The sequence below is a fragment of the Hemiscyllium ocellatum genome, chromosome 43 (genome assembly GCF_020745735.1).
Source record: "Hemiscyllium ocellatum isolate sHemOce1 chromosome 43, sHemOce1.pat.X.cur, whole genome shotgun sequence".
In the NCBI taxonomy this organism is placed as follows: domain Eukaryota; kingdom Metazoa; phylum Chordata; class Chondrichthyes; order Orectolobiformes; family Hemiscylliidae; genus Hemiscyllium; species Hemiscyllium ocellatum.
Genome location: NC_083443.1, coordinates 1,134,000 through 1,206,088, shown reverse-complemented (window position 1 = coordinate 1,206,088; position 72,089 = coordinate 1,134,000).

Sequence of the window (72,089 nt, the reverse complement as noted above, 5' to 3'; positions counted from 1 at the left end):
CTGAACAAATACCTTTCCATTCATGCCCTTAACACTACAGCACTCACAGGCCATGTTGGTAAAGTTAAAACCCCTTACCATTGCATCCATATTATTCTTGGTAAAATTTGTGTCTCAATTCCCCGCTGACTGTTGGGATAGAGTCTATAATACAATCCCAGAAAGTTGGTCATCCCTTTCTTATTTCTCAGTACCAACCAAATAACTTGCCTTTATGTACTTCCAGGAATATCTCCCGAAGCCCATGTAATCCCTAATCAAAAACACCTCTCTCCCTGCTCTGTTGCCCCCTTTCTATCCTTGCTATAGCATTTAAACCCAGGAACATTAAGCTGCTAGTCCTATCCATCCCTGAGTGATGCCTCTGTAATTGCTGTAATATCCCAGTGCCATGTTCAAAACCATACCCTGAGCCCACCTGCCTGACCTGTCAGGTCTCTTGCACTGAAATAAATGCAGTGTAACTGGTCCGTCGCACCTCATTCTGTGACTTGCTCTTGCCTGCCTTGTCAGTCTGACCGGTGAACAGTACCAGCCTCAGACTCACCTCTTTCCTCACTATCTCTTTAGGATTACCCCGACTCCCACACTGGTTTAATGCCTCCCGAGTGGCACTCGCAAATCTCCCTGCTTGTCAGGACCCCATGCTTTCCCCTTCCTATGCCATTGGTATTAATGTGCAATTACCTCCCACTGGTTATTTTCTCTTTTGAGAATATTCTGCTCCCTCAGAGACATCCTTGACACTGGCACCAGCGCAGCACCACCCCATTCCCTGTCCAGCCACAATATGACGTCACACCAGCTGCATTCAATGCATTGACCAATGACAGAGAGCGTACCAAATGCTGCATTCACTCCCTCGCCTCCCTGTGAGTCTACTTTTAAGGAACTATGAACCTGCATTCCAAGGTCTCTTTCTTCAGCAACTATCCCCAGGACGTTACCATTATGTGTATAAGTCCTGCCCTGATTTGCCTTTCCAAAATACAACAGCTCACATTTATCTAAATTGAACTCCGTCTGCCATTCCTTGCTCCAATGGCCCATCTGATCAAGATCCTGTTGTATTCTGAACTAACCTTCTTCACTGTCCACTACACCTCCAATTTTGGTGTCTTCTGTAAACCTACTGACCGTACCTCATATATTCATATCCAAGTCATTTATTTAAGGACTCAATATCCATCCTTGCAGCACACTGCTGCTCACAGGCCTCCAGTCCGCAAAGCAACCCTCCATCATCATCCTCTGTCTGATACTTTCAAGGCAGTTTTGTAATGGCTTGCTCTCCCTACATTCCATGTTACCTAAACCTGCTAACCAGTCTGCTTTGTGGAACCTTGTTGAATGTCTATGTTGGAGTTGGCACATTGTCCCCAGTGCCTGTCAGGGATGGATATTGAGTCCTTAAATAAATGACTTGGAGCCCCTGACTAGAGAGTCCCCTATCACCATCGATCGTGTGGAACTGGATATACCTCACATTATGTTAGAAGCCAGTCTCAGTCCCAGTAACTTGACTGTCAGTGCTACATTCCCCTGAAAGTCTATTACCACCTACACTTTCCAAAACAGTATACTTGTCTGAGATGGGGATAGACACAGGAGACTCCTGCAGTACCTACCTACCCCTCCTAGCTTTCCTGGAGGTAACCCATCCACCTGACTGTATCTGCAGTATCCTGCAATCCTGAGACTGCCACCTATCACACACCCCGTCTCCTGTCAATTCCTCACTGCCTTCAATCACTCCTCCACCAATCCATGCGATCCAATAGGATTTGCAATCACACTTCCTGCAGACATAATCATCAGGATCATTGAAACTCTCCCTAATCTTCCACACCCGACAGGAACAGCACGCCACTCCACAACAGGCCATCTCTCTGCCTTAACAACCTACAGACCATGACAAAGGCACAGTCTTACTGCTCGAAAAATACTGCCCAAGAATAACTTAATGCTTACGTTTTATATCTTAAACATTTAATCAAGAGACTGTAAGACATTAAAAAGAAATCCTCACTCGACTCAAGATTGTAGATTTAATAAAATAAAACCGACTAAGATTGATGTTTGAAGAGACAAACTCACTGAGCTGATCCCCAGCTCTGAGTACTTCCAAGGGTGAGATCTCTCTGAGGGCAGCTGTGAAATGTCACTGTTCCTCTCCTCTGCCCGCTCCATTTCCAGAGAGGTTTTCAACTTCACAGCAAGTCAGCTCAGAGAGGTCACTGCTTGGTTTTATTCACTGGGGGTTGCCTTTGCTGCCCAGACCAGTATCTATTGGCCACCTTTCCCTGTCTTGGAGAAAGTGGTGGTTAACCGCCTCCCTGAAATGCTGCAGTCCATGTACATCACTGTGATGTTTGGACAACAATCCCCGTCCAGCCCCACCACTCTCCCTGTCTCTGTAATCCCCCTCCGGCTTCAGAAATTACATGTCCGTAGCATCAGATTTTTATTTCGATTCATTTTTGTTTAATAAACCACTGCCCCCCCCCAAAAAAGTGAAATATTTCGCTCACAAACAAATTTCTGTTGATGGACCTTTTGGAGAGGCCGACACATGGACGTTGCAGTATTTTATCTCACAGTGTACACGTAGAAGGATGGAAATTTCTTCTAAACATTGCTCAAAAGGGAGGCAATGGCTTAATGGTATTCCTGCGGGATGAGTGACATGTGCAATGTTCCGAGGATTAGGGTTAGAATCCCAACATGACTGATGGCAGCATCGGAATCCAATACAATCTCGAATGAAAAGGCGAATGATGACCATGAAACTATTGTTGATTGTTAGAAAACCCAACTGGTTCACTAATGTCCTTTCGGGAAGGTAACTGTCATCCTCACCTGGTCTGGCCTACATGTGACTCCAGACCCACAGCAATGTGGTTAACTCTCAACTGCCCTCAGGAAAACTACTTTAAAAACCGTTAACAAATACTTCGCAGGTATCACTTAAAAACTGGCTGTTCCCATTGGGACCATGTGAATTTCTAAACGGCCTGAACTAAAACTGAGTTTCAGCTTCACCTTCTCCTTGTCTCACCTCTCTCTGTTTACACCCAACTCCAAAACACACTCATTGAGCCAAGTAGCCCTCACAGTGCAGCCCTGTCATTTTTATTGTCTGCTCACACCTACACTGCCCTCAGCCTCCTCTACTGTTCCAATGCATCTCAATGGGAGCTTAGGAACAGCACCTCATCTTTCAATTCAGCCCTTTGTAACCCTCCAGAGTCAACATGGACGTCAGCAGTTTCTGAATGAACAGACAGTTGTCAGAAGCTAGAACATTCCACTTGAAAAGGTACTGGGAATTTGAGTCCAAAAGGACTTTTAATGGGAAGTTTGCAGGTAATTGAAAATATGAAGTTTACAGGTTAACATTATGAATGTGGGTGATTGGGTCTAAATCTGAGAGTTCTTACAAAGAGACGAGGTGTAATTTGGATAAATCTGTGCTCCTTCTCAGGACAATATCTCCTTCCTCAGCTGCAGGGCCCAGAACAGAGCACACACCCAAAGGGTGATCCAACCACGAATTTGTACATCTTTCTGCTTTACAAAAATATTGGAGATATTTTCCCACAAACAGAACAGACAAACCTTTCTCCTTCCACAGTTAAATGCCAATGACATTCAGATCCTGATGACTCCATTGACTGTAAAAACTTACTTTTTTTTTTACTTCCCAGCCTCAATTATTCTGATTTAATATCCTACGAAATGAATTCACAAAACAAAACTCACAGTCAGTGCAGGAAGAATATAAAGACATACTTTTTTTCTTGGTATGTGCTTGATATGTAAATGCCTCTCTTCAAGTTGCACGCCACCACCCACCCCGTCCCCCATCCTAGGAAGGGGACATGTCCATACACCTCACTTACCATGCCTCCAATAAAGATGGTGGCCATATCCCACGACCTATCACCGCCTGAGGGCCGCAGCCATTCTCCCATCTGCTGCAAACACGGGAAAGAGTTTCTAATTCAGACTAACGACCCGCACAGAGTGTAATTAAAACTTCCCAGTCTAAAGTGACTCATTATCTCCTGTCTCCGAGGCCACTCTCCCCTTCACTGTTTCCGCCTCCCACATTCACCAACAGCCGAGTCACGTGGCACTGCACAGGCGGAGTTACTGGTGACGTGTCATCTCACTGGCCACGCCCCTCCTTAACTCCCATTGTTTGGATGACCAGCTGCTTCCACTTCGTCCACCAGTCCAACCACCTTTTCCAATTGGTCTGAAGCTGCCACCAATCAGCTGGATCCCATTGTGAGGTCAGTGGTGGGATCCTCCCCCTGCCTGAATCAAACCCGGAAGGTGGATGGATGGTGTCAATCAGGAACAACAAGCAGGAGGTGCTGGGAAAGCTCAGCAGGTCTGGCAGCATCTGGGAACAGAAATCTGTCCAGTGGCCCTTCCTCAGAACCGATGGGAGCTGGGAAAATTAGAATCCTGACAGTGTGGAAACAGGCCATTCGGCCCAAAAGTTCCACAGCGTCCCTCCGAGGGGTATCCCACCCAGACCCATTCCCCCACCCTATTACTGTATATTTCTCCTGACTAATGCACCTAACCTACACATTCCTGAGCATTATGGGAAATTTAGCTTGGCCAATTCAACTAACCTGCAGATCTTTGTACTGCAGCAGATAGGGGTTAAAGAGTAAATAATAGGCAGGGACAGAACCCAGAGAGAGACCGGAACATTTGGAAAGACAAAGGAGTGGATTACAATCTGACTGGGAGGTGCATAGCTGTTAATGGAGGGGACAGGAACCTGTGTCTGGCAGCATCTCAGTGGAGGTGGTGGAAATGGCGACTGATGATCTACGTTCTGCTGCAAAAACAGACCCCGAGCTTCCAGCGGCCTGTCACTTTAACACACGAGCCTGTTTCCTGGCAGACACCTCTGTCTCATGCTTACTGCAGTGTTCCAGTGAGGCCAGAACATACCAAATGGCCCCGTATTTCAAGGACTGCAATTTCCCCTCCCATGTGGTCAATACCATCCACTATATCTCCTCCACTTCCCGCACCTCTGCCTTTGAAACCCACACCTCCAACTGCAACAAGGATAGAACCCTCACCTCAAGTCGTTACCTTTCACCCAGATACAACACAGCATCCTCTGTCATTTCCACTACCCACAATCAAGACCGCACCACCAGATTCTTAAGGGGTTTGACAGAATAAATACTGATGTGTCTGAGAGTAAATACTGAGAGGGGAGTCTGAAACGAGATTCTGAGTCATTCACAGAATCAAGGGTTCTGTTTCAGATTCGTCAAGTTTAAGGCAACACAGACACGGGTAAGGGGTTTCAGTAGCAATGGAGCTGGAGTGAGGAGGAGACAAGCAACGTTTAAGAGATTGGAATTCCTGGTGTTTGGGATTGTGTAGATGTCTAATCAGAAGGTCAGCTTTGAGTCAGATATAACTGGAATACTGTGAAGAGTGTAGTTCTGCTGCATAGTTCCCAGTGAGAGGGAGAGGCTCAGCAGTAAGGGAAAGGAATTTGTCAGGCAACGGGATTAACCATTACAATATTTCATTGGAGGAACCTGCACCTAATCGAGTCGTGGGAATGTGGTAAGCAGTTTGATAACTGAGTAACAGTGGAGTAATGGAGAGGGATGATGGGGAGGGACAGCTGGGCAACGACAGTGTACATGTGACACCTAACATGGTGCTTTTGCACAATGTCACCTCCTGGCAGTATGTAGGGGAGATACAGAAGGGACCAAGGACACCAAATGCAAGGAATCCAGAAAGGAAAGTGAGAGTGGAGATGGAGCAGGATTTTGGGAGAGAAGGATAAAACCAGAAAAGACAGAACAAGGAACAATATCTGTGAATCGGTGAGGGGGACTGATGAGGAGGAAAGAGTTGGAAAGTCTATGGTTTAGTGAAATTAGGGTAACGGTTCAAGATGAGCTCGGATACGGCTTGACAAGAGACAGGAGAAGATATAAGTTTAGGACAAAAAACAGGAACACCACGTGAGGCAGTTTGGCTCGGCGGGCGGGCAAGCGGGCGGGAAGCAGCAGATCGGATTATCTCAGTCTTAGTGACAGAGAAACTCCATGTGCTCCAAACTCTTCTTGTTGGAGGGAAGGATGGAGGAGACAGGATGATGGACAGTGTTTCACAAAGAAACAAAACCTGGGTAAGTGATATTTTAAGTGAGTGAACATACCTAATGTATTTAACTTTTATCCAAAATATTAAAACAAACGACTGAAGTCCTGGTTCGAATCCCAACTTGGCAGATGGTGGAATCTGAATTCAAGAAAAAATAAGTGGAATTAGACCTGATCTCCTTGGAACCATTGTCAATGGTTAAAAACTCCTGCCAACCTGACAGTGGCCCAACCAGCTACTCACTGTATTAATCACTGCAAAGTCTCACCAAAGGAATGAAACTGGGTGGGCCACTCGGTATTTAACAGGGCACCAGAAAATACAACCACAGAATCAGCCCTCTCGATGGTGCAATGTCCTCCAGACTAACATCGGGAGTTTGGCGCCAAAATGTGCAGAGCTGTCTCACAGACCAATCAAGGAACAGCCTGACATACTCATACTCATGAAATCAATTCTTACAGACAATGTTGAAAATGTGTTGCTGGAAAAGCGCAGGTCAGGCAGCATCAAAGGAGCAGGAGAATCGACGTTACGGGCATGAGCCCTTCTTCAGGAGCCCTTTTACAGACAATGACCAGATACCACCATCACCATCCCTAGATATCGAGAGTGTGGTGCTGGAAAAGCACAACAGGTCAGGCAGCATCCGAGAAGAAGGACAATCGTGTTTCGAACGTAAACCCTTCATCAGCCTGACCTGCTGTGCTTTTCCAGCACCACACTCTTGACTCTGATCTCCAGCATCTGCAGTCTTCACTTTCTCCTGAAATTTCTGGATATGTCCTGTCCCACCAGCAGGATAGACCAGGCAGAGGTGGTGGCACAGACAGGGAGGATTTGTCCTCGGAGTACTCAGCATTGACTCCGGACACCAGGAAATCTCATGGCTTCTTCTGATTACCACGTACCATCCTCCCTCGGCTGATGAATCACTTCTCCTTCATGTTGAACAACATTTGGAGGAAGCACTGAGAAGTAAAATGGTGTCAAACGTACTCTGGGTAGAGGATTTCAATGTCCACAATCGAGACTCGCTTTGCAACAGAATTACTGACGAGCTGGCCAGGTCCTAAAGGACATAGCTGCTCAACTGAGTCTGCAGCAGGTGGTGAGGGAACCAACAAGAGGGAAAAACATACTTGATCTCATTGTTATGAATTGACCAGCTGCAGACACATCTGTCCATGACAGTATCGATAAGAGCGACCATCACACATTCCTTTTGGAAACACAAGTCTTGGCTTAAAGTTGAGAAAAACCACCATTGTGTTGAGTGACACTATCACCGTTCTAAATGGGATAGACTTTGAAGAGATGTAGAACTCAAACTGGATTTCTCTGAGGCACTGTGGGACATCAACAGCAGCAGAACTGTAGTCCAGCACAATCTGTAATCTCATGGGCTTGTAAATCCCGCTCTCACCCATCACAATGGACAGGAAAGGAGGGCATGCCATGAGCAGCATCAGGCACACCTAAAAATGAAGTGCCAACCTGGTGAAGCTACCAAGCAAGACTATCTGCATATCAAACAGCATCAGCAGCAAGCAACAGAGCTAAGTGAACGGTGATGGACAATTAAACAACTCACTGGAGGAAGCATCACAGATATCCCCACCCTTACTGATGGAGGGGCCTCACACATCCATGCACCAGATAAGATGAAAGCATTTGCAGCCAGAAGTGCAAAGTGGGATGATCCATCTCTGTGGCTCTATGTTGTTGATTATGAATAGGAGCGTTTTGATGGATCAACAAGTTTTGGTACGAGGGAGTACTTGGGCAGCAGAGATTTAAATTTTCTTGAGATGACAGGGAGGTTGAATGTGGGATTTAATTCCTGGTTGTGATCATCCCTTGCTCGCTGCATCTCACACCCTTTGAGACCTCGACAACCCATTCTGTTCGAGACTCCCAATGATCTGTTAATTTATTACCTCACCTTTGTGGCTGCTTTTACTGTTGCCAAAGCAACAAGGTCTGAAATTCACAGCCAAAACCTCAGGTCTGCTTTCCTCCTTTAAGACATTCCTCAAAACCTGCTTATTTGGCAATGCTTTTGGTCACCTGACCTAATATCACCATCTCTGGCCTTATGTCTAAAGTTCCCAATAATATTTTTGTGAAATTATAAGCAGGATAATAAAACTACAAACTGTTCTTGATTGGGACATGATCTTCACATCATCACTGTTGCTGTAATGAATAACCTGTAACATCTCTTACCCCACCACATTGTGGGAGCACCATCACCACACAAACTGCAGCTGTACAAGAAAATCAAACATCACCCTCTCCACAGGCAACAGGGCTTTGGCATTAATCACTGGTATCTGTGGAAGGAGAAACAGTTGATGTTTCAGGGAGTGCAAAACGGATTACAGGGAATGAAAATGATGCAGAATTTGAGAGTCAGAAATGGAAGGAAAATACACTTGCTAACTGGAAAAAGGAATTCTTGACTGTCAAAGATTTTCCAGAAAAATATTAATAAGCAGCATATGGTCAGGGGCTGTGCGGCAGTGAAAAGTTACTTTTACAGACATTTTTGTAAGTTAGTAGTAAAATACTAAACAGACCAAAAATACACCCATTGTTCGAGACTGAGGAAGCTAGATATTAACAAAGTGGTCATGAGGGAGCCCAGAGATGAAGCAGAACAGTGTAAGTTTTTATGATCTCACAGTCAGAGATGTATAGCACCGACACAGACCCTTCGGTCTAACTCACCCATGCCAACCAGGTATCCAAACCTAATCTATTCCCATTTGCCAGCACAGGGCCCATATCCCTGTAAATGCTTCCTAATCATATCATGTGTCTTTTTAGATGCCTTTGACATGTTTTAGTTGTACGAGTCTCCACCATTTCCTCTGGCAGCTCATTCCACCCACTGCATGAAAGAATTGTCCTTTAGGACCCTTCGAAATTTTATCCGTTCACCCTAAAGTAATGCCCTCTTCATCTGGACACCACCACTCCAGGGAAAACACCTTGTTCATTTACTCTATTCATGTCCCTCATGATTATATAAACCTCCATAACATCACCCCTCAGACTACAGTACTCTAGGGAAAACAGCCCAGCCTTTTATGCCTCACACTACAGCTCAAATCCTCCAACCCTAACAACATCCTTGTAAGTATTTTTTGAAACCTTTCAAGTTTTACAGCACCTTTCTGATAGGAGGCAGGCCAGAATTGCACACACTATTCCAAAAGTGGCCGAACAAATGTCCTGTACCACAACATGACCTCCCACATCCTATACTCAATGCTCAAACCAATAATGGAAAATATACTGAACACCTTGTTCACCATCCTATCTACCTGCAACTTGACTTGCAAGGACTATGAACCTGCAGTCCAAGGTCTCTTTGTTCCACAAACGTCTCCAGGGCCTTGCCATTCAGTGTATAAGTCCTGCCCTGATTCGCTTTTCCAAAATGCAGCACCTCACATTTATCTAAATTAAAACCCATCTCATCAATATCTCATTGTAATCTGAGGTAACATTCTACATTATCCACAATGCCTCCAATTTTGTATGAACTGCAAACTCATTTACGATACCAAATCATTTAAGTGAATGACGAAACATATCCAGAAATAAACATCCATTTCTCTGAGTTTGAATGTGCTCTGTGTAAATCCTGCCCAATGACTCTGTACCAGAGAAAGGCTGCACATGCGCCTGGCTGCACCTTGCCCCCTACAAAGCTGGTGGCTCCGCATGTGTCCAGTGAATTCTTGCCCCAAATAAAGATGGCGGCGCGCACCCATGCCTGCAGCCACCCTGAGGCAATTCCCCCATTTACTGAAAACACGAGACTGGGATATTCATATTTGTGTTTTCCGATGTGCACATTTTGTTTGTAAAACCTCTCCGCTCATACAGAACCTCTCTCATCTCCTGCGGTTTCACAGACAGCCTTGATAATGTTTGTGGGTACCTATTCTCTGCCTGGTTACTCGTTTGTCCTTAGTGTATTTGTACAATCACTTTGGATTCTCCTTAAACCCATTTCCTAAAGCTATCTCATGTCCCCTTTTTGCCCTCCTGGTTTACCTCGAGTATACTCCTACTGCCCCTATACTCCTCTAGGGATTCACACAAACACAGCTCTCTGTATCTGCCATATGCCTCCTTCATTTTCTTGACCAGGCCCACAATTTCTTTCGTCAGGCAGCATTCTCTACACCTCCCAGCCTTGGCCTTAACAGGAACATACTGTCTATATACTCTCATTGTCACAGGCCTATGGAGGCAATGACAGGTGAGAATACAGAAGCAAACATTCTCAGTAAAGAGGTAATGTTGGGAAAGATAACAGCCTCAAGGTAGATGGGTCTCCTGGCTCTGATGGAATGCATCCCAGAGACTATAGGAGATGGTGGGGGGTGGGGGGGGGGGGGGGGGGGGGGGGGGGGGGAGGTAAATAACAAATAGACCTTGAGATAATTCACAAATATTTGTTGGATTCTGGAATGATTTTGACAGACTGGAAGCTGCAAATGTGGTGCCACTATTTTTCAAAAAAGACCCGTTAGCTTAGCTTCTGTACTGGAGAAAATGCTTGAATCTTTCAAGGAAGTAGTGGTGAGATATCTGGGTAGAAATTGTCTCATTGAGCAGACACAGCATGGATTCATGAAAGGCAGGTCACGTTTAAGGATTTACTGGAATTATTTGAGGATACGGCGAGTGCATTGGACAATGCGGACTCGGTGGAGGTGGTGTACCTGGATTTCCAGAAGGTATTCGATAAGTTGCCACACAAAGGGCTGCTGAATAAGGTAAAGATGCATGGCATTATGGGTATTTATCATTGATACAGGATCGGTTAACCAAAAAAAATAAAGAATGGGGATAAATGGGTGTTTGGATTAGTGTTGGCACTACAACTGTTTGCAATTTACACAGATGTTTTGGAGTCGAGGACCAAGTGTTCGGTGTCAGAGTTCATATTTGATACAAAGATGAGGTAGAGCAATGTGTGCAGAGGCCACTTTAAGTCTACACAAGGAAATAGATCAGTTACGTGAGTGGGTAAGGATCTGGCAGATGGAGTTCAATATTGGGATATGTGAGGTCATCCATTTTGGTCGTACTCACGGCAAACTGGATGATGAAACGATAAACATGCAGCAGGCTGCTGTGCAGAGGGAGCTGGGTGCCCTTGTGCATGAATCACAGGAAGTTGGTTTGCAGGAACAGCAGGTAATTAAGGCAGTGAAGGGAATATTGTCCTTCATTGCTAGAGGGATGGTTATGCTGCAGCTGTATAGGGGGCTGGGGAGGCCACACCTGGAGTACTGTGTACAGGTTTGGTCTCTTCAGAGGAGGGTCACTAGTTTGAGTCAGGAGTGGAGGGTTGATGTATGTGGAGCGATTGAGAAAACTGGTTCTATATTCATTATCATTTAGAAGAATGGGAGGTTGGAGAGGAAACAATAAAATTATGAAGGGAGTAGATAAGACAGAAGCAGGGAGGCTATTTCCACTGGGGGTGGGTCAAACTACACAGCATTACCTTAAAATAAGGGGGAGCAGATTTAGGACTGAGTTCAGGTGGAGCTTCTTCAGCTAAAAGGTTGTGCATCTGTGGAATTCCCTGCCGAGTGCAGCATTTGATGTTATCAACTTGAATGCCTTTAAGGCAAAATGTAGATTTGTGGACAGGAAAGGAATTAAGGGTTATGGTGGGAGAGCAGGAATGTGGAGCTGAGGCCATGAAAAGATCAGCCCTGATCTTATTGAATGGCAGAGCAGGCTTGAGGGGCCAGATGAAAGTTCATGCCTTGTGCCATCAAAATTGGACTTTGTCCAATTCAGAACTTTAGCTTTTAGATCTGGTATATTATTTTCTGTAACTATTTTAAAACTAGTAGAATTTTCAGAGACTTGCAACAGTGTGGAAGCAGGTCATTCAGCCCATCACATTTATACTGACCTGGAGAGCCTCCAAACCTCCCTCGGTAACATTGTATTTCCCAGGGCCACCCAACCTGCACATCCCTGAATACTATGGGCAATCCAGCCTGGACAATCCACCCAAACTGCACATCTTTGGACTGTGGGAGGAAACCAGAGCACTCACACGAAATCCATGCAGAAAACTCCAATAAGATGATCATCTCTTTCTTATTTCCCAGTTCCACCTAAATAACTTCACTGGGCGTACTCCCAGGAACATCCTTCCTCAGCAAAAACATAATGCTATCCTGAATCAAAAATACCACTCGCCCTCCTCTCTTGTCCCCCTTTCTATTCTTCCTATAGCATCTATACCCTGGAACATTAAGCTGCCAATCTTATCCATCAGAGTGATGCCTCTGTAATTGCTATAATATCCCAATGCCATGTTGAAAACCATACCCTGAGCTCATCTGCCTGACCTGTCAGGTCTCTTGTATTGAAGTAAATGCAGTGCAACTGCTCGGTCCGACTTCATTCTGTACCTTGCCCTTGCCTGCCTTGACTATTTGACTTCTGAACTGTACCAGTCTCAGACAGACCTCTTTTCCCACTATCTTCTTGGGTTAACACCCACTCCCTCACTGGTTTAATGCCTCCCGAGTATCACCAGCAAGTCGCCCTGCCTCGATATTAGATAGCTTCCAATTCAGGTACAATCCATCCTTCTTATGCAGGTCAACTCTACTCCAGAGGAGATCACAACGATCCAAAAAATGTGAATCCTTTTCCCCTGCCCCAGCTCCTCAGCCACTCATCCAGCCCCCCCCCCCCCCACCTCTGTAATATGGACATGTTTCAGGATGTCACCATTTATTTCCCCCCATTCTATATCTCCCATGTCCTTCTTCACAGGAAACACTGATGCAAAACACTTGCTTTCTATCTTGCCCATCGCCTGCAGCTCCACACAACAGCTGCCTTGCTGATCTTTGAGGGTCTCTATTTTCTCCCGAGTTAGCCTTTTGTTCTTCACGTATTTACAAAAGCCCTTCGGATTATCCTTAACCCTATTCACCAAAGCTATCTCACGTCCTTTTTTGCCTCCTGATTTCCCTCTTAATTATACTCCTACTGCCTTTATACTCAAAAGGACTTTTTGGATTGGAATAAATGCAAAATATAATATCCTGACAAAACAAATGAGGGTGGGACTTACACTCAATAAAAGTAGGGCCTTGAGTAGTGATATGGGAACAAAGAGACCGAGGGCTTCATGACTATGAAGTCTGTGTCACATGTAGATGGTTAAGAAGGTATTTAGCAGGCTTGCCTTCACTGTTCAGGCCTTTGAGTACAGGAGTTGGGACGTTATGTTGAGGATGCACAGGACGTTGGGGAGGTATCTTCTGGAATACTCTGTCCAGTTCTGGTTGTGCTGCTATAGGAAGGATATTATTAAATTGGAGCAGGTTCAGAAGAGATTTACCAGGATGCTGCCATGAATGGAGGGATTGTGTTCTAAGGAGAGGCTGGATAGGCTGGGAATTATTTCACTGGCGTGCACAAGGTTGACGGGTGACCTTATTAGAGGTTTATAAAATCAGAAAGAGTGTAGACAGGGTGAATAGCCGGGGGAGAGGGAGATTCAAAACTCGGGTGCATTCATTTTGAGAAGAAATAAGAAAGATTTGAGAAAAGACATTAGGGTTTTTTAAAAAACAATTTAGACACGTGGAATGAACTTCCAGAGGAAGTGGTAGCTGTGAATACAATTACAGTATTTAAAAGACATTCACATAAGTACATAAATAGGAAATATTTGGATGGATGTGGACCAAGCAGAGGCAGGTACAATTAGTTCAGTTTGGAATTATGGTCGGCTGGGACTCGTTGGACCACAGGGCCTGTTTCCTTGCTGTATAACATTGTGACTCCAATTCTCACTAACTCTAAATTCCTCCATCCTCACAACGCTCCTGATCACTGTCACTTCATCCAGCCTCACAACTCTTCCTTATTTATATAATTCCTCACCAGCCACAGAATGCTCGCTATCTCATGTCCTCCAGTTTCTCAAATCTCTGTGATATGTGCCTTTTAGTTCCAGCCTTGAGGATGCCCTCATTCACTCCGATTGGTTGGAGGACAAACTAGTACGACCTGGTCCTCCAGTACTGCCCCCTGCCCCCTATTGGCCTGCACTGACATCAATCATCCGGGGCCCATTGTGAGGTGAGTGGTGGGATCCTCCCTCTCTCTGCCCTCGGATGAGCTTCAACATTCACAGTCAATGGGGCAGTGTCACAGCGCACAGGGACTGGGGGCTATTCAGCCCATTGGGGCTGTACTCTCTCCCTCTGGAGATGCTGCACAACTGTCCAAATTCCCTTCCTATTTGCCCATAGCCCCCCAAATCTTCCCTTAAAATGTAAAATTCCAATCTGTTTATGAATAACTGCTGAGTCTGTCCAGCTGCCATTCAGACTGTTCCAGATGCTCAGAACTTACTGAATAAAATAATGGTCACATATTCACATATTACTTGCCAATTACATGAAAATAGTTACTAAAATTGTGACATTGTTAACATTACCCCTCTCTCTGCAAATTTAATATCCTAGAAACAAATTTGCGCCTGGTTAAAATCACTTCTCAGCTCCAAGGACAATTATCTGTGCTTCTGCGAGCTCTCCACAAAAGAGGAACACAACTTATTTTCATTTATTACTGCCATAGAGATGTACAGCAGAGAAACAGACCTTTGGTCCAATTTGTCCATGCCAACTAGGAATCCTCAACAAATGGAGCCCATTTGCCAGCAATTGGTCCGTATCATTTGAAATCCTTCCTATTCATGTACCCAATCGGATGCCTTTCAAATGTAATTTTATCAGCCTCCACTACATCATCTGACAGCTCATTCCACGCACACACCACACACAGCTTGAAAACTTTGCCCCTTAGATCCGTTTTAAATCTTTGCCCTCTCAACTTAGGGGCGGCACGGTGGCACAGTGGTTAGCACTGCTGCCTCACAGCGCCTGAGACCCGGGTTCAATTCCCGACTCAGGCGACTGACTGTGTGGAGTTTGCACGTTCTCCCCGTGTCTGCGTGGGTTTCCTCCGGGTGCTCCGGTTTCCTCCCACAGTCACAAAGATGTGTGGGTCAGGTGAATTGGCCATGCTAAATTGTCCGTAGTGTTAGGTAGGGGTATGGGTGGGTTGCGCTTCGGCGGGTCGGTGTGGACTTGTTGGGCCGAAGGGCCTGTTTCCACACTGTAAGTCTAATCTTAAGCCCATGTGATCTTGTTTTGAACCCACCTAACCTGGGGGAAAAAAGACCCCGGCTGTTCACCTTATCCATGTCCCTCGACTTTATAAATCTCCATGAAGTCACCTCTCAGTCTTTGACTCTCCAGGGAAATTAACCCTGGCCTATTCAGCCTCTCCCTGTAGCCCAAATCCTCCAATCCTAGCAAAGTCTTTGTAAATCTTATCTGAACTCTTTCAAGATTCACAACATCCTTTCCAGAACAGGGAATTTCAAACTTAAAACAGAATTCCTGCAATGGATTAATCAATGTCCCGTCCAGCCACAATCTGACATCCCAGCTTCTGTACGCAATGCATTGACCAATAAATAAGCATACCAAACACCACCTTCACTACTCTGCCTACTTGCGACTCTACTTTCAAGAAACAATGAACCTGCACTCCATGATCTCTATGTTCAGCAACATTCCCAAGGACTTTACCATTAAGTGTATAAGTCCTGCCCTGATTTGCCTTTCCAAAATCCAACAGCTTACATTTGTCTAAATTGAACCCAGTCTGCCATTCCTCGCCCCAATGGCCCATCTGATCAAGATCCTGTTGCATTCTGAACTAACCTTCTTCATTGTCCACTACACTTCCAATTTTGGTGTCTTCTGTAAACCCACTGATCATATCTCATATATTCACATCCAAGTCAATTATTTAAGGACCCAATATCCATTTCTGCAGCACACTGTTGCTCACAGGCCTCCAGTCCACAAAGCAACAGTCTTTCATCACCCTCTGCCTCCTACTTTTAAGCCAGTTTTGTATCCAAATGGCTAGTTCTCCCAACATTTCATGTTATCTTACCATACTAACCAGTCTGCTTTGTTCAATGTCCATATAGACAACGTCCACAGTCTGCTTTCATCAATCATCGTTGTCACATCTTCAAAAAAAAAACTAAATCAAGTAAGAGAGAGAGAGAGAATTTCCCACACAAAGCCATGTTGACTATCCCTCATCATTTCTCAACTTTTCCAATACATGTATATCCCGTCCCTCAGAATCCCTTCCAACAACTTGCCTGCCACTGACTTCAGGCTCACTGATTTCTTGTTCCCTGGCCTTTCCTTACCACCTTTTCAAATAATGGCACATCTTCCAGCACCTCATCTGTCACCAATGACAATATAAATATCTATGGAGGGGCACTGCCATCACTTTCCTAGCTTTCCACAAATTTCTGGGATACACCTTAACAGGTCCCAGAGATTTATCCACCATGCTACGATTGAAGACATCCAGTACTACCTCCTCTGTAATATGGTTAGGAGCCGGGCAGCAGTGGACAATTCATTTACAGAAAGGTCTGCGAACGTAATAGTAAAATACTAAACAGAGCAAAAATACACTCAGAGACTGAGGAAGCTAGATAATGAACAAATGGACATCAAGGAGCTCAGAGGCGAATCAGAGCAGTGTTCACTTTTATGATCCCACAGTCAGAGATGTCTAGCACCGAAACAGACTCTTCAGTCCAACACGTCTATGCCAACCAGATATTCTAACCTAATCTATTCCCATTTGCCAGCACTTGGCCAACATCTTTCTAAACCCTTCCTATTCAAATGCCTTTGAAATATTACAATTTTTGTTGCCCTTTAGGCTCCTGTTGAATTTCCCCCTCTCACCCTAAACCTATATCCTCTAGTTCTGGGCTCTACCACCCCAGGGTAAACACCTTGTGTACTTACGCTCTCCATGCCCCTCACGATTAGAGAAACCTCTTCAACATCACACTCCAGGGAAAATGGTCACAGCCTATTAAGCCTCTCCCTGCAACTCAAGTCCTCCAACCCTGGCAACATCCTTGAAAATCAATTCTCAAACCTTTCAAGTTTCAGTGCCTCCTTCTGATAAGAGGGAGACCAGAAATGCACACAATATTCCAAAAGTGGACTAACCAATGTCCTGTCCAGCTCCTTTACTCAACGCTCTGACCAATAAAGGGAAGCATACCAAATGCCTTCTTCACTATCCTATCTACCTGTGACTCTACTTTCAAGGAACTGTGAACCTGCATTCCAAGGTCTCTTTGTTCAGCAAGACTCTCCAAGGTCTTACAATTCAGTGTGTGAGTCCTGCTCTGATATGCTTTTCTAAAATGCAGCACCTCACATTTATCTAAATTAAACCCTATCTGTCATTCCCCAGCCCATTGGCCCATCTGATCAATATCCCATTGTATTCTGAGACAACCTTTATCACTGACCACCATACCAACAATTTTGGTGTCACCTGCAAACTTACTAACTGTACCGCCTCTATTCACACCCAAATCATTTAAATGAATGACGAAACAAATCCGGAGAAAAAAAAACCATTTCCCTGGGTGTGAATGTGCCCTGTGTAAATCCTGCCCTATGACTCTCTATCAGGGAGAGCTGCACATACTCCCCACTGAACTTTGCCCCCTACAAAGATGGTGGCCGCACGTGTCCAGTGAATCGTTGCCCCGAATAAAGATGGCGGCACTTACACGAGTCAATCGCGAGATGAGGTATTTTCCCGTTTACTGCAAAAACGAGACTAAGTTTCAAATTTGTATTTTCCGATGTGCACCAAATGTTCGCAAAACCTCTCAGCCCATACCAACACCATTTCCCTCCCGCTTCCAACTGTTTATTTCTTTCCTTACCGACAGCTCTGCACCCGCACATCTGCCCTGTCCGCGATGGTCACGTGGTATAATCAAGTCCCGCCTCTCATTCACTCTGATTGGTCGGAGGGCCAACTGCCCAGCCAGGTCCTCCAGCCCCGCCCCTGTCCTTCCATTGGTCCGCCGCTGACATCAATCATCCTGCGACTATTGTAAGCTGGAGCATGCGCACTGCTTCCTGGCTTTTGTTGCTGTTCATAAGTTACAAGAGTGAGGGACAAAGTTAAAAACACACAACCACCTGATGAAGCAGCAGCAGCGCTAGTGCTTCCAAATAAACCTGTTGGACGATAACCTGGTGTTCTGTGAATTTTAATTTTGTCCATCCTAATCCAACACCAGCACCTCCAAGTCACGAGTGAGGGAGGAATGTATAACATAAGAACTAGGAACAGGAGAAGGCAATCCTGCCCTTTGAGCTTGCTCTGCCATTCAATAAGATCATGTCTGATCACTTCGTGAATGTAGAACCATTTACCCATGTTCTCACCGTATTCCTGAATTAATTATTTCTGTTTTGAATAAAGCTACCTTAGCTTTAAAAATGTTAACTGAACTACCATCAACTACTTCCCTGGGCAATGAATTCCATTGAGGTTAAGAACTTCCTCCTCAATCCAGTTCTAAACTTGATGCTTCTAATCTTGAGGTGATGCCCTCTTGTCCTAGATTCACCTGCCAGTGGAAACATCCTCTCTACTTCTATTTTATCCATTTCATTCATTATTTTATACGTTTCCATTCTTTAGAATTCCAATGAATATAATCCCAATCTACTCGGTCTCTGTTAAGCCAACCCCTTCAACTCTGGAATCGACCTAGTTTACCTCCTCTAATGCCAGTACATCCTTTCTCAACTAATGAGATAAAAACTACATGGAGTACTCCAGGTGTAGCCTCACCAGCACCCAATACAGCTGGAACATAACATCTGCTTTTGAGCACAATCCCTTCAGCATAGAAGGACAAAATTGCATTTGCCTTCTGAATTGATTGTTGTACCTGGTGAAAACCTTCATGCAGTAGGACACTCAGGTGCCTCTGCTTAGCAAATAATGCAACTTTTAAAAATTCAAGTTATAATCTGTTTTTTAATGTTACTCCAACCAAACAGTATGACATTACATTTATGAACATTATATTCCATATGACCGACCATTGCCCACTCACTCAATCTATCTATGTTCCTCTGCAAAGTTTCACAGTCCTCCGCACACTTTATCCTGCTACTCATCTTAGTGTCACATGCAAACTTTGACACCCTACATGTGGTCCTCAACTCCAAATCATCTGTATCATTTCTAAATAATCGCCGTCCCAACACTGATCCCTGAGGCACACAACTAGTCACTAATTGCCAGCCAGAATATTACGCATCTATCCCCACACTTTGCTTCCTGTTAGTCAACCAATCTTCTATCCACGCTAATACTCTACCCCTAACGCCATGCACCCTTATATTATGCAATAGCCTCTTGCATAGCACCTTGTTGAAGGCCTTTTGGAAATCCAGGTACACCGTATCCACTGGGTCCCCGTTGTCCACCTTGCTCGAAATGTCTTCATAGAATTCCAAAAGATTTGTGAAGCATGACCTGCTCTTCATGAACCCATGCTGTGTCTGTCCAATGGGAAAATTTCTATCGAATTCCTGCTATTTCTTCCTTGATAATAGTCCTAAGCATCTTTCCCACTACAGAGAAGAAGCTAACTGGTGTATAATTACCCATCTTTTGTCCACCTCCTTTTTAAAACAGTGGCGTCACTTTTGCTGCTTTCCAATCTGCTGGGACTGCCACAGAGTCCAGTGAATTTTGGAAAATTACTGCCAGTTCATTTGCTATTTCTCCTGGCATGTGTTAATACCCTGGGGTGCATTTCATGAGACATTTCTATCATCAGCTCAATTACCTCCAACAGTCCAACACTAGCTGTTCTCTAATAATGATAGTTTCCAAATCGTCAGCTACCTTTGTCTCTTTGTTAATTACTGGAAAGATATTAGTATCCTCCACTGCCATATCCCATAACTAAATGTTCCTTCTCATTTTCCAAAGGACCAACATTTACTTCAGCCACTCTTTTCTCGTTCAATATAAACTTTTGCTATCTGTCTTTATAGTCTGTGCTAGTTTATTTTTCTCATGTTCGACCTAACTTTTCTTTGTAGGTCTTCTGTGGCTTTCTGTTGACCTTTAAAGTTTTCCCCGTTCTAGTTTCATGCTGTTTTTGTCCACTTTATATGCCTTCTCTTTCAATTTGATTGCTTTCCTTAGATACCCATCGCAGAGTATCCCTTTTCTGACAGTCCTTCCCTTTCACTGGAATATACCTTTGCTGAGCACTTTGTAAAATGTCTTTGAAAATATTCCAGTGCTCATGAACTCTCCCACCATAAAATCTTTGTTTCCAGTCTACGTTATCCAGGTTCTCCCTCTTTTGATTGTAGTTCCCCGTGTTCAAGCACAGGACCCAGGTATTAGATTTTACCTTCACACTTGCCATATGTATTCTAAATTCAACCATACAGTGATCACTTCTTCCAAGAGGATCCCTAACTCTGAGGTGATTAATTATTCCTGTCTCATTGCACAGGGGCCAGATCTTGGATAGCTTGCTCCCTTGTCAGTTCCATTTCATACTGGTCAAAAAAAACTATCATAGTTACACGTAATGAACTCCTCAAGGATACCCTGACTGAGCTGGTTTGACCAATCTTCATGTAGATTAAAATCACCCATGGTAATAGCCGTACCATTTTTACAGGCATTAGTTATTTCTTTGTTTATTGCCCATCCCAATGTGATGTTATTATTTGGTGGCCTGCACACTATGCCTATCAGTGACTTCCTTGTTAGAATTTTGAATGCATTATTCCTGTTTCTCCTAATGTACAGCAATAACAACAACTACTTGCATTGGATGGAATCTTTCACAATGGCAAATCTCCTAAGGTGCTTCATGGATGATCAAAACATTGATTAAAGAGAATGATTTTAAAATACATCTTAAAGGAGGATAGAGAAGGTTAGGGAGACTATTCCGCAGACTTCTGTCCTTGACAACACCAATTGTGGAGTGATGCAGGAAGGGTGGGTTGGAAAGGGAACGTGCAAAGGGAAAATATAAGAGCGCAGGCAGTGTATAAGGTCTTAAGGACAGAGGAGATTCCAGATTGAGTTGTCTGTCACAGAGAGTATGGCTGCCTCATGGAGTTTGAAGCACTGTAATGGGTCCATGCATGTCATGTTAGTCAAGGATAGTATTACGGTGGCTGAGAGAACTTTTGATGAAGACTTGTCTACTGAGGTAGTGTGGGCTGAGGTTAGAAACAGGAGATGAGAGGTCACACTGCTTGGAGTTTTTTTTATAGGCCTCCTCAGGGTTCCAGGGAAGTGGAGGAGAGGATTAGCAAAATTATTCTGGGTTGGAGCAGAAAAAAACAGGGTGGGCATTTTGGGGGACTTTAGCTTCCCCAACATTGACTGGGAATGCTATAACTCGAGTACGTTGGATGGATCAGTTTTTGTCCAGTGTGTATAGGAGGGTTTCCTGACACAATATGTCGAAGGGCTGACAAGAGGGGAGAACACATTGGATCTGGTGCTTGACAATGAACCAAACCAGGTGTTTGATATAGTTTTAGGTGAGCGCATTGGAGACAGAGTATCATAATTCAGATACGTTTAGTTTAGCGATGGAAAGGGATAGGTACATGCCACAGGACAAGAGTCATCAATGGGGCAAGAACAATTCTGATGCGATTTGGCAGGAATTAGGATGCATAGAATGGGGTAGCAAAATGCAGGGGATGGAAATGTAGAGATGGTTTAAGGACCAGATATTGCATGTTCTTGATAGGTATATCCCTGTCAGGCAGGGATGAAGTGATAAGATAAGGGAACCATGGTTTACAACAGAAATTGCATCTCTTGTGAAGAAGAATAAGGAGGCTTTTGTGTTGATGAGGCAAGATGATTCAGATGAGGAGATGGAGAGTTACAGATCAGCTAGGAAGGATTTAAAGAGAGAGTTAAGAAGAGCAAAGAGCAGTCTTTAGCAAATAGAATAAAGGAGAACTCTAAAATTGTCTATAGGTATGTGAGGAATAAAATGATGATTAGGGTGGGAATAGGTCCAATCAAAGACATTTGGAACGGATTATACGAGATAATATTTATAATCATCTTGCAAACATCGATTTGATTTCAGATAATCAATGTGGTTTCGTCAAGGGCAGGTCATGTCTCGCAAACCTCTGAGATTTTTTGAGAAGGTGACCAAGCATGCAGATGAGGGTCGGGCAGTTGATGTGGTATACATGGACTTCAGTAAAGCCTTTGATCAGGTTCCACATGGTAGGCTGTTGGAGAAAATTCAGAGGCATAGAATTGAGGGTGATTTAGCAGTTTGGATTAGAAACTCTGCAACTGGAAGGAAGGGTCGGAACTGGAGGACTGAGCAGCGGCCGGTCCTCCAACCAGAGTGGGTGAGGAGTGGAGTCAAAGCATTCTCGCGGAATGATTGGTCAGAAAGCAAACGGTTTTCACCATTGATCATTCTCACTCCCTAATGGAGCATTAAACGTCTTTCATTAATCAATGTGAGATCTTAAAAAGTAGTTGAAACCTAAATTTGATAAAGTACATATTTCCAATCAATTTACACAACTAGAGTAAGAAACGCCATCCCATATTCCCAATTCCTTCGTCTCCGCCGCATCTGCTCCCAGGAGGACCAGTTCCAATACTGAACAACCCAGATGACCTCCTTCTTCAAAGACCGCAATTTCCCCCCAGACGTGATCGACGATGCTCTCACCACATCTCCTCCACTTCCCGCTCCTCTACCCTTGAGCCCTACCCCTCCAATCAAAGACCTGATCAAAGACCCTCCAGGCTCGGGTAAAGAGATGGCGGTCTTTGATCAGGTTAAGCGGCCCAGGTCACGGCCACCATTTGTTTGAGGGAAGGGGGAGCGCAGGGCTCAGGACCGCCATCTTGAGAAGGTCAATGTTCAGGAGTTAAAAATCACACAACACCAGGTTATAGTCCAACAGGTATAATTGGAAGCACACTAGCTTTCCGAGTGACGCTCCTTCATCAGGTGATAGTGGAGGGCTCGATTCTATTGTAAAAAGTGAGATAAGAGTTTTATATAAATTCATGCAGTGATCCAGGACATTCAACCTCGGACCTTCGGGTGACCATCCTCCAAGGTGGACTTTGGGACAGGCAGCAGAAGAAAGTGGCCGAGCAGAGGCTGATAGCTAAGTTCGGTCCCCATAGGGAGGGCCTCAACCAGGACCTTGGGTTCATGTCACATTACAGGTGACCACCATTGCACTACATACACACACACACACACACACACACACACACACAGATATTCCTACACACACACATACATTCTCACATACACACGGATACAGATGTGCACACAGACACCCACACACACCCTTATAGACACACACACTCCCACACGCACCCACTCACAGACTTAAGACACTCTACTCACTACACACACACACACACTTTCTCACACTCACAACCCCCACCCCAGACAGACAGACAGACACAGACAGACAAAGACTCACATGCACACAAATAGTTTGTGGGGTGAATTTGTACTTGCAGAGTTAAGTTGTACTTTGCTCAAAAACTGCATGCATTCATGTAGAACTCTGAGATCAAAAACTGCATGGATTTACGTAAAACTCTTATCTCACTTTTTAGATTTACACATGAAAGAAGTGAAACTATCACTGTATTCTAACAGATGAAAGGCTAAACAATCAATTTTTCAATGTATAATTTCAGTTACATCACACTGTAGATTTTTGCTATAAATTCTTGTTACGATCAAGCCCTCCACTATCACCTGATGAAGGAGCGTCGCTCCAAAAGCTAGTGTGCTTCCAATTAAACCTGTTGGACTATAACCTGGTGTTGTGAGATTTTTAAATTTGTACACCCCAGTCCAACACTGGCATCTCCAAATCATGTTCAGGAGGGCAGGTATGTCGGGGTCTGTAGAACAATCAGAGGAAAGGGAAGACCCATTGTTATTGATTAATTCCATGAACACAGCGTCACTGGGCGATCCCGCAGGAATATCCTCTCTCAGTCCTGCTGTGATGTTTCACCCAGTCAGAACCAGCAGCTCTCCTCCTCTCTCAGCTCCCCTTCTGTCCTTCCTACAGCATCTGTCCCCTGAGGCATTGAGCTGCCTGTCCTGTCCCTCCCTCAGCTGTTGTTCTGTAATACCTGTGATATCCCAGTCCCATCTTAGATTACTTCACTAAAGACATGAAACATTTAATTCACATTCAATCATTTGCAATGGTGGGATTTGAACTTGTGCCCAGAGAACATTTGCTGAGTTTCTGGATAAATTGTCTCACAATAATGCCACTAGGTTATCACTTCGCCTTCTCACAGGTTGTGCATCCCAATGCAACATGAATCAAAACCCTTAATTCCTGCACAATTGTTTAATCCTGATCTCTGGTGATATCACTCAGTATCTCTCCATGTGGTATCCCTCACCGTGTGGGTCTAATAGCTGCCTCTGTCAGCATCTCTCAATTTTGAAGCTACTCCAGATTCTGAGCCAACAGAATTCTCCACTCCAGAGAGATGAGGCAGCACAGGCCAGGATTGGAGACTGGGATTTTCGAGATCTCTGTGGGGCTCAGTGCAATTCTACACATATAGCCCTCACAGCATCAGTCTAATTTCCCATTGTGCCTACTTCTGTGTCTTCGACAGGTACTCAAGGAGTTCCTGATTCAATAGACTTGCCAACTGCTGGTTGGGAAGACGGTTTGTCAGCCAGAGAGACAAAGGTCAGGCAAGTCGGGAACCTTCAATAAATCCTACCGCCAGGTAAGATCATTCCAGTGGAGAAAGTGAGGTCTGCAGATGCTGGAGTATCAGAGCTGAAAATGTGTTGTTGGGAAAGCGCAGCGGGTCAGGCAGCATCCAAGGAACAGGAAATTCAACGTTTCGGGCATAAGCTTATGCCCGAAATGTTGAATTTCCTGTTCCTTGGATGCTGCCTGACCTGCTGCGCTTTTCCAGCAACACATTTTCAGCTAAGATCATTCCAGTGCAGAGAGCATTGAGAGGGCTCCAAACATCAGCTAACAAGACATGACATAGATATAGTGGCGGAGGGCGAGCACAGTACAGACACACCCCAGGTTCAGGCACCACCTTTACTTTAAGTTTTGTTTTGTACTGAGACAGCATTGGGAGTTCCCAGTTTTCAATCCAGGTGTGTACTGTCTTGGTGAGCATCAGAACAACAGAGGGGAATGCAGGCCTGCAACAAGAGGGTGGTAATGCTGCCTGGAATCTTTCTGTTCCCTAATCCCTCTCCAACACTGTATCTATGGCTCGTCTTGTGGACCAGTGTCTTCAATCATTCTAACACCTATTACAGTTCCTATCTCTGTCATCTCCTCTCCCCTCACCAATTACTTCACATATTTGAAACCTCCAGTCCAGATGACCATCCATATAACTAACTTGTTTCAGTCTCTACAACATGCCTTGTCTCGGTAGTCTCCTCCTCCAATAACTGGAGATATAGGGTCTGTTTCTGTGCTGCATGTCTCTTCAGCCGAGGTTTCCAAAATGGAATGAGTCGCGTTTGCCTGAGTTTGACCCATATCCCTTCAAACCATCCCCTCTCCATGTACCTGCCCAAGTGTCTTTTCCACGTTGTAATTGTACTTGTTTTTACCATTTCCTCTGGCAGTCCATTCCGTCTATGCACCATCCTTTGTGGAAAATGTTACCCCTCAGCTCCCTCTTTAAATCCTTGCTCTCTCACCTCACGTTTATGCCTCTAGCTTTGGACTCACCTACCCTTGGCAATACACCTTACCTAGGCCCTACACTGTTTCATAAACCTTTATAAGGTCACCCTGTGGCCTCCTTTGCCCAAGAAATATTGATGACAATGTTACAAATATCTCCAACTCATGCACTCGATGCTCTGACCAATGATGACAAGTGTGCCAAATGCTGCTTTCCCCACCCTGTCCACCTGTGATGCCCCTTCCAAGGAACAATGTAACTGCAGCCCTTGGTCTCAATCTGTTCAACAACACTGTCCAGGGGCCGACCATTAACTGTGTTAGTCCTCCCTGGTTTGTCTGAACTAAATTCAATACCTGAATTAAACTCTATCTTTTATTCCTTAACCCTCTGGCCCAGTTGATTAACATCCCCTTCGATGACTATATTCCCTGCCCATTCTTCCACTAATCTTGGTATCCACAAACATACTAACAGGAACTCCTATATTTTCACTCAAATAGTTTATGTAAATGATGCACAACAGAGGTCCCAGCACCAATCCTTACAGCACACTGCTGGTCAGAGGCCTGCAGTCTGAACAACAACCCTCTCCCACCACCCTCTTGTCTCCCACTGTCATCCCATTTTGAATCCAGTTGGCTAGCTCTCCCTGACCCCTTATGATCTACCTTTACTAACCAATGTATCATGCTACACCCTGACCAAGGGTTTGCTGAAGCCAGAAACAACGTCTGTTGCTCTCCCTTCGTCTATCTTCTTGGTCACATCTTGAACAAACTCAAGTCAAGTTTGTGAGACATGTTTTCCCACGCATAAAGCCATGCTGGCTGTCTGTAATCAGTCCATATCTTTCCAAACGCATGTAAGTCCTCCCTCTCAGAATGACCTCCAACAACTGACCCACCCTGATGTCTCGCTCATCAGTCTGTAGTTCCCTGGCTTTCTCTTGCAGCCTTTCTTAATTAATGACACAACATTATAATCATAGTCAGAGAGTCATACCGCACTGTTTGGTTAACACTAATAATACTCTAAAACGGATCTCATCCCACCTGTCTGTTACTTGATCATATCCCTTCAAACCTTTCCTATTCCTGTCCTAATCCTGATGTATTATAAACATTGTAATTGTCCCCACATTCACCCCTTCCTTGGGAAGTTCATTCCACACACAACCCACTCTCTGTGTAACAATGTGCTCCCATGTGTTTTTTTTAAATGACTCTCCTCTTACACTTTAAAAATGTAGCTTCTTGTCTTGAAACTCCCCTGTCCATGGGAAAAGACAACTCCCATTAACTCTATCTATCCCCCTCATTATTTTATAAACTTCTACGAGGTCATCTGTCAACATTCAGGTTTCAATGAAAAAATACCAACCTATCCAGCCTTTCTTTTTTAACTGAAAACTTCCATAAGCAGCCACATCCCAGTGAATCTCATCCGAACCCCCTGCAGCTTAATAATATCCTTCCTATAACTGGGCGACCAGAACTGGACAGAATATTGCAGAATAGTCCTCACCAATGTCCGTACAATATCATAATCACGTCCCAAATCCTACACTCGATGGACTGTGCAATAGTCAGGCATGCCAAGCACTGCCTTATCCATCCTGTGATGCAAACTTCAAGAATTATGTATCTGAACCCGGAGGTCCCTCTGCTCTAGAACACTAACCGAGGCCCGAACATTAATTGTATCAGCTCTACCCTTGTTTATTTTACCAAGTGCATGACCTTGAATTTATTCAGATTGAATTCCATCTACAGATTTTCAGCCCATTCATCCAAATCATCAAGATCCCTTTGTAATCGTAGCATCTTCCTTCACTGTCTCCTATGTCACCCTCCAGCCTTCCAGCCCATCACACATGGCTGTCAATGGGACAAATACCCTTGCTAGTAGCTCCACAATTTCTTCCCTCGCATCCCTCAATGTCCTATGATACACTTAATCAGGTCCTGGGGCTTTCCATACCTTTGTGTTTTAAAACCACCAGCACCACCTCTTCTATAACATGCACTCTTTTCAAGTCATAGAGACGTACAACATGGAAACATCGGTCCAACTCATCCATGCTGACTAGAAGATCTAAATAAATCCATCACATTTACCAGCATTTGGCCCATGTACCTCTAAACCCTTACTATCCATTTACCCATCCAGATACCTTTTAAATGTTGTCATAGTATCAGTCTCTGTTACCCTTTCTCACTCAGCTCATTCCATGCACACATCGCCATGTGCATGAAAAGGCTGTCCCTTTTTCAACCTTTCCCCTCTAACCTTAAACCTATGTCCTCTAGTTTTGTACTCCCAAAATCCTGGGAAAAGACTTTGAATGTTTACCCAATCCATGCCCCTCATATTTACATAAACCTCTGTCAAGTCACCCCTCAGTCTCCGATGCTCCAGGGAAAATAGCCCCAGCTTATTCAGTAATAACCCTGGCAACATCTTGTAAATCTTTTCTGAGCCCTTTCAAGTTTCACAACCTCCTTCCTGTAGCAGGGAGACTGGAATTGCAGAGAACTCCAATTGTGGTCTAACGTATTACTCTTGTTCCCTGAGTTCCCCAGTCTTTGTCCACAGTAACTTCTGGAGTGAAAAATTTGTTTAGGGTCTTAGCCATATCTGCTAATGAAAGCCAACACACCATACGCCTTCTTAACACCCTCTCAAATTGGGTGGTAACTTCAGGGACACAGGATCCCTCTGTTTGTGCACACTGCTAAGAATCCTGCCTTGAACCTTGTAAAGTTTTACTGCAGAATCCTCCAATCTCAAACTATCTCTATTTTTGTAACTTCCTACGGTCCCTCCAACACTCAAACTGTGAAACCTCAAGTCCCTATATTCCTAATGCCTGCAAATCCTCCAGTTCCGATATCCCTCCTTAACTCTGTAAATGCCACTGGCCTTCAGTGCCCTTATGGGAAACTTTGCAGAGGAAGGAAGAGTTGTAGAGATTGGGCCATGTTACAGAGGTAGGAAGGGCTGCAGAGCCTAGATGATGGTACTAATGTAGGAAGGGATGTGGATCCTGCAGGAGGTTAGAGGGGCTGGGATTCATAGAGCCTGTTGGATGGGACCAAGAATGGGTTGTGGGACATGAAAGATGTTATGATTTGAACCGCAGATCATTTTTGATTGAACCATTCAGCCGATCTTCGAGTCAAAGAGATGTACAACATGGAAACAGACCGTTCAGTCCAACCCGTCCATGCTGACCAGATATCCCAACCCAATCTAGTCCCACCTACCAGCAGCTGGCCCATATTCTTGCAAACCCTTCCTATTCATATACCCATCCAGATGTCTTTGGATCAGCTTTCACCACTTCCTCTGGCAGTTCATTCCATACATGTACCACCCTCTGCATGAAAACAAATGCCCCTTCATTCACTTATATCTTCCCCTCTAACCATAAACCTATGTCCTCTAGTTCTGGACTACCACACCTGAGGGTAAAGACTTTGTCTCTTTAGCCTCTCCATGCCCCTCATGATTTTATAAACCTCTATAAGGTCACCCCTCAGCCTTCGATGCTCCAGGGAAAACAGCCCCAGCCTATTCAATCTCTCCCAATAGCTCAAACCCTCCAATCCTGGCAATATCCTTGTAGATCTTTTCTGAACCCTTTCAAGTTTCACAACATCCTTCCGATAGGAAGGTGACCAGAACTGTACACAATATTCCAAATGTGACCTAACCAATGTCCTGTACAGCCACAACATGACCTCCCAACTCTTGTACTCAGTATTCTGACTAATAAAGGAAAGCATACCAAATGCCTCCTTCACTATCCTACCTACCTACGACTCTGCTTTCAAGGAGCAATGAACCTGCACTCCAATATCTCTATGTTCAGCAACACTCTGTCAGACCTTACTATTAAGTGTATAAGTCCAGCAAAGATTTGCTTTCGCAAAATGCAGCACATTGCATACATCTGAATTAATCTCCATCTGCCATTTCACAGCCCATTGGCCCATCTGATCAAGATTCCATTGTAATTGGAAGTAACTTTTTTCGCTGACCACTAACCTCCAATTTGTTGTCATCTGCAAACTTACTAACTATACCTCTTATGCTCACATCCAAATCAAATTTGTAAACAATGCAAAATATTGGACCCAGCACCGGTCACAGGCCTCCAGTTTGAAAACCAACCCTCCACCATCACTCTTTGTCTTCTATCATTGAGCCAGTTCTGTACCAATTGGCTTGTTCTCCCTGTATTCCGTGAGATCTAACCTTGCTAACCAGTCTCCCATGGTGAATCTTGTTGAACACCTTACTGAAGTCCACATAGATCACATATACCGCACACCTCATCAATCCTCCATGTTACTTCTTCAAAAGACTCAATCAAGTTTGTGAGACATGATTTCGCACTCACAAAGCAATGTTGACCGTCCCTAATCAGTCCTTGCCTTTCCAAATGCATGTATATTCTGTCCCTCGGGATTCCCTCCAACAACTTGCCCACCGATGTCAGGTTCACTGGTCTATAGTTCCCTGCCTTTTCCTTACTGCCTTCCTTAAATAGTAGCAACACGATAGGAAACCTCCGGTCTTCTGGCTCTGATGTCCTGTTTCTAGAGATCTTTACCGGAATGGATGAGCACAGCTTCAGGTTCCCAGGCTGGGAGGTGTGAATTCAGATATGCATCTATTTGCCCATTCTCTCTGTGTGCCTGACACTGACCTAGTGATGCTCTGGTAGAAAACACTCTTCTTGCATCTGGTAACATCCAGATCTAGAGACTGACCACAGCTCACCTCATCAAAGCCTTCGTTTCGAGTGTTCTTTATTTTAAGCAGTTTTATGAGATGCAGGAATTGAGGAGTTGCCATTTTTGAAAGAATGAAACTTTTATCATTGACCCTGACCCATGCAATGGGGATTCATGGATTCCATTGTTCTCTGCAGACTATCACTCAGAGGATTGTATCACCAGGAAATCTGAGTGCAGATAGTCAATTTACCAGTTTATTTCAGCTAGGACTCAGTGTTGCTGGAGAATGTATAACTGTGTTAATAACTCACCGACAGGTTCAGGGGTGAGTGCACTGGGCCCTGAGCACTAGTAGCTAGGAAATCTCATGCTGATTGTATGTGGCAAAAGTGAGAATTGCAGATGCTGGAGATCAAAGTCTCAATTAGAGTGGTGCTGGAAAATACACTCACTTATTGGAATAAATAATTCTTGACTATCAAAGATATTCTCGAAAACAAAATCTGATAATAGAGCAGCACATGGTCAGGGGCTGGGCCGCAGGGAAAAGCTCATTTGCAAAGGGTCTATAAAAGTAATAGTAAAGTACTAAACAGATCAAAAATACACCCATTGCTCAGAACTGAGGAAGTTAGATATTGACAAAGTAGTCATGAGGGAGCCCAGAGGTGAATCAGAGTAGTATTAGATTAGATTAGATTCCCTACAGTGTGGAAACAGGCCCTTCGGCCCAACAAGTCTACACCGACCCTCCAACGAGTAATACACCCAGACCCACTTTGCTCTGACTAATGCACCTAACACTATGGGCAATTTAGCATGGCCAATTCACGTGACCTGCACATCTTTGGATGTGGGAGGAAAACAGAGCACGCGGAGGAAACCCACGCAGACACAGGGAGAATGTGCAAACTTTACACAGACAGTCACCAGGGGCTGGAATTAAACCTGAGACCCCAGTGCTGTGAGGCAGCAGTGCTTATCACTGAGCCACCATGCCACCCCAAAGCTGTTATGATCCCACAGTTATAGAGATGTAGAGCACTGACATAGACCCTTCGGAGCAACTCATCCATGACAACCAGATATCCTGACCTAATCTATTCTCATTTGCCAGCACTTGGCCCATATTCCTGTAAACGTTTCCTAATCATATCATATATCTATTCAGATGCCTTTAACATGTTTTAGTTGTACCAGCCTCCACCACTTCCTCTGGCAGCTCATTCCACCCACTGCATGAAAGAGTTGCCCTTTTGGTCCCTTTGAAATTTTTCCCTGTTGACCCTAAAGCAATGCCCTCTACTTCTGGACACCACCACTCCAGGGGAAACACCTTGTCCATTTACCCTGTCCATGCCCCTCATGACTTTATAAACCTTCATAAAATCTCTGCTCAAAATGGCACTCTAGGGAAAACAGCCCTAGCTTTTTATTCCTCACCCTGCAGCTCAAATCCTCCAACCGCAGCAACATCCTTGTAAATCTTTAGTGAAACCTTTCAAGTTTTACAGCACCCTTCTGATAGAGGACAAGCCAGAATTGCACACACTATTCCAAAAGTGGCCTAACGAATGACATGTACAGCAACATGACCTCCCACATCCTATATTCGATGCTCTAATCAATAAAGGAAAATATACTGAACACCTTGTTCACCATCCTATCTGCAACTTGACTTGCAAGAAACTATGAACCTGCAGTCAAAGGTCTCTTTCAGTGCCATTCAGTGTATAAGTCCTGCCCTGATTTGCTTTTCCAAAATGCAGCACCTCACATTTATCTAATTTAAACCCCATCTGATTAACATCCCATTGCACTCGGAGGTAACCTTCTTCGTTGTCCACAATCCCTCCAATTTTGTATGAACTGCAAACTCATTTAGGATACCAAACAACTTAACTGAATGACGAAACAAATCCAGAAATAAACATCCCTTTCTCTGAGTTTGAATGTGCTCTGTGTAAATCCTGCCCAATGACTCTGTACCAGAGAAAGGCTGCACACGCGCCTGGCTGCACCTTGCCCCCTACAAAGCTGGCGGCTCCGCACGTGTCCAGTGAATCGTTTCTCCGAATAAAGATGGCGGCGCTCTCTCTCCGCGCTGAGACAATTCCCCGCTGACTGCAAGCACGAGACTGGGACGTTAAAATTTGTGTTTTCCGACGTGCACATTTTGTTTGCACAAACTCTCCGCTCATACAGTTTTTCTCCTGTTTCCCTCTTTATTTCTTACCTTACCTATGCTTTTGCTCCATAACTTCCCGAGCATTCATTACAGTGACTACGCGCCGCGCGCCAGCGTGATCACATGGTTTAGTCTAGTTCCGCCCCTGATTCACTTTGATTGGTTGGAGGACCAACCGCCCGCTCGGTCCTCCAGCCTCTGGTGACTGTGTGGAGTTTGCACGTTCTCCCCGTGTCTGCGTGGGTTTCCTCCGGGTGCTCCGTTTTCCTCCCACAGTCCAAAGATGTGCGGGTCAGGTGAATTTCTTTATTCATGGAGAGAATTGCCTTCCTCCTCATGACTGTATAGCTGTGATTGATGAATCCATGCCACCTGAATCAGTACATAAACACCCCATTTTCACAACATCTGAGATCTTTAGCACATTGTATCACACTCTTCTTTGGAGACAAAAAACATGAAATGGAGCCTCAAGGAATCGGGAGCAGGAGTAGGGCATTCATCCCTTTCAGCTTGTTTCCCCATTCTATCAGATCATGGCTGGGCCAACCCAGGCCTCAACACCTCTTTTATGCTTGATACGCATAGCCCTCAACTGCTCAATATTTCAAAAATCTATCTCCCCTCTCTTAAAATAATTTGAGATAAAATCACAGATTCCCTACTGTGTGGAAACAGGCCCTTTAGCCCAACAAGCCACACTGACCTTCCGAAGAATAACCCAACTATTCCCCTCCCACGTTTAACTTTCACAAAAATTTGGGTGAGAAAATTCTAGCCATTCACTGAGAGAAAAAAATTCTTTACTTTTTCTAAGATGAATGTTCCCTTGTTTGAGACTTCACTGGTGCTAGAAGATCTAGTCAACATCCACCCTGTCAAGCTCCTCAGAATCTTGTTTGCATAAGATCACCCCTGCTTATCTATTGTTGATAGGTCAACCCTTTCGTCCTCGAAGCAGCTTACTGAATGGTCTCCGATGCTGGTTTATCCTTTATTAAATATGGGAGCTAACATTGTATACAGCACTGCAAGTGAGGGCTCACCAACAGCCAGTGTGGTTAACCAATCCCCAATCCATGCTAATACATTACCCCGCTACCATGAGCTTCTAAATTGTGCAATTACCTTTTACGTAGCACCTTATCATTTGCATTTTTAAAATCCAAATACAGAACATCATTGGATTGCCTTTTATCAGTTCTTCTTGTTATCTCCTCAATGAACTGTCGCAAATTTGTCAAATATAGTTTCTCTTTCACAAAACCCAGTCTACCATGTTTAATGATAAGCTTTTCTAAATGTCCTGCCATTTCTTACTTTAATATTCGACTCTCTCGATTCTTTCAGTAGATTTGCTAAGTATGATTCCCCTCTCTTAAATCCATGCGGACTCTGTCCAATCCTGTCACTGTTCAGTAAGAAACTTGACTGTATTCCAATGTAGCTAGTAAATGTATCTATTTATTTTTAAAAGTTGATTACTTATAAATGCTGGACACATGCAATATCAATGAATTCGTGACTCTGAATTTGGCTTTTAATTTGTTTTCTGTTAATTCCTTTTCGTACTGTGTTGTGCAGACAGCACCAAGTGATCACTCTTAGTTGTGAGTAACTTTGAAAATAATATATTTTAAAAATGACATCCCAAAATGCTGCCTCATTATTGGGCAAGGAGGATTTTGCATTCAATAGTTTGCAGATAAAATTGAACAGCTTTTTGCTGCAATTTGGCCAGACTGCACGTGACTTTGGAGTGCCTCACCTTTAGAGTGTTCCCAGATATCGCGCAGCTGCAGTATTTTGGTTTGCACTCAGCTGTATGTTGTTCTCACTTGTTTCTTTGTGAAAGATTACAAAATTAACTTGGATGAATGAAGTTATGATTTCTTTAACCAATGTTGGGAGAAAAGAAAATGTCAGTATTTCAAGTGCTGATAAAATAAAATATACTGATAATCAGTAGAAAGGGTTTAAAATGGATATGGGACAAATGCTGGCAAATGGGACTAGATTAATTTTGGATATCCGGTCAGCATGGGCAAGTTGGACTGAAGGGTCTGATTATGTATTGTACAACGGTGACTTCATTCTCTCAATTATTCAACAAGTTGAATACTTCGAGGAGGAAAAGGAGAATTTATGCAGAGAATGCACTTGAAAATGATGATTGAGGTATATCAAACTCACATTATTTCATGACCTTTTCCTCTGGGTTCTTCAATGAACAAACTTGTTTTGTTATTTGAATAAATATGTATCGTGTGATTTATTTTGCACAAAATATTTTGTTATGATCTGGTGAACTATTAAGAAGTGTTCATGTTGGGCGGCACGGTGGCACAGTGGTTAGCACTTCTGCCTCACAGCGCCTGAGACCCGGGTTCAATTCCCGACTCAGGCGACTGACTGTGTGGAGTTTGCACGTTCTCCCCGTGTCTGCGTGGGTTTCCTCCGGGTGCTCCGGTTTCCTCCCACAGTCCAAAGATGTGCGGGTCAGGTGAATTGGCTATGCTAAATTGCCCGTAGTGTTAGGTAAGGGGTAAATGTAAGGGTATGGGTGGGTTTTGCTTCGGCGGGTCGGTGTGGACTTGTTGGGCCGAAGGGCCTGTTTCCACACTAAGTCTAATCTAAAAAAAAATTTAGGCAGCTTGATTGTTAAGCAAGAAAAGGTTAGTGTTTTACTCCCACTGAATCATTGCTCTATAAAAGATAACAAGCTTTTTATCTGTTTGGACACTGAATATATGGAAGTCAATTCTGAAGGAAAACATCCTTGTCGGTAATGTTCCCACGTATGTGGAGTAATTGCTTCTAGTCACTCTTCAGGCTATAGAGGCTAGGAAAGAAATGAGTTGGCCAAAGTTAGCAACATCATTTGGATGGACTATGCTCATTGGGGAAACTTGCAGGATCTGGAGAATGAACACGTGTTTCAGAATGTATGCAATAAACCTGAACATTGTTATTGTTTTCACACAGCTTGGGACCCGACTGGAGCAGCAATGAAGCTCGTATTGTTTTTTAAATTTCCAAGCTTGCCAAATTATTGTTGGTAAATGCAGGTGACTTTATCAAAGCACATTTCACACTCCCCAGCTAGGAATTTGGTCCCAATTCTGTCAGTCCATCCATTCCTATGGATAACAGGTATTTTAAATGTGAGCACTCCATTTAACTATTTGAATTGAATACTTCAGTGGTTAAGTCCTCTTGGATTCTTAATTTGAAATTACTCAGTGATTTTTGTCCCCCTGAATGTGCCAAGCACTGGGCAGTTCTGGAATATTCCAAATATTTACAATAGATGCATTCACACTATTGAAGGCAACCTAGCAGATTTGAATACCATTCAACTAGTCAACAACAATACATAAATAACTTTATGAATTGCTTATTGTACACCAACAACACAAGCCGAATACTATTGAAACTACAGATCGTCTCCCAAGGATTCCCAAATCTAAACAGTGCATTCCAGATATGCTCACTATCACCATCTGGGAGCAGTCTCCCAAAGTGCTCCCAGAATTTAGAAAGCGCACACACTGCCCTCCAAAGCTAAATCTGCTGTCACAGGCTTCACTCTTATTGCACACAGTGACATTTATTGTCCAGTTCTTGAATGTGACATGATTTTACAAACAATTTGTAGACTTCTTTAAATCCTGAAGAAATGTGATGTCAGCCTTTTGTAGAAGTGAATGGAACATGTGATGTTTGTTTGACCTTTGGCTCTATGTATCAGACCGAACTGAACTTTTAGCAAGATGTGGGATCTTTCACACAAACCTTGTTTAAAAAAGCAAAGATTATGCTTTGAGATTTAAATGTTCAATCAGGTTTGATCAAAAAGCCTTCCAAAAATTGAGAGTTTGATTTCAGCTCCTTTAAATAGACATGTTCTCGGCCTTCAATTTTGTGACGTGATCATTCTTTGGTAAAGCTGGCTGTTACAACACTGCAGGATGTTGTGCTGAAGTGCCCCATTGGGTGGATGAGCTTTATTACTGGTGTAACTTGGCTAATTTTGAGATGGAATGTTACTTTGAGGTAAATCTTGTTTTTAAACTGAGGCGTGCTTGTGTAACTCAACTGTGGGCACTATGCTCATGTTCGCAATGAACCTTTCACCTTTGGAGATTATTTACAAAACAGATAGGAAAAATACTAAAGTTCAATATAGAAAGCACAGTGCTGGAGAACTGCAGGTCCAGCAGCATCTCTGAGGGGAATCAAACATTGTAAGTTCAAAGTCTCATGACCTTTTGTCCATTCAGACGAAGAGTCAGTGAATTTGAAATGTAACATTTTTTCTCTTCCCCGATGCCCTCAGAACAGCTGAGTTTCTCCAGCACTTTGTTTCTGGGGTTCAGATCTCCAGCACCTGCAGTTTATTGTTTTATTATAGATTCTATGATTTGACTTGGGGAGTGAGAGACAGCAACTGTGATCAACTGGGTAAAACTCCCCAACCATGGGAAAAAAATAGTTCTTTATACTTTGCAAAACACGACTGTAAATAAGAAATGCAATTAAGCTAAATGCAAGATGGCTTACCATCTGTCGTGTCTCAAACTTGCTACTCATCTTTGAGGACTAATCTGTCAGAATTGTGTTTGCTCGCTTCCTTTGAGATCACAGTCCACAAATGTCCCAGTTCCAGTTCCTGGGCCGGACCCGGTTACCACATTGCAGTGGGGTGGGGAGCTTTGTGTCAGCCTGAAGTTTTTGTTAAGAGCAACATTGCAGGTTGAAGTTGACGGTTTTGACTAATATTGCATCAAACTTGGAGGAAATCCTTCCGAATGTATTGATTAACTGGACTGAACCTGTTTACATGCAGTCCTGTTAGTAGTGCTGTCATATACTAAATTAAGAAGCACACAACACCAGATTATAGTCCATCAGGTTTAATGGGAAGCACACTAGCTATCGGAGCGCCGCTCCTTCATCGGGTGATTGTGGAGGGCACAATTCTAAGGCACAGAATTTAGAGCAAAAATTTACAGTGTGATGTAACTGAAATTATCCATTGAAAAATACCTTGATTGTCTGTTGAGTCTTTTATCTGTTCGAATACCATGATAGTGTCACTTCTTTTATGTGTAAATCACAAAACCTGTTTGTAAAAGTTGCATTCCTGACAGTGGCCCACCCAATCACTCATTGTATTAATCACTGCACAGTCTCAACAAAGGAATGAAACTGAATGGACCACATGACATCTACCAATGCACTGGAAAGTACAACCACAAAATCAGCCCTCTTCACCCTGCAACTTCTGTCTCACTGTGGGCCAACAACAGCAGCAGAACTGTACTCCAGCCCAATCTGAAATCTCATGGCCTGGTATATCCCCCACTCAACCATTAACATCAAGCCAGGGAACCAACCCTAGTTCAATGGAGAATACAGGAGGACATGCCAGGAGCAATACCAGGCATACCTAAAAATGTGGTGCCAACCTGGTGAAGCTACAGTGCAAGCAACACCAAATAGAACTATGTGATCCAACAACCAATGGATCGGATCTAAGCTCTGCAGTTCTGCCACACCTAGTCAGGAATGGTGATGGGCAATTAAACAACTCACTGCAGGAAGCATCACAGATAGCCCCACCCTTACTGATGGAGGGGCCTCACACATTCATGCAACGGATAAGACAACAGCATTTGCAGCAATCTTCAGCCAGCAGTGCCAAGTGGATGAGCCTTCTCCATTTGTCCATGACATTACAGATGTGAATCGAATTGGTTGAAAACTCATTTCAAATCAGATCAAGAAATGGACAAGTAGTGTAAAGGCTATGGGCCCTGCCATCATTGTGGCAATGAGACTGATGGCTGTGCTCCAGAACTTACTGCCAAGACAAGTAGTGCTCCAGCACTGGCACCTACCGACATTGGGAAATGTTTCCCAGTGTTGTTCAACACAAAAACGCAGGACACATCCAACCCAGCCAATTTCCCTCCATCAGTCCACACTCGCTCAGCAATGAAGTGATGGAAGTTGTCATCAACAGTGCTGTCAAGCACATACTCAGCAATAACCTGCTCGGTGACGCCCAGTTTGGGTTCTTCCAGAGCCAATCAGCTCCTGAGCTTTTTACAGACTTGATTCACAAACTGACAAACAGCTGAATCCCAGACCTGAGGGTGACAGCCCAGTCCCACTCCAAGACCACTATTTCGACTTCAGTGATATCACCTGACCTCACCACAGTCTCAGCTCATTGACTGAAACTCTCCTTCATTCCTTTTGTTAACTCTAGATTTCATTATGTAAACCCAGTCCTGGCCAGCATCCCACAATCACCCTCCCTATCATCTCCAGAATATTTAAAGCTCTACCGCCCAAGTGTTCACTTGTACCAGAACTTGCTGATCCATCAAAACGCTCCCATCTATAAGCAACAACAACTTACTTTCACACACCTGATTTAATTCCTGGCTGTAATCATTCCTATCTTCCTGCACCACACACCCTTTCATATCTCAATAACTCATTTCAGTTTAGACTCCCAATGATGTGCTTATTTTTGAGTTCAGCTGGGTGATTGTTTCTATAGATTCCAAGGCAACACGGTCTGGAATTCCCACCCTCTAAGATCTGCTTTCTTCCTTTAAAGATTCCTGAAAAATTGCTTATTTGGCAATGGTGTGGTCACCGGACATAATATTCTCCAGCTGTGGCCTTATGTCAAAAGTTCTCAATATTTTTGTGAAATTAAAAACATGTTGATTTGTACAGACATCTTCTACATTTCACTATCGCTGAGTGAATAATCTGTAATGTCTCTTACCCAACCACGTTGTGGGAGCGCCTTCACCATACCAACTGCAGCAGTACAAGGAAGTCAAACATCACCCTCTCCACAGGCAACACAGCTTTTGCAATGATCACTGGTATCTGTGGAAGGAGAAATACACATGATGTTTCAGGGATTGCAATATGAATTATACGGAATCAAAATGGTGCAGAATTTGACTGTCAGAAATAGAAGGGAAATCCACTCACTTATTGGAAAAAAGAATTCTTGACTGTCAAAGATATTGTGGAAAAAAAACCTGATAATGAGCAGCAAATGGTCATGAGCCCGGCGGCAGTGGACAATTCATTTACAAAAGGGTCTGTGAAAGTAATAGTAAAATACTAAAGAGAGCAAAAATACACACGAGAGACTGAGGAAGCTCGATAATGAACAAATGGACATCAAGGAGACCAGAGGTGAATCAGAACAGTGTTCACTTTTATGATCCCACAGTCAGATTATAAGCACCGAATCAGACTCTTCAGTCCAACCGTCTATGCCAACCAGATATTCGAATCTGATCTATTCACATTTGCCAGCACTTGTCTGACATCGCGCTGAACCCTTCCTATTCAAATGGATTTTAAATATTACTATTTTAGTTGCCCTTTAGGCCCCTTTTGAATTTTCCCTTCTCACCTTAAAACTATATCCTCTAGTTCTGGGCTCCTCCAACCCAAGGTAAGCACCTTGTCTATTTACACTATCCATGCCAGTAAAGGTTTTATAAACCTCTAACATCACACCCAGCCTTTGACACTCCAGGTAAAATGGCCTCACCTTATTATGCCTCTCTCTGCAACTCAAATTCTTCAACTCTGACAACATCCTTGAGAATCTATTCTCAAATCTTCCATGTTTCAGTGCCTCCTTCTGATAGGACGGAGACCAGAATTGCAAACAGTATTCCAAAAGTGGCCTAACCAATGTCCTGTCCAGCTCCTCTACTCAATGCTCTGACCAATAAAGGGAAGAATATTAAACAACTTCTTCACTATCCTATCTACCTGTGACTCTACTTTCAAGGAACTATGAACCTGCATTCCAAGGTCTCTGTTCAGCAAGACTCTCCAAGACCTAACAATTCAGTGTGAGAGTCCTGCTCTGATTTGCTTTTCTAAAACACAGCACCTCACATTTATCTAAATTAAACCCTTCTGCCACTCTCCAGCCCATTGGCCCATCTGATCTATATCCCATTGGATTCTGAGACAACCTTTATCATTGTCCACAATACCAACAATTTTGGTGTCACCCGCAAACTTACTAACCGTATCGATTCTATTCACTCCAAGTCATTTAAATGGATGAAAAAAACAAATCCAGAAAAAAAAACAACAATTTCTCTGGGTTTGAATGTGCCCTGTGTAAATCCTGCCCTATGACTCTTTACCAGGGAGGGCTGGACATACACACCTCTGAACTTTGCCCCTTGCAAAGCTGGCGGCCGCGCACGTGTCCAGTGAAACTTTGCCCCGAATAAAGATGACGGCGATTAGATTAGATTAGATTACTTACAGTGTGGAAACAGGCCCTTCGGCCCAACAAGTCCACACCGACCGGCCGAAGCGACAACCCACCCATACCCCTAACCTAACACTACGGGCAATTTAGCATGGCCAATTCACCTGACCCGCACATCTTTGGACTGTGGGAGGAAACCCACGCAGACACGGGGAGAACGTGCAAACTCCACACAGTCAGTCGCCTGAGGCGGGAATTGAACCCAGGTCCCTGGCGCTGTGAGGCAGCAGTGCTAACCACTGTGCCACCGTGGATTACACGATGAGGTTATTTTCCCGTTTACTGCAAAAACGGGACTGTAAGTTTCAAATTTGTATCTTCCGATGTGCACCAAATGTTTGTAAAATCTCTCAGCCCAGACCAACACGATTTCCCTCCCACTTCCTGCTTTTTATTTCTTTTCTTACCAACATCTCTCCACCTACACGTCCCGCACATCCATACCCAACGTGAGGATGATCACGTGCTATAGTCTAGTCCGGTCCCTCATTTACTCTGATTTATCGGAGGACCAAATGCCCCGCCAGGTCCTCCAGCTCTGCCCCTGCCTTTCCATTTGTCTTCCGCTGACATCGACCACCAGGGGCCCATTGTTGACTGGAGCATGCGCACTGCTTCGTGGCTGTTGTTGCTGTTTATCAGTTGCAAGAGTGAGACACAAAGTTAAAAATCACACAACCACCTGATGAAGAAGCTGCAAAGCGAATGCTTCCAAATAAACCTATTGGACTATAACCTGGTGTTCTGTGAATTTTAATTTTGTCCATTCTAATCCAACACCACACCTGAAAGTCAAGAGTGCGGGAGGAATGCAAAATATAACAACAAAATAACTGGGAACAGGAGAAGGCCGCCCTGCCCTTTGAGCTTGCTCTGCCATTCAATAAGATCATGGCTGATCATTTCGTGGACGCAGAACCATTTACCAACGTTCTCACCATATCCCTTAATTAATTAATTAATTCTATTTAAAAAAGTTACCTTAGCCTTGAAAACGTTTACTGAACTAGCATCAACTACTTCCCTGGGCAATGAATTCCATAGAGGTCAAGACGTTCCTTCTCAATTCAGTCCTAAATTTGCTTCCTCTAATCCTGAGGTGATGCCGTCTTGTCCTAGCTTCATCTGCCAGTGGAAACATTCTACTTCTATTTTATCCATTCCATTCATTATTTTATATGTTTCCCATTCTTCTGAATTCCAATCAATATAATCCAAATCTACTCAGTCTCTGTTAAGCCAAACCTCTGAACTCCGGAATCAATCTAGTTAACCTCCTCTGCATCAGTCTAGTGCCGGTACATCCTTGAGTAAATAAGGAGACAGAAACTGCATACAGTACTCCAGGTGTGGCCTCACCAGCACCCAATACAGCTGGAACATAGACTCTGCTTTTAAACACAATCCCTTCAGCAATGAAGGCCAAAATTCCATTTGCGTTCTGAATTGATTGTTGTCCCTGGTGACCAACCTTCATGCAGAAGGATACTCAGGTGCCCCTGCATAGCAAATAATGCAACTTTTTAAAATTCAAGTAATAATCTCTTTTTTAATGTTACTTCAACCAAACAGTATGACTTTACATTATGAACATTCTATTCCAAATGCTAGACCATTGCCCACTTACTCAATGTATTTATGTTCCTCTGCAAAGTTTCAGTCCTCTGCACACTTTGTTCTGCTACTCATCTTAGTCTCATATGCAAACTTTGACACCCTACATGTGGTTACAAACTCCAATCATCTGTATCAATTCTAAATAATCACAGTCCCAACACTGATCCCTGAGGCACACAACTAGTCACTGATTGCTAGCCAGATTAATACTCACTAATCCCCACATTTTGCTTCCTGTTAGTCAATCAATCTTCTATCCATGCTAATACTCTACTCCTAACGCCAAGCACCTTTATATTATGCAACAGCCTCTTGCACAGCACCTTGCTGAAGGCCTTTTGGAAATCCAGGTACACCGTATCTACTGGGTCCTCGTTGTCCACTTTGCACGAAATATCTTCATAGAATTCCAAAAGATTTGTGAAGCATGACCTGCCCTTCATGAATCCATGATAATAGCTGTCCTATTTTTACAGGCAATAGTTATTTCTTTGTTTATTGCCCATTCCAATGTGATGTTATTATTTGGTGGCCTGCACATCACACCTGTCAGTGACTTCCTTGTTAGAATTTTGAAAGCATCATTCCTGTTTCTCCTACTGTACAGCAATGACAACAACTACTTGCATTGTATGGAATCTTTTACAATGGCAAATCTCCTAAGGTGCTTCATGGATGATCTAAACATTGATTAAAGGGAATGATTTTAAAATACATCTTAAAGGAGGATAGAGATGGTTAGGGAGGGTATTCCACAGACTTCTGCTCCTTGACGGCACCATTCGTGGAGTGATGCAGGTGGGTGGGTTGGAAAGGGAACGTGCAAAGGGGAAATAGAGGAGCACAGGCAGTGCATAAGGTCTTAAGGACAGAGAAGGTTCCAGACTGAGTCTGTCCGTCAGAAAGTATGGCTGCCTCATGGAGTTTGAAGCACCACAATGGGTCCACGCATGTCATGTTAGTCAATGATAGTATAACGGTGGCTGAGAGAACTTTTGATGAGGACTTGTCTACTGAGGTAGTGTGGGCTGAGGTTAGAAACAGGAGAGAAGCGGTCACGCTGCTTGGAGTTTTTTTTAAAAATAGGCCTCCACAGAGTTCCAGGGAAGGGGAAGAGAGGATTAGCAAAATTATTCTGGGTAGGAGTGAAAGGAACAGGGTGGTCAGTATGGGGTACTTTAACATCCCCAACATTGATTGGAAATGCTATAACTTTAGTACGTCGGATGGATCAGTTTTCGTCCACTGTATACAGGAGGGTTTCCTGACACAGTATGTCGAAGGGCCGACAAGAGGGAAGGCCACATTGGATCTGGTGCTTGGTAATGAACCAAGCCAGGTATTTGATTTAGTTGTTGGTGAGCAATTTGGAGAGAGTGATCATAATTCAGATACGTTTAGTTGAGCAATGGAAAGGAATAGGTACATGCCACAGGGCAAGATTACCGTTGGGGCAAGGACAAGTATAATGTGATTAGGCAGGAATAGGATGAATAGAATGGAGTAGCAAAATGCAGGGGATGCAGACAATGGAAATGTGAAGCTGGTTTATGGGACAGATATTGCACGTCCTTGATAGGTATGTCCCTGTCAGGCAGGGAGGAAGTGATAAGGTAAGGGAACTGTGGTTTACTACAGAAACTGCATCACTTGTTACGAAGAAGAAGGAGGCTTATGTGTTGCTGACGCAAAATGATTCAGATGAGGAGGTGGAGTGTTCCAGATCAGCTAGGAAGGATTTAAAGAGAGAGTTAAGAAGAGCAAAGAGAGGACACGAGCAGTCTTTATAAAATAGAATAAAGGATAACCATAAAGTTTTCTATAGGTATGTGAGGAATAAAAGGATGATTAGGGTAGGAATAGGTCCAATCAAAGACAGAATTGGAAAGTTGAGTGTGGACCCTGTAGAGATCAGAGAGGTGCTAAATAAACATTTCTCATTGGTTTTCACTCAGGAAAAGGAAAATATGTACAGGAGAAGAGTGAGGTACGAGATATTAGACTAGAAAGAATCGAGATTAGTTAGAAACAGGTGTTATCAATTCTAGAAGGGGTGAAAGTAGACAAGTCCCCTAGGTTGGATGGGATTTACGTAAGGATTCTCTGGGAAGCTAGGGAGGAGATAGCACAGCCTTTGGCTTTGATATTTGAATTATCGTTGTCTACAGGTTTGGTGCCAGAGGACTGGGGAATTCAAATGTTGTGCCTTTGCTCAAGAAGGGCAGTAGACACGACCCAGGTAATTATACACCAGTGAGCCTTACTTCTGTTATAGGAAAGGTTTTGGAAAGGATTATCAGAGATAAGATTTATAATCATCTCGCAAACAAAAATTTGATTTCAGATAATCAACATGGTTTCGTCAAGGGTAGATTGTATCTCACAAAACTCATTGAGTTTTTTGAGAAGGTGACCAAGCATGTAGATGAGGGTAGGGCAGTTGACACGGTATACATGGACTTCAGTAAAGCCTTTGATAAGGTTACACATGGTAGACTGTTCGTGAAAATGCAGTGACATGGAATTGAGGGCGATTTAGCAGTTTGAATTAGAAATTGGCGTTGTAAAAGAAGGCAGCGAGTGGTGATTGATGGAAAATATTTAACTGGAGTCCAGTTACTCGTGGTGTGCCACAAAGATCTGTTTTCGGACCACTGCTGTTTGTCATTTTTAGAAATGACTTAGACGCAGGCATAGGTGGATGGATTAGTAAATTTGCCGACGACACTAAAGTCGGTGGAGTAGGGGACAGTGCGGAAGAATGTTACAGTTTGCAGGGGTCTTGGATAAACTGCGGAATTGGATGGAGACGTGGCAAATGGAGTTACATGCAGATAAGTGTGAGGTGATGCACTTTGAGAAGAATAACAGGAAGGCAGAGTACTAGGAAAATGGAAAGATTCTTGGTAGTGTGGATGTGCAGAGAGATGTTGGAGTCCATGTACATAGATTGCTGAAAGTTGTCACCCAGTTGGATAGTGCTGTTAAGAAGGCATATGTTGTGTTCGGTTTCATTCGGCGAGGAATTGAGATCCGGAGCCGCAATATCATGCTGCAACTGCACAAAACGCTGGTGGCCATGCTTGGAATATTGTGTGCAGTTCTGGTGCCCATACTTCGTGGAAGAATTGGAAACGGTGCAGAGGAGCTTAACCAGGATGGTGCCTCGTCTGGAGGGAAGGTCTTATGAGGAAAGGCTGAGAGACATGAACCTGTTCTCCTTGGCAAGAAGAAGGTTAAGAGTGGATTTGATAGAGACATACAAGATGATCAGAGTCTTAGATAGGGTAGACAGTGGAAGTCTTTTTCTAGGATGATGATATCAGTGTGCACAAGGGGCCATAACTACAAATGCGGAGTGATAGATTTAAGACAGATGTCAGAGGCAGGTTCTTCACTCAGAGTGGTAAGGGTGTGGAATGTGTTACCTGCTAATGTAGACAACTCAGCCACATCAGGAAGATTTAAACAATCCTTAGATAAGGGCATGGGTGATTTTGGGACAGTGTAGGGGGACGAGCTGAGAACAATTCACAGGTCGGCGTAACATCAAGGACCAAAGGGCCTGTTCTGCGCTGTATTGTTTTATGACTATTATGCTACAAGAGATTGCTGCTGTCTTAAACAGAGTGACAGATCTTGTATTGTGGGCTTATGAAACGATCTCTACCAAACATGTACGATGTAGAGTCAGGCCAATAATAAAATGCTGCAAAAGGAGGGGAACAGGTAACTCCATACAAAACCCTGCTCCTTCTCACCTATTTTCACCTCCAAAACCGAGGGAGTTCCAGAAAAGCACCTCTGTATCCCTCCACAACACTTTGCCCCACAATCGTGGTATCTGTCTGTGCACTATGAGAGGGAACAGTCTGTACTGGGACCCATTGGGGCCCTGACACACTTGGTAAAGACTAAAATCATCTGAGCATTGAGAGCCCCACCACACTGCATGCATTTTCTAACGTTTTTACTCTGTTCCTGACTACCCTTGTTTTTCCGAATGAACATGTTCAAAGTTGTTCTTAGACACACCTGCACTAGCTGTGAATTGAATCCAAGTCTTCCGGTCCAAGATTCGGAATATTTTCACCGCATCACAAGACATCGACTCTAACTTCCCTTGTCCCTTAATGTTTCTGGTGCTTAGTTGCTGAGTCACGCTCAAATCAACTCTGCAAATAGGAGGGGAAGTGGAGGACCAAACAGCGGCCGGTCCTCCAACCAGAGTGAGTGAGGAGCGGGGCCAAAGCACACTCGGGAGTGAACACTTCAGGATTGGTCAGAAAGCAAACTGTTTTGCAGGATTGATCGTTCTCACTACATAGTGGAGTATTAAACCTCTCTCATAAATCAATGTGAGATTTTAAGAAATAGTTGAGATGTAAATCTGATAACGTACATATTTCCAATTGATTTGCACAAATCGAGTAAGAAACTTCTTATCAAACTCCCAGAACGACTGGTAATTTAAATACTTGGCCAGTATGGTTAAGTTGGACTGAACAATCTACTTGCATGCTAGACGTCTGTACGTCTCTAACTCGAAAGAACAATTGTTAATGATGTATATTTCCCCCATGATCCTGTGCATTTATGAATATTCACTATAAACTCACCGATAACCTCAGACGCACGCGCAGTTTGGTTTCCATGTGGCACATGCGCAGTGTCACATTGATCAGGACAGAGAGAGAGAGACATGGAGCTGCTTTCTCCGGCAGCGGCTGCGATCGGCTTCAGAGAGCGGCGCTCAGAGCCGGTGTGTGGGAGCCTCGCTGGGAGAAAGGAGCGGAGAGAATTCACAAGTCCCGGATAGAGGTTAAAAAAAACCCGAAAAAGCCCCTCCAGGCCCGGGGAAGGAGGTGACGGTCTCTGATCAGGGAAGCGGCCCAGGGTCACGGCCGCCATTTGTTTGAGGGAAGAGGGAGCGCGGGCCTAAGCGCCGCCATCTTGAGAAGGTCAAGGTGCAGGAGGGCGGGGCTATCGGGGTCTGTAGAACAATCAGAGGAAAGGGAAGCCCCATTGTTATTGATGAATTCCATGAACACAGCGTCACTGGGCGGTCCCGCAGGAATATCCTCTCTCAGTCCTGCTGTGATGTTTCACCCAATCAGAACCAGCAGCTCTCCTCCTCTCTCAGCTCCCCTTCTGTCCTTCCTACAGCATCTGTCCCCTGGGGCATTGAGCTGCCTGCCCTGTCCCTCCCTCAGCTGTTGTTCTGTAATACCTGTGATATCCCAGTCCCATCTTAGATTACTTCACTAAAGACAGGAATGCACCCGAGGGATTTCTCTTAACATCAGCAACTGTTTAATACTCACTTACCTGTTTTTAATTATATCTTTTTTGAAGCATTTATTTCACATTCAATCATTTGCAATGGTGCGATTTGGACCTGTGTCCAGAGAACACTTGCTGAGTTTCTGGATAAATCGTCACACAATAATGCCCCAAGGCCATCACTTCGCCTGCTCACAGTTTGTATATCCCAGTGCAACATGAATCAAAACCCTTTCTTCCTGCACAGTTGTTTGACCTGGCGCTCTGGTGATGTGACACAGTACCTCTCCATCTGGTATCCCTCACTGTGTGGGTCTAATTGCTGCCTCTGTCAGCGTCTCTCACTTTTGAAGCCACTCCAGATCCTGAGCCAACAGAATTCTCCACTCCAGAGAGATGAGGCAGCACAGGTCAGGAATGGAGACTGGGATTTTCCAGATGTCTGTGGGCTCAGTGCCATTCTATATGTGTCACCCTCAAAGCATTAGTCTAATTTCCCATTCTGCCTATTTCTGTGTCTTTTACAGGTACGCATGGAGTTCCTGACTCAATAGACTTGCCAACTGCTGGTTGGGACGATGGTTGGTCAGCCAGAAAGACAAAGTCAGGGAGGTCGGAGACTTCAATCAATCCTGCTGCCAGGTAAGGTCATTCCAGTGCACAGAGCAGAAAGTAGTAAGAGGGATCCAAACATCAGCTAACAAAACAGGACATAGAGAAAGTGCTGGAGGGGGAGCACAGTACAGACACAATCCAGGCTCAATCACCATACCTGCTGCAAGTTTTGTTGTAATGAGACAGCATCGGGAGTTCCCAGTTATCAGTCCAGTCCTGTGCTTTCTTAGGGAGCATCAGAACAACTGAGGGGAAAGCAGGCCTCCCATGAGAGGATGGTAATGCAACCTGGGATCTTTCTGTTCCCTATTCCCTCTCCAACACTATCTATGGCTTGTATTGAGGACCAGTGTCTTCAATCATTCTAACTCCTATCACAGTTCCTATCTCTGTCATCTCCTCCCCTCTCACCAATTATTTCACATATTTGAAACCTCCAGTCCAGATGACCATCCTTATCGCTGTAACTTGCTTCAATCTCTACAACATGCCTTGTCTCGATAGTCTTCTCCTCTAATAACTGCAGACGTAGGGTCTGTTTCTGTGCGGCATGATTCTTCGGCTGAGGTTTCCTAAATGGAATGAGTCACTTTTGCCTGTGTTTGGCTCATATCCCTTCAAACCTTCTCCTCTCCATGTACCTGCCCAAGTGTCTTTTCCATGTTGTAATTGTACTTGATTTTACCATTTCCTCTGGCAGTCCATTCCGTCTATGCACCATTTTCTGTGGATAATGTTGCCCCTCAGCTCCCTCTTTAAATCCTTGCTCTCTCACCCCACCTTTACGCCTCTAGCTTTGGACTCACCTACCCTTGGCTATTCACCGTACTTAGGCCCTACATTGTTTCATAAACCTTTATAAGGTCACCCCGTGGCCTCCTCTGCCCAGGAGAAATATTGACGACAGTGTTACCAATATCTCCAACTCATGTACTCAATGCTCTGACCAGTGAAGACAAGTGTGCCAATTACCACTTTCAACACCCTGTCCCCCTGTGATGCCAGTCCAAGGAACAATGTAACTGCACCCCTTGGTCTCTCCCTTTTCTACAACACTCTCCAGGGCCCAACCATTAACTGTGTTAGTCCTCCCTGGTTTGTCTGATTAAATCCAATACCTGAATTAAACTCTATCTTTCATTCCTTGGCCCACTGGCCCAGTTGATTAATATCCCCTTCGATATCTATATTCCCTGCCCACTCTTCCACTAATCTTGGTATCCACAAACATACTAACAGGGACTGCTCTCTTTTCACTCAGATTGTTTATGTAAATGGTGCACAACAGTGTCCCCAGCACCAATCCTTACAGCACACTGCTGGTCAGAGGCCCCAGTTTAAACAACAACCCTCTCCCACCATCCTCTGTCTCTCACTGTCATCCCATTTTGTATCCAGTTGGCAAGCTCTCCCTGATCCTTTGTTATCTACCGTTACTAACCAATGGATCATGCTTCACCCTGAACAGGGTTTGCGGAAGCCAGAAACAACGTCTGTTGCTCTGCCTTTGTCTATGTTTTTGGTCACATCTTGAGCAAACTCCAGTCAAGTTTGTGAGACATGTTATCCCACGCACAAAGCCATGCTGGCTGTTCGTAATAAGGCCTACCTGTCAGAACGACCTCCAACAACTGACCCACCCTGATGTCTCGCTCATCAGCCTGTAGCTCCCTGGCTTTCTCTTGCAGCCTTTCTTAATTAATGACACAACATTATAATCATAGTCAGAGAGTCATACCGCACTGTTCGGTTAACACTAACAATACTCTAAAACGGATCTCATCCCACCTACCTGTTCCTGGATCATATTCCTTCATGCCTTTCTTATTCCTGCCCTAATCCAAATGTCTTTTAAACATTGTAAATGTCCCCACATTCACCCCTTCCTTGGGAAGTTCATTCCACACACAACCCATCCTCTGTGTAACAATGTGCTCCTCATGTCTTTTTTTTATATGTCTCTCCTCTAAACTTAAAAATGTAATGCCTTGCCTTGAAACTCCCCTGTCCATTGGAAAGACAACTCCCATTAACTCGATCTATCCTCCTCATGATTTTATAAACATCTATGAGGTCATCTGTCAACATTCAGGTTTCAGTGAAAAATACCAACCTATTAAGCCTTTCTTTATACTGAAGCCTTTCATACCCAGCCACATCCCAGTAAATCTCCTCCCAACCCTTTCCTGCTTAATAATATCCTTCCTAGAACTGGTCGACCAGAACTGGACACAGTATTCCAGAAGAGGACTCACCAATGGCCTGTATAACCTCAATATGGCTTCCAACTCCTATATCCAAAGGACTGAGCAGTGAAGGCAAATGAGGCAAGCACCTTTTTTTAAACTATCCTGTCTCTCCATGTTGCAAATTTCAAAGAATTATGTACCTGAACACCGGGGTCCCTCTGTTCTACAACACACTCCCGAAAGTCCTACCATTAATAGTATAAGTCCTGCCCGTGTTTGTTGCACCAAATGCATTCCCTCACATTTATTCAGATTGAACTCCATCTACAGTTTTTCAGCCATTCACACATTTCATCAGGATGCCTTTTGTCATCTCAGAAAACCTTCTTCACTGTCCACAATGCCACCCTCCAGTCTAACAGCCTATCACATGCATCTATCTATGGTACAAATATCTCTGCTAGGGGCCCTACAATGTCTTCACCAGCTTCCCACAATGTCCTGAGATACATTTGATCAGGTCCTGAGGATTTACCTACCTTTGTGTTTTAAACCCTCCAGCACCTCCTTTTCTATAATGTGGACTCATTTCAAGACGTTGAGTCATAGAGATGTACAGCACGGAAACAGGCCCTTCAGACCAACTCCTGCATGATGTTTCTAGTCACATTTGCCACAAGTTTTGCCAATATCCCTCTAAATCTTTGCTATTCATACACCCGTCCACATACCTGCAAATAGCCTCCCCAGATAGACTTTAAAAATTCATGTCGAATACTATCTTGCTCCATTGTATAACTTGAACTTGTTGAACAGGCCTGTCCTTTTCCATCGCTATTTCAAACTAATACAATTGTGGTGACTTTCCAAAGGGCTCCCCCACTAACACCTCAGTCCCGTTCCTGACCTTGTTTCCCAAGGGGAGGTCAGGTTTAGCCCCATTCTCCAGTTGGACCATTTACATAATGACTGGGAGTTTTTGGAACACACTTTACAAATTCCTTTCATCCAAATGCTTAACTTAGTAGCAATCCCAGTCCAGGTTTGGAACAGTTAGGATCCCCTATCATTACAACCCTATTATTCTAAGAGATATCTGAAACCTCATAACATATTTGCTCCTTCATCTCCCATTGCCTACCGCTGTAGTCCGGCCATAGAAAACTAATGGCCAATTTTTATTTCTCAGTTCCACCAATATCGCTTAACTGGGCGATCCTGCATGAATACTCCCTCGAGGTACTGTTGGGATGTTTCCCCAATCAAAACCACCAGCTCTCCGCCTGTTTTGACTCCTGTTCTATCCTTCCTCCACCATCTGTCCCCTGGAACATTGAGCTGCTGGTCCTGTTGCTCCCTCAGCTGTGTTTCTGTAATTCTGATGGTATGCCAATCCCATGTTCCCATCCATGCTCTGGGTTTATCTGCCTTATCTGTCTTGCACTTTGCATTGAAATAACTGCAATTTAATCCACCAGTTTTCCCTCACTGTCTGCTATGTTCGTGCCTGCCTTGTCTATTTATATTGCTCTCTTAATCATTTGTACCAGCCTCAAATTTCCTTCTGGCCTTACGACTCTTTGGGGTCAAACAGCCCTGCCAGACGAGTTTAAATCCTCTCGAGCAGCTCCAGCAACGTTCCCCACTAGGATGTGGGTCCCTCTCCTGCTCCCAGTTCAGGTGTATTCCCCACCCTGTCTACCTGTGCTGACACCTTCAGACATCCAGGGACTTGCCCACCAAGGTCCCTGTGTTCCTCAGTACTCCAGGAGGACCTACCAATCATTTGTATATCATTTGTTTATTAGACTTCCCACAGTGCATTGCCTCAGTGATCAGAAGTAAACTCTGTCTGCCATTCCTCTGCTCAGTTTATCATCTGATGGACATTAGACTGCAGCCTGAGTCCATCCCCCTCACTATGGACAACACCCTCACCTTTCATGTCATCTGCAAACCTACTAATGTTACCTTCTGCTTTCCCATCCGAGTGATTAATGTCCATAATGTCCAGCAATGGCTCCTGAACAGATCCCTGTGGTACACCCGCTGGGCAAAGGCTTTCAATCACAAAACCAACCCTCCTCCAATTGTGGAGCCAATTTACGAACTTACCTTGGATGCCATGGGCTCTTCCCTTTTGGACCAGCCTTACGTGTGGGACCTTGTCAAAGACCTTAATGAACTCCATATAAACCACATCATCTGTACTGCCCTCATCAATATCAGAGGGCAGTCGTCTAGCAAATCCATAATGAAAATCCCGAATGAAATCGCGCGGGTATCCGTTTTTGGCGAATACATTGTATAGGTGTTCTTCTTTCTCTTTTTGCAGTTCTGGTGTACTGCAGTGTGTTGTGGTCCTTTTGAACAGTGTCTTGAAGCAACTTTTTTTCTGTGTGTTGGAGTGGTTGCTTTCGTAGTTTAGGACTTGGTCTGTGTGTGCGTCTTGCCTGTATACCTTCGTTGTGAATTCTCCGTTCGGTGTTCTCTGTACCATCACGTCTAGGAATGGGAGTCGGTTGTCCTTCTCTACTTCTCTAGAGAATCGGATTCCTGTGAGTGTGGCGTTGATGATCCGGTATGAGTTCTCTATTTCTGTGTTTTTAATTATGACAAAAGTGACATCCACATATCTGACCCAGAGTTTGGGTTGAATTTGCGGTAAGAAAGTTTGTTCTAGTCTTTGCATTACCACTTCTGCGATGAGTCCAGAGATGGGTGAGCCCATGGGTGTGCCGTTGATTTGTTCATGTTTTTGGTTGTTGAATGTGAAGTGTGTTGTGAGGCACAGATCCGGTAGTTTGAGTATGCAGTCTTTGTTGATAGGTTCCCCGTCTTGTTGTCTGTTCTGTATGTCCAGCAGGTTGGATATTGTTTGTCTGGCTAGGTTTTGTCGAGAGAGGTGAACAGCGCTGTTACATCGAATGAGACCATAGTTTCTTCCTTGTCTATGTGGGTATTTCTGATGTCCAAGAATTGTTATGTTGACTGTATAGAGTTTCTGGATACGCTGATCATGGTGTTTCAGTTTCTGCTGTAGTTCTTTAGCCAGTTTGTGTGATGGTGTCCTTGGTAGTGATACTATGGGTCTGAGTGGCATGTCTGGTTAATGTACTTTAGGTAGTCCATAGAATCTGAGGGTGTTGGTGCTTTCAGTTTTCATTATCTGTAGGTCAAACCTGGTTATCTATCCTTTTGTTTTATAGGGTTCCCAGTGTGTTGTTTATCCTATTGGTAAGCTGCGGGGTGGGGTCAAACACCACGCAATTTCATCCACAGATGCCTCAGGGAAAGACAACGGAACGAGGACATGCCGTAACCCAAAGGACTAGCCACACTACCATACGTCAAGAGCATTTCCGAACAGACAGCCAGACTGCTGCGACCAATAGGACTCATAACAGCACACAAACGAACAGCCACTCTCAGACAACAACTCACCAGGACAAAGGACCCGATACCCAGCATGAGTAAAACCAGTGTAGTGTACAAAATCCCATGCAAGGACTGCACAAAACACTACATAGGACAAACAGGAAGACAGCTAACGATCCACATTCATGAACATCAACTAGCCACGAAACGACACGACCAGCTATCCTTAGTAGCCACATATTCCTATGACAAGCAAAGTGAGTTCGACTGGGACAACACTTCTATTATAGGACAAGACAAACCGAGAACAGCCAGGGAATTCCTAGAGGCATGGCACTCAACCACAGTTTCAATCAACAAACACATCGACTTGGACCCAATATGCCGGCCACTGCAGCGGACAGCTGGAACTGACAACCGGAAGCGACAGAGACAAGCCACTATAAATGCCGGAGGAAACATCACAAAGGTGCTTCACAGGAGGCTCCCACGCACTGAGGATGTCACCTAGACAGGGACGAAACGTCTGCAACACAAATTCCCAGCTCGGCGAACAGAACCACAACAACGAGCACCCGAGCTACAAATCTTCTCCAAAACTTTGAAACCCTTTAGACTCTACAAAGCTCCGTCATGAACAAGCCCCCATCTCGCTATTTCCTTTGCCTTCTTCAGTGTCTGCAACTCGCTGTATCTTCCAGTAACGCTCTTCAGTTGCTGCAGGTCTGCCTAACTCCCCAGATAATCTGTTCATCCCCTACAGCTCCCTCAATCACTGTAACACCCTCTGCTCTGTCTAATCCTCCTCTTTCCCACTGTCTTCCAGGCACAACGGTGATCCTGTAAGAGAGCAGTGCGGAATGGGATGTTATAAATCTCAGCTGACGCTTGATGACTGCCATTACCTGGGAGTCATAAGGGGTGAGAACCTGAGCGAGTGCACGACAAAGCGGGAGAATATAAATCAGCACCAAGGTCAAGGCTGACTGGGGCTTGGATTTGGATAAAAAGTAGTCCGTGTCCGTGACACGATGTGTGTGTGTGTCCCCTCCATCGCGTTGTGTGTGTGTCCCCCTCCCTCGCTGTGTGTGTGTTTCCCCCTCCCTCGCTATGAGTGTGTGTCCCTCCCTCACTGTGTGAATATGCGTCCCCCGCCCTCGCTTTGTGTGTGTGTGTGTGTGTGTGTGTGTGTGTGTGTGTGTGTGTGTCCCTCCCTGGCTGTGTGTGTGCGTGTCCACCTCGCTCGCTGTGTGTGTGTGTGTGTCACTCCCTCTCTGTGTGTGTGCGTGTCCACCTTGCTCGCTGTGTGTGTGTCCCCTCCCTCGCTGTGTGTGTTTGTCCCTCCCTCACTGTGTGAGTGTGTGTCCGCCTCCCTCGATGTGTGCGTGTCCCTCCCTCACTGTGTGCGTGTGTACCTCACACGCTGTGTGCGTGTACCCCTCCATCACTGTGTGCTTGTCCCCATCTCTCGCTGTGTGTGTGCATGTCCCCCTCGCTCGCTGTGTGTGTGTCCCCCTCCCTCTCTGTGTGCGTGACCCCTCCCTCGCTGTTTGTGTGTGTGTGTGTGTCCCTCCCTCGCTGTGTGTGTTTGTCCCTCCCTCACTGTGTGAGTGTGTGTCCGCCTCCCTCGCTGTGTGCGTGTCCCCCTCCCTCGCTGTGTGTGCGTGTCCCCCTCCCTCGCTGTGTGTGCGTGTCCCCCTCCCTCGCTGTGTGTGCGTGTCCCCCTCCCTCGCTGTGTGTGCGTGTCCCCCTCCCTCGCTGTGTGTGCGTGTCCCTCCCTCGCTGTGTGTGCGTGTCCCTCCCTTGCTGTGTGTGAGCGTATTCCACTCCCTCACTGTGCGCGTGTGTGTCCCCCTCCCACGCTGTGTGTGTGTCCCCCTCCCTCGATGTGTGTGTGTGTGTGTGTCCCTGCCTCGCTGTGTGCGTATGTCCCTCCCTCACTGTGTGCGTGTCCCCCTCCCTCGCTGTGTGCATGTCCCCCTCCCTCGGGGTGTGTGTGTGTGTGTGTGTGTGTGTGTGTGTGTGTCCCTCGCTCGCTGTGTATGTCCCCCTCCCTCGATGTGTGCGTGACCCCTCCCTCACTGTGTGTGCGTGACCCCTCCCTCACTGTGTGTGCGTGACCCCTCCCTCACTGTGTGTGCGTGTCCCCCTCCCTCGCTGTGTGTGTGTCCCCCTCCCTCGCTGTGTGTGTGTCCCCTTCCCTCGCTGTGTGTGTGTCCCCTTCCCTCGCTGTGTGTGTGTCCCCTTCCCTCGCTGTGTGTGTGTCCCCTTCCCTCGCTGTGTGTGTGTCCCCTTCCCTCGCTGTGTGTGTGTCCCCTTCCCTCGCTGTGTGCGTGTCCCCTTCCCTCGCTGTGTGCGTGTCCCCTTCCCTCGCTGTGTGCGTGTCCCCCTCCCTCGCTGTGTGCGTGTGTCCCTCCCTCGCTGTGTGCGTGTGTGTCCCTCCCTCGATGTGTGTGCGTTTCCCTCCCTCACTGTGTGCGTGTGTCCCTCACTCACTGTGTGCGTGCCCCTCCCTCGCTGTGTTTGTGCGTGTCCCTCCCTCGCTGTATGTGTGTGTGTCCCCCGGCTTCACTGTGTGTGTGCCAACCCTCCCTCGCTGTGTGTGTGTGTGTGTGTCCCCCTCCCTCGATGTGTGCGTGACCCCTCCCTCGCTGTGTGTGTGTGTGTCCCTCCCTCGATGTGTGTGCGTTTCCCTCCCTCACTGTGTGCGTGTGTCCCTCACTCACTTTGTGCGTGCCCCTCCCTCGCTGTGTTTGTGCGTGTCCCTCCCTCGCTGTGTGTGTGTGTGTGTCCCCCTCCCTCACTGTGGGTGCGCCACCCCTCGTTCGCATTGTGTTTGTGTGTGTCCCTCCCTCGCTGTGTGTTTGCATGTCCTTCCCTCGCTGTGTGTGCGTGTCCCTCCCTCGCTGTGTGTGCGTGTCCCTCCCTCGCTGTGTGTGTTTCCCCCTCCCTCAATGTGTGTGTGTGTGTCCCCTCCCTCGCCATGTCTGTGTGTCCCCATCCCTCGCCATGTCTGTGTGTCCCCCTCCCTCGCCATGTGTGTGTGTCCCCCTCCCTTGCTATGTGTGTGTACACCTCCCGCGCTGTGTGCGTGACCCCTCCCTCGCTGTGTGTGTGCGTGTCCCTCCCTCGCTGTGTGAGTGTGTGTCCCCCTCTCTCGCTGTGTGTGTGTCCTTCCCTCACTGTGTGTGTGTGTGTGTGCGTGTGTCCCTCCCTCGTTGTGTGCGTGTGTCCCTCCCTCGTTGTGTGCGTGTGTCCCTCCCTCGTTGTGTGCGTGTGTCCCTCCCTCGTTGTGTGCGTGTGTCCTTCCCTCACTGGTTGCGTGTCCCCCTCCCTCGCTGTGTGTGTGCGTGTGCCCCCCACGCTATGTGTGCGTGTCCCCTCTCGCTGTGTGTGCGTGTCCCTTCCTCGCTGTGTGTGTGTGTGCGTCCCTCCCTCGCTGTGTGCATGTGTCCCTCCCTCACTGTGTGCGTGTCCCCCTCCCTCGCTGTGTGTGCGTGTCCCCCTCCCTCGCTGTGTGTGCCTGTCCACCTCACTCGCTGTGTGTGTGTGTGTGTGTGTGTGTGAGTGTGTGTGTGTGTGTGTGTGTGTGTGTGTGTGTGTGTGTGTGTGTATGTCCACCTCGCTCGCTGTGTGTGTGCGTGTCCCTCACTCGATGTATGTGTGTGTGTGTCCCCCGGCCTCACTGTGTGTGTGCCAACCCTCTCTCGCTGTGTGTGTGTGTGTGTGTGTGTGTGTGTGTGTGTGTGTGTGTCCCCCTCGCTCGCTGTGTGTGTCCCCCTCCCTCGATGTGTGCATGACCCCTCCCTCGCTGTGTATGTGCGTGTCCCTCCCTCAATGTGTATGCGTGTCCCTCCCTCGCTGTGTGTGTTCCTCCCTCACTGTGTGCGTGTGTCCCTCCCTCACTGTCTGTCTGTCCCCCCTTCACAGTGTGCGTGTGTCCCTCCGGCACTGTGTGTTTGTCCCCCTCCCTCGATGTGTGTGTGTGTCCCCTCCCTCGCTATGTGTGTGTGTGTCCCCTCCCTCGCTATGTGTGTGTGTGTCCCTCCCTCGCTATGTGTGTGTGTGTCCCTCCCTCGCTATATGTGTGTGTCCCCCTCCCTCGCTTTGTGTGTGTCCCCCTCCCGCGCTGTGTGGGTGACTCCTCCCTCGCTGTGTGTGTGTCCCCTCCTTCACTGTGTGCGTGTGTCCCCTCCCTCGCTGTGTGCATGTCCCGCTCCCTCACTGTATGTGTGTCCCCTCCTCCCTCGCTGTGTGTGTGTCCCTCCCGCATTGTTTGTGTGCATGCCCCCCTCCCTCGCTGTGTGTGTGTACCCCTCCCACGCTGTGTGTGTGTCCCCTCCTCCCTTGCTGTGTGCGCGTGTCCCTCCCTCGATGTGTGTGTTCGTGTCCGTCCCTCACTGTGTGTGCGTGTCTCCCTCCCTCACTGTGTGCGTGTGTCCCTCCCTCACTGTCTGTGTGTCCCCCCTTCACAGTGTGCGTGTGTCCCTCCGGCACTGTGTGTTTGTCCCCCTCCCTCGATGTGTGTGTGTGTCCCCTCCCTTGCTATGTGTGTGTGTGTCCCCTCCCTTGCTATGTGTGTGTGTGTCCCCTCCCTTGCTATGTGTGTGTGTGTCCCCTCCCTCGCTATGTGTGTGTGTGTCCCTCCCTCGCTATATGTGTGTGTCCCCCTCCCTCGCTTTGTGTGTGTCCCCCTCCCGCGCTGTGTGCGTGACTCCTCCCTCGCTGTGTGTGTGCGTGTCCCTCCCTCGCTGTGTGTGTGTCCCCTCCTTCACTGTGTGAGTGTGTGTCCCCCTCCCTCGCTGTGCGTGTGTGTGCCCCTCCCTCACTGTGTGTGTGCGTGTCCCTCCCTCGCTGTGTGTGTGGCCCCCTCCCTCGCTGTGTGCGTGTGTCCCCTCCCTCGCTGTGTGCATGTCCCGCTCCCTCACTGTATGTGTGTCCCCTCCTCCCTCGCTGTGTGTGTGTCCCTCCCGCATTGTTTGTGTGCATGCCCCCCTCCCTTGCTGTGTGTGTGTACCCCTCCCACGCTGTGTGTGTGTCCCCTCCTCCCTTGCTGTGTGCGCGTGTCCCTCCCTCGATGTGTGTGTTCGTGTCCGTCCCTCACTGTGTGTGCGTGTCTCCCTCCCTCACTGTGTGCGTGTGTCCCTCCCTCACTGTCTGTGTGTCCCCCCTTCACAGTGTGCGTGTGTCCCTCCGGCACTGTGTGTTTGTCCCCCTCCCTCGATGTGTGTGTGTGTCCCCTCCCTCGCTATGTGTGTGTGTGTGTCCCCTCCCTCGCTATGTGTGTGTGTGTGTCCCCTCCCTCGCTATGTGTGTGTGTGTGTCCCCTCCCTCGCTATGTGTGTGTGTGTGTCCCCTCCCTCGCTATGTGTGTGTGTGTCCCTCCCTCGCTATGTGTGTGTGTGTCCCTCCCTCGCTATATGTGTGTGTCCCCCTCCCTCGCTTTGTGTGTGTCCCCCTCCCGCGCTGTGTGCGTGACTCCTCCCTCGCTGTGTGTGTGCGTGTCCCTCCTTCGCTGTGTGTGTGTCCCCTCCTTCACTGTGTGAGTGTGTGTCCCCCTCCCTCGCTGTGCGTGTGTGTGCCCCTCCCACACTGTGTGTGTGGCCCCCTCCCTCGCTGTGTGCGTGTGTCCCCTCCCTCGCTGTGTGCATGTCCCGCTCCCTCACTGTATGTGTGTCCCCTCCTCCCTCGCTGTGTGTGTCTCTCCCGCATTGTTTGTGTGCATGCCCCCCTCCCTCGCTGTGTGTGTGTACCCCTCCCACGCTGTGTGTGTGTCCCCTCCTCCCTTGCTGTGTGCGCGTGTCCCTCCCTCGATGTGTGTGTTCGTGTCCGTCCCTCGCTGTGTGTGCGTGTCCCCCTCCCTCGCTGTGCGTGTGTGTCCCTCCCTCGCTCTGTGTGTGTGTGTGTCCCCCTTCCTCGCTGTGTGTGTGCGTGTGCCCGTCTGTCGCTGTGAGTGTGCCCCCCCTCCCTCGCTCTGTGTGTGTCCCCCTCCCTCGCTGTGTGTGAGTCTCCCTCCCTCGCTGTGAGTGTGCGTGTCCCTCCCTCGCTGTATGTGTGTTTGTCCCCCTCTCTCACTGTGTGCGTGCCACCCCTCCCTCGCTGTGTGTGCGTCTCCCTCCCTCGCTGTGAGTGTGCGTGTCCCTCCCTCGCTGTGTGTGTATGTACCCCTCCCTCACTGTGTGTGTGTCCACCTCCATCGCTGTGTGTGTGCGTGTCCCTCCCTCGCTGTATGTGTGTGTGCCCCTCACCCTCATTGTGTGTTTGCCACCCCTCCATCGCTGTGTGTGTGTGTCCCCCTCCCTCGCTGTGTGTGTGTGTGTCCCCCTCCCTCGCTGTGTGTGTGTGTGTCCCCCTCCCTCGCTGTGTGTGTGTGTGTGTCCCTCCCTCGCTGTGTGTGTTTGTCCCTCCCTCACTGTGTGCGTGTGTCCGCTTCCCTCGCTGTGTGCCTGTCCCCCTCCCTCGCTGTGTGTTTGTGTGTGTACACCTCGCTCGCTGTGTGTGTGCGTGTCCCTCCCTCGCTATGTGTGTGTCCCGCTCCCTCGCTGTGTGCGTGTGTCCCTCCCTCGCTATGTGCGTGTGTCCCTCCCTCGCTGTGTGCGTGTGTACCTCCCTCGCTGTGTGCGTGTACCCCTCCATCCCTGTGTGCTTGTCCCCATCCCTCGCTGTATGTGTGTGTCCCCCTCCATCGCTGTGTGTGCGTGTCCCTCCCTCACTGTGTGTTTGCGTGTACCCCTTTGTCACTTTGTGTGGGTGTCCCTCCCTCGCTGTGTGTATGTGTGTCCCTCCCTCGCTGTATGTGTGTTTGTCCCCCTTCCTCACTGTGTGTGTGCCACCTCTCCCTCGCTGTGTGTGTGTGTGTGTGTGTGTGTGTGTCCCCCTCCCTCGCTGTGTGTGTCCCCCTCCCTCGATGTGTGTGTGTGTGTACCCCTCCCTCGATGTGTGTGTGTGTCCCCTCCATCGCGTTGTGTGTGTGTCCCCCTCCCTCGCTATGAGTGTGTGTCCCTCCCTCACTGTGTGAATATGCGTCCCCCGCCCTCGCTTTGTGTGTGTGTGTGTGTCCCTCCCTGGCTGTGTGTGTGCGTGTCCACCTCGCTCGCTGTGTGTGTGTGTGTCACTCCCTTTCTGTGTGTGTGCGTGTCCACCTTGCTCGCTGTGTGTGTGTCCCCTCCCTCGCTGTATGTGTGTGTGTGTCCCACTCCATCGCTGTGTGTGTGTGTGTCCCTCCCTCGCTGTGTGTGTTTGTCCCTCCCTCACTGTGTGAGTGTGTGTCCGCCTCCCTTGCTGTGTATGTGTCCCCCTCCCTCGCTGTGTGCGTGTCCCCCTTCCTCGCAGTGAGTGTGTGTCCCTCCCTCACTGTGTGAGTGTGTGTCCGCCTCCCTCGATGTGTGCGTGTCCCTCCCTCACTGTGTGCGTGTGTACCTCACACGCTGTGTGCGTGTACCCCTCCATCACTGTGTGCTTGTCCCCATCTCTCGCTGTGTGTGTGCGTGTCCCCCTCGCTCGCTGTGTGTGTGTCCCCCTCCCTCTTTGTGTGCGTGACCCCTCCCTCGCTGTTTGTGTGTGTGTGTGTGTCCCTCCCTCGCTGTGTGTGTTTGTCCCTCCCTCACTGTGTGAGTGTGTGTCCGCCTCCCTCGCTGTGTGCGTGTCCCCCTCCCTCGCTGTGTGCGTGTCCCCCTCCCTCGCTGTGTGCGTGTACCCCCCCTCGCTGTGTGTGCGTGTCCGTCCCTCGCTGTGTGTGTGTGTCCCCTCCCTCGCTGTGTGTGCGTGTCCCCCTCCCTCGCTGTGCATGTGTGTCCCTCCCTCGCTGTGTGTGCGTGTCCCTCCCTTGCTGTGTGTGAGCGTATTCCACTCCCTCACTGTGCACGTGTGTGTCCCCCTCCCACGCTGTGTGTGTGTCCCCCTCCCTCGATGTGTGTGTGTGTGTCCCTGCCTCGCTGTGTGCGTATGTCCCTCCCTCACTGTGTGCGTGTCCCCCTCCCTCGCTGTGTGCATGTCCCCCTCCCTCGGTGTGTGTGTGTGTCCCCCTCGCTCGCTGTGTATGTCCCCCTCCCTCGATGTGTGCGTGACCCCTCCCTCACTGTGTGTGCGTGTCCCTCCCTCGCTGTGTGTGTGTCCCTCCCTCGCTGTGTGTGTGTGTGTCCCTCCCTCGCTGTGTGTGTGTGTGTCCCTCCCTCGCTGTGTGTGTGTGTGTCCCTCCCTCGCTGTGTGCGTGTGTCCCTCCCTCGCTGTGTGCGTGTGTCCCTCCCTCGCTGTGTGCGTGTGTCCCTCCCTCGCTGTGTGTGTGCGTGTCCCTCCCTCGCTGTATGTGTGTGTGTCCCCCGGCTTCACTGTGTGTGTGCCAACCCTCCCTCGCTGTGTGTGTGTGTGTTCCCCTCCCTCGCTGTGTGTGTTCCCCTCCCTCGCTGTGTGTGTCCCCCTCCCTCGATGTGTGCGTGACCCCTCCCTCGCTGTGTGTGTGTGTGTCCCTCCCTCGATGTGTGTGCGTTTCCCTCCCTCACTGTGTGCGTGTGTCGCTCACTCACTGTGTGCGTGCCCCTCCCTCGCTGTGTTTGTGCGTGTCCCTCCCTCGCTGTGTGTGTGTGTGTGTCCCCCTCCCTCACTGTGGGTGCGCCACCCCTCGTTTGCATTGTGTTTGTGTGTGTCCCTCCCTCGCTGTGTGTTTGCATGTCCTTCCCTCGCTGTGTGTGCGTGTCCCTCCCTCGCTGTGTGTGCGTGTCCCTCCCTCGCTGTGTGTGTTTCCCCCTCCCTCGATGTGTGTGTCCCCTCCCTCGCTATGTCTGTGTGTGTCCCCTCCCTCGCTATGTCTGTGTGTGTCCCCTCCCTCGCTATGTCTGTGTGTCCCCCTCCCTCGCCATGTGTGTGTGTCCCCCTCCCTCGCTATGTGTGTGTACACCTCCCGCGCTGTGTGCGTGACCCCTCCCTCGCTGTGTGTGTGCGTGTCCCTCCCTCGCTGTGTGAGTGTGTGTCCCCCTCTCTCGCTGTGTGTGTGTCCTTCCCTCACTGTGTGTGTGTGTGTGTGTGTGTGTGTGTCCCTCCCTCGTTGTGTGCGTGTGTCCTTCCCTCACTGGTTGCGTGTCCCCCTCCCTCGCTGTGTGTGTGTGTGTCCCCCTCCCTCGCTGTGTGTGTGTGTGTCCCCCTCCCTCGCTGTGTGTGTGTGTGTCCCCCTCCCTCGCTGTGTGTGCGTGTCCCCCTCCCTCGCTGTGTGTGCGTGTCCCCCTCCCTCGCTGTGTGTGCCTGTCCACCTCACTCGCTGTGTGTGTGTGTGTGTGTGTGTGTGTGTCCCTCCCTTGCTGTGTGTGTGAGTGTGTGTGTGTGCGTGTCCCTCCCTCGATGTATGTGTGTGTGTGTCCCCCGGCCTCACTGTGTGTGTGCCAACCCTCTCTCGCTGTGTGTGTGTGTGTGTGTGTGTGTGTGTGTCCCTCGCTCGCTGTGTGTGTCCCCCTCCCTCGATTTGTGCGTGACCCCTCCCTCGCTGTGTATGTGCGTGTCCCTCCCTCGATGTGTATGCGTGTCCCTCCCTCGCTGTGTGTATTCCTCCCTCACTGTGTGCGTGTGTCCCTCACTCACTGTGTGCGTGTGTCCCTCCCTCACTGTCTGTGTGTCCCCCCTTCACAGTGTGCGTGTGTCCCTCCGGCACTGTGTGTTTGTCCCCCTCCCTCGCTATGTGTGTGTGTGTCCCCTCCCTCGCTATGTGTGTGTGTGTCCCCTCCCTCGCTATGTGTGTGTGTCCCCCTCCCTCGCTGTGTGTGTGTCCCCCTCCCTCGCTTTGTGTGTGTCCCCCTCCCGCGCTGTGTGCATGACTCCTCCCTCGCTGTGTGTGTGTCCCCTCCTTCACTGTGTGAGTGTGTGTGCCCCTCCCTCGCTGTGCGTGTGTGTGCCCCTCCCTCGCTGTGTGTGTGTGTCCCTCCCTCGCTGTGTGCGTGTGTCCCCTCCCTCGCTGTGTGCATGTCCCGCTCCCTCACTGTATGTGTGTCCCCTCCTCCCACGCTGTGTGTGTGTCCCTCCCACATTGTTTGTGTGCATGCCCGCTCCCTCGCTGTGTGTGTGTACCCCTCCCACGCTGTGTGTGTGTCCCCTCCTCCCTTGCTGTGTGCGCGTGTCCCTCCCTCGATGTGGGTGTTCGTGTCTGTCCCTCACTGTGTGCGTGTGTGTCCCCCTCCCTCACTTTGTGCATGTCCGTCCCTCGCTGTGTGTGTGTGTGTCCCACCCTCGCTGTGTGTGCGTGTCCCCCTCCCTCGCTGTGTGTGCGTGTCCCCCTCCCTCGCTGTGCGTGTGTGTCCCTCCCTCGCTGTGAGTGTGCATGTGCCCGTCCGTCGCTGTGAGTGTGCCCCCCTCCCTCGCTCTGTGTGTGTCCCCCTCACTCGCTGTGTGTGCGTCTCCCTCCCTCGCTGTGAGTGTGCGTGTCCCTCCCTCGCTGTGTGTGTGTGTACCCCTCCCTCGCTGTGTGCGTATCCACCTCCATCGCTGTGTATGTGCGTGTCCCTCCCTCGCTGTATGTGTGTGTGCCCCTCACCATCATTGTGTGTTTGCCACCCCTCCATCGCTGTGTGTGTGTGTCCCCCTCCCTCGCTGTGTGTGTGTGTGTGTGTGTCCCTCCCTCGCTGTGTGTGTTTGTCCCTCCCTCACTGTGTGCGTGTGTCCGCTTCCCTCGCTGTGTGCATGTCCCCTCCCTCGCTGTGTGTGTGTGTGTGTATATACACGTCGCTCGCTGTGTGTGTGCGTGTCCCTCCCTCGCTGTGTGCGTGTCCCCCTCCCTCGCTGTGTGCGTGTGTACCTCCCTCGCTGTGTGCTTGTCCCCATCCCTCGCTGTGTGTGTGCGTGTCCCCCTCGCTCGCTGTGTGTGTGTCCCCCTCCCTCTCTGTGTGCGTGACCCCTCCCTCGCTGTGTGTGTGTGTGTGTGTGTGTGTGTGTGTCCCTCCCTCGCTGTGTGTGTTTGTCCCTCCCACACTGTGTGAGTGTGCGTCCGCCTCCCTCGCTGTGTGCGTGTCCACCTCCCTCGCTGTGTGCGTGTCCCCCTCCCTCGCTGTGTGCGTGTGTCCCTCCCTCACTGTGTGAGTCTTTGTCCGCCTCCCTCGCTGTGTGCGTGTGTCCCTCTCTCACTGTGTGCGTGTGTACCTCACTCGCTGTGTGCGTGTACCCCTCCATCACTGTGTGCTTGTCCCCATCCCTCGCTGTGTGTGTGCGTGTCCCCCTCCCTCGCTGTGTGTGCGTGTCCCTCCTTCATTGTGTGTGTGTGTGTGTCCCTCCCTCGCTGTGTGTGTTTGTCCTCCTCCCACGCTCTGTGTGTGTGTCCTTCCCTCACGGTGTGTGTGTGTGTCCCCCTCTCTCGCTGTGTGTGGGTTTCCTGCCCTCGCTGTGTGTGTGTGTGTGTGTGTGTGTGTGTGTGTGTGTGTGTGTCCCTCCCTCGCTGTGTGTGTTTGTCCTCCTCCCACGCTCTGTGTGTGTGTCCTTCCCTCACGGTGTGAGTGTGTGTCCCCCTCCCTCGCTGTGTGCATGTCCCCCACCCTCGCTGTGTGCATGTCCCCCTCCCTCGTTGTGTGTGTGTCCCCTCGTCCCTCGCTGTGTGTGTGCCCCTCCCTCAATGTGTGAGTGTGTGTCCCTCCCTCACTGCGTGTGTGTCCCCCTCCCTCGTTGTGTGCGTGTCCACCTACCTTGCTGTGTGTGTGCGTGTCCCTCCCTCGCTGTATGTGTGTGTGCCCCTCACCCTCATTGTGTGTGTGCCACCCCTCCCTCGCTGTGTGCGTGTCCCCCTCCCTCGTTATGTGCGTGTCCCCTTCCCTCGCTGTGTGTGCGTGTCCCTCCCTCGCTGAGTGTGTGTGTGTGTGTGTCCTTCCGTCACTGTGTGTATGTGTCCCCGTCCATCGCTGTGTGCGTGTGTCCCTCCCTCACTGTGTGAGTGTACCCCTCCCTTCCCTCGCTCTGTGTGCGTGTCCCTCCCTCTGTGTGTGTGTGTGTCCCTCCCTCTCTGTGTGTGTGTCCCACTCCCTCGCTGTCTGTGTGCGTATACACCTCGCTCGCTGTGTGTGTGCGTGTCCCTCCCTCGCTATGTGTGTGTGTCCCCCTCCCTCGCTGTGTGCGTGTCCCCCTCCCTCACTGTGTGCGTGTGTACCTCCCTCACTGTGTGCGTGTACCCCTCTATCACTGTGTGCTTGTCCCCATCCCTCGCTGTGTGTGTGTCCCCCTCCCTCGCTGTATGTGTGTGTCCCCCTCCATCGCTGTGTGTGCGTGTCCCTCCCTCACTGTGTGTGTGCGTGTCCCCCTCTGTCACTGTGTGTGGGTGTCCCTCCCTCGCTGTGTGTATGTGTGTCCCTCCCTCGCTGTATGTGTGTTTGTCCCCCTTCCTCACTGTGTGTGTGCCACCTCTCCCTCGCTCTGTGTGTGTGTGTGTGTGTGTCCCTCCCTCCCTGTGTGTGTCCCCCTCCCTTGCTGTGTGTGTCCCCCTCCCTTGATGTGTGTGTGTGTCCCCTCCATCGCGTTGTGTGTGTGTCCCCCTCCCTCGCTGTGTGTGTGTTTCCCCCTCCCTTGCTGTGAGTGTGTGTCCCTCCCTCACTGTGTGAATGTGTGTCCCCCGCCCTCGCTTTGTGTGTGTGTGTGTGTGTTCCTCCCTGGCTGTGTGTGTGCGTGCCCACCTCGCTCGCTCTGTGTGTGTGTGTGTGTGTGTGTGTGTGTGTGTGTGTGTGTGTGTGTGTGTGTCACTCCCTGTCTGTGTGTGTGCGTGCCCACCTCGCTCGCTCTGTGTGTGTGTGTGTGTCACTCCCTGTCTGTGTGTGTGCGTGTCCACCTCGCTCACTGTGTGTGTGTCCCCTCCCTCGCTGTATGTGTGTGTGTCCCACTCCCTCGCTCTGTGTGTGTGTGTGTGTCCCTCCTCGCTGTGTGTGTTTGTCCCTCCCTCACTGTGTGAGTGTGTGTCCGCCTCCCTCGCTGTGTGCGTGTCCCCCTCCCACGCTGTGTGCGTGTCCCCCTCCCTCGCTGTGTGTGCGTGTCCCTCCCTCGCTGAGTGTGTGTGTGTGTCCTTCCGTCACTGTGTGTGTGTGTCCCCTCCCTCGCTTTGTGTATGTGTCCCCGTCCATCGCTGTGTGCGTGTGTCCCTCCCTCACTGTGTGAGTGTACCCCTCCCTCGCTGTATGTGTGTGTCCCCCTCCATCGCTGTGTGTGCGTGTCCCTCCCTCACTGTGTGTGTGCGTGTCCCCCTCTGTCACTGTGTGTGGGTGTCCCTCCCTCGCTGTGTGTATGTGTGTCCCTCCCTCGCTGTATGTGTGTTTGTCCCCCTTCCTCACTGTGTGTGTGCCACCTCTCCCTCGCTCTGTGTGTGTGTGTGTGTCCCTCCCTCCCTGTGTGTGTCCCCCTCCCTTGCTGTGTGTGTCCCCCTCCCTCGATGTGTGTGTGTGTACCCCTCCCTCGATGTGTGTGTGTGTCCCCTCCATCGCGTTGTGTGTGTGTCCCCCTCCCTCGCTGTGTGTGCGTTTCCCCCTCCCTCGCTGTGAGTGTGTGTCCCTCCCTCACTGTGTGAATGTGTGTCCCCCGCCCTCGCTTTGTGTGTGTGTGTGTGTGTTCCTCCCTGGCTGTGTGTGTGCGTGCCCACCTCGCTCGCTCTGTGTGTGTGTGTGTGTGTCACTCCCTGTCTGTGTGTGTGCGTGTCCACCTCGCTCACTGTGTGTGTGTCCCCTCCCTCGCTGTATGTGTGTGTGTCCACTCCCTCGCTCTGTGTGTGTGTGTGTGTCCCTCCCTCGCTGTGTGTGTTTGTCCCTCCCTCACTGTGTGAGTGTGTGTCCGCCTCCCTCGCTGTGTGCGTGTCCCCCTCCCACGCTGTGTGCGTGTCCCCCTCCCTCGCTGTGTGTGCGTGTCCCTCCCTCGCTGAGTGTGTGTGTGTGTCCTTCCGTCACTGTGTGTGTGTGTCCCCTCCCTCGCTTTGTGTATGTGTCCCCGTCCATCGCTGTGTGCGTGTGTCCCTCCCTCACTGTGTGAGTGTACCCCTCCCTTCCCTCGCTCTGTGTGCGTGTCCCTCCCTCTCTGTGTGTGTGTCCCTCCCCCTCTGTGTGTGTGTGTGTCCCCCTCCCTCGCTGTCTGTGTGCGTATACATCTCGCTCGCTGTGTGTGTGCGTGTCCCTCCCTCGCTATGTGTGTGTGTCCCCCTCCCTCGCTGTGTGCGTGTGTCCCTCCCTCACTGTGTGCGTGTGTCCCTCCCTCGCTGTGTGCGTGTGTCCCTCCCTCGCTGTGTGCGTGTGTACCTCCCTCGCTGTGTGCGTGTTCCCATCCCTCACTGTGTGTGTGTCCCCCTCCCTCGCTGTATGTGTGTGTCCCCCTCCATCGCTGTGTGTGCGCGTGTCCCCCTCTGTCACTGTGTGTGGGTGTCCCTCCCTCGACGTGTGTATGTGTGTCCCTCCCTCGCTGTATGTGTGTTTGTCCCCCTCCCTCCCTGTGTGTGTCCCCCTCCCTCGCTGTGTCTGTCCCCCTCCCTCGATGTGTGTGTGTGTGTGTACCCCTCCCTCGATGTGTGTGTGTGTCCCCTCCATCGCGTTGTGTGTGTGTCCCCCTCCCTCGCTGTGTGTGTGTTTCCCCCTCCCTCGCTGTGAGTGTGTGTCCCTCCCTCACTTTGGGAATGTGTGTCCCCCGCCCTCGCTTTGTGTGTGTGTGCGTGTGTTTGTGTCCCTCCCTGGCTGTGTGTGTGCGTGTCCACCTTGCTCGCTGTGTGTGTGTGTGTGTGTGTGTGTGTGTGTCACTCCCTGTCTGTGTGTGTGCGTGTCCACCTCGCTCGCTGTGTGTGTGTCCCCTCCCTCGCTGTATGTGTGTGTGTCCCACTCCCTCGCTGTGTGTGTGTGTGTGTGTCCCTCCCTCGCTGTGTGTGTTTGTCCCTCCCTCACTGTGTGAGTGTGTGTCCGCCTCTCTCGCTGTGTGCGTGTCCCCCTCCCTCACTGTGTGCGTGTCCCCCTCCCTCACTGTGTGAGTGTGTGTCCGCCTCCCTCGCTGTGTGCGTGTCCCCCTCCCTCTCTGTGTGCGTGTCCCCCTCCCTCGCTGTGTGTGCGTGTCCGTCCCTCGCTGTGTGTGCGTGTCCCCCACCCTCGCTGTGTGTGCGTGTCCCCCTCCCTCGCTGTGTTTGCGTGTCCCCCTCCCTCGCTGTGCGTGTGTGTCCCTCCCTCGCTGTGTGTGCGTGTCCCTCCCTTGCTGTGTGTGAGCGTATTCCACTCCCTCACTGTGTGTGTGTGTGTCCCCCTCCCACGCTGTGTGTGTGTCCCCCTCCCTCGATGTGTGTGTGTGTGTCCCTGCCTTGCTGTGTGCGTATATCCCTCCCTCGCTGTGTGCGTGACCCCCTCCCTCGCTGTGTGTGTGTCCCTCCCTCGATGTGTGTGTGTGTGTCCCCCTCGCTCGCTGTGTATGTCCCCCTCCCTCGATGTGTGCATGACCGCTCCCTCACTGTGTGTGCGTGACCCCTCCCTCACTGTGTGTGCGTGACCCCTCCCTCACTGTGTGTGCGTGTCCCCCTCCCTCGATGTGTTTGTGCGTGTCCGCTCCCTCACTGTGTGTGTGTGTCCCTCCCTCGCTGCGTGTGTGTGTCCCTCCCTCGCTGTTTGTGTGTGTCCCTCCCTCGCTGTGTGTGTGTCCCTCCCTCGCTGTGTGCCTTTGTCCCTCCCTCACTGTGCGTGTGTCCCTCCCTCGCTGTGTGCGTGTGTCCCTCCCTCACTGTGTGCGTGTCCCTCCCTCGCTGTGTTTGTGCGTGTCCCTCCCTCGCTGTGTTTGTGCGTGTCCCTCCCTCGCTGTGTGTGTGCGTGTCCCTCTCTCGCTGTATGTGTGCGTGTCCCTCTCTCGCTGTATGTGTGTGTGTCCCCCGGCCTCACTGTGTGTGTGCCAACCCTCCCTCGCTGTGTGTGTGTGTGTGTCCCCCTCCCTCGCTGAGTGTGTCCCCCTCCCTCGATGTGTGCGTGACCCCTCCCTCGCTGTGTGTGTGCGTGTCCCTCCCTCGATGTGTGTGCGTTTCCCTACCTCACTGTGTGCGTGCCCCTCCCTCGCTGTGTTTGTGTGTGTCCCTCCCTCGCTGTGTGTGTGTGTGTGTGTCCCCCTCCCTCACTGTGGGTGCGCCACCCCTCATTCGCTGTGAGTTTGTGTGTGTCCCTCCCTCGCTGTGTGTTTGCATGTCCCTCCCTCGGTGTGTGTGCGTGTCCCTCCCTCGCTGTCTGTGTGTCCCCCTCCCTCGATGTGTCTGTGTGTGTCCTCCCTCGCTATGTCTGTGTGTCCTCCCTCGCTATGTCTGTGTGTCCCCCTCCCTCGCTATGTCTGTGTGTCCCCCTCCCTCGCCATGTGTGTGTGTCCCCCTCCCTCGCTATGTGTGTGTACACCTCCCGCGCTGTGTGCGTGACCCCTCCCTCGCTGTGTGTGTGTGTGTCCCTCCCTCGCTGTGTGAGTGTGTGTCCCCCTCTCTCGCTGTGTGTGTCCTTCCCTCACTGTGTGTGTCCCTCCCTCGTTGTGTGCGTGTGTCCTTCCCTCACTGGTTGCGTGTCCCCCTCCCTCGCTGTGTGTGTGCGTGTGCCCCCCACGCTGTGTGTGCGTGTCCCGCTCGCTGTGTGTGCGTGTCCCTTCCTCGCTGTGTGTGTGTGTGTGTCCCTCCCTCGCTGTGTGCATCTGTCCCTCCCTCGCTGTGTGCGTGTCCCCCTCCCTCGCTGTGTGTGCGTGTCCCCCTCCCTCGCTGTGTGCGCTTGTCCCCCTCCCTCGCTGTGTGTGCCTGTCCCCCTCACTCGCTGTGTGTGTGTGTGTGTGTGTGTCCCTCCTTTGCTGTGTGTGTGCCACCTCTCCCTCGCTGTGTGTGTGTCCCTCCCTTGCTATGTGTGTGTGTGTGCGTGTCCCTCCCTCGCTGTGTGTGTGTGTGTGTGTGTGTGTGTGTGTGTGTGTGTGTGTGTCCGTGTGTGTGTCCACCTCGCTCGCTGTGTGTGTGCCCACCTCGCTCGCTGTGTGTGTGCGTGTCCCTCCCTCGCTGTATGTGTGTGTGTCCCCCCGGCCTCACTGTGTGTGTGCCAACCCTCTCTCGCTGTGTGTGTGTGTGTGTCCCCCTCCCTCGATGTGTGCGTGACCCCTCCCTCGCTGTGTATGTGCGTTTCCCTCCCTCGATGTGTATGCGTGTCCCTCCCTCGCTGTGTGTGTTCCTCCCTCACTGTGTGCGTGTGTCCCTCACTCACTGTGTGCGTGTGTCCTTCCCTCACTGTCTGTGTGTCCCCCCATCACAGTGTGCGTGTGTCCCTCCGGCACTGTGTGTTTGTCCCCCTCCCTCGCTGTGTGTGTGTGTCCCCCACCCTCGCTGTGTGTGTGTGTCCCCCACCCTCGCTGTGTGTGCGTGTCCCCCTCCCTCGCTGTGTGTGTGTGTGTGTGTCCCTCCCTCGCTGTGTGTGTACGTGTGCCCGTCCGTCGCTGTGAGTGTGCCCCCCTCCCTCGCTCTGTGTGTCTCCCCCTCCCTCGCTGTGTGTGCGTCTCCCTCCCTCGCTGTGAGTGTGCGTGTCCCTCCCTCGCTGTATGTGTGTTTGTCCCCCTCTCTCACTGTGTGCGTGCCACCCCTCGCTGTGTGTGTGTGTGTCTCTCCCTCGCTGTGTGTGTGTGTCCCTCCCTCGCTGTGTGCGTGACCCCTCCCTCGCTGTGTGTGTGTCCCTCTCTCGCTCTGTGTGTGTGTGTGTCCCTCCCTCGCTGTGTGCGTGTGTCCCTCCCTCACTGTGTGAGTGTGTGACTCCCTCCCTCGCTGTGTGCATGTCCCCCTCCTCGCTGTGTGCTTGTCCCCCTCCCTCGCTGTTTGTGTCCCCTCGTGCCTCACTGTGTGTGTGTGTGTCCCTGCCTCGCTGTGTGTGTCTACCTCCCTCGCT